This window comes from Rhinoraja longicauda, unplaced genomic scaffold (genome assembly GCF_053455715.1).
Source record: "Rhinoraja longicauda isolate Sanriku21f unplaced genomic scaffold, sRhiLon1.1 Scf000051, whole genome shotgun sequence".
NCBI classification, from domain to species: Eukaryota; Metazoa; Chordata; class Chondrichthyes; order Rajiformes; family Arhynchobatidae; genus Rhinoraja; species Rhinoraja longicauda.
Genome location: NW_027601269.1, coordinates 806561 through 870000, shown reverse-complemented (window position 1 = coordinate 870000; position 63440 = coordinate 806561). Strand labels below are relative to the sequence as shown.

The 63440-nt window shown below is 43.4% G+C and overlaps 2 protein-coding genes and 1 pseudogene across 2 annotated transcripts; 2 read left to right on the top strand and 1 right to left on the bottom strand.

Moving 5' to 3' along the window:
- Positions 1-2916: 2916 nt before the first annotated feature.
- Positions 2917-8573, top strand: LOC144612510 (uncharacterized; the record flags this gene model as incomplete). Its single annotated transcript, XM_078432096.1, has 6 exons — positions 2917-3042; positions 3716-3841; positions 7317-7442; positions 7756-7881; positions 8188-8363; positions 8553-8573. Coding segments are annotated over 6 exons (701 nt in total), but the record flags the coding sequence as incomplete, so codon positions are not given.
- A 140-nt stretch (positions 8574-8713) lies between these two features.
- Positions 8714-31990, top strand: LOC144612511 (uncharacterized). The gene is made up of 8 exons (XM_078432097.1): positions 8714-8830; positions 9547-9672; positions 17008-17133; positions 17760-17885; positions 18425-18550; positions 25740-25865; positions 30801-30933; positions 31549-31990. The coding sequence occupies exons 1-8, from the start codon at positions 8806-8808 to the stop codon at positions 31550-31552; spliced, it is 792 nt and encodes a 263-aa protein (XP_078288223.1). The 5' UTR covers positions 8714-8805; the 3' UTR covers positions 31553-31990.
- Positions 31991-48949: 16959 nt separating this feature from the next.
- LOC144612509 (general transcription factor II-I repeat domain-containing protein 2 pseudogene) lies at positions 48950-50670 on the bottom strand (annotated as a pseudogene).
- Positions 50671-63440: the final 12770 nt, after the last annotated feature.

Sequence of the window (63440 nt, the reverse complement as noted above, 5' to 3'; positions counted from 1 at the left end):
CTTCAGCATCAACATGACCAATTCGTCCCTTTGTGATGGTAGGATTTTTTAAATCCAAAGTACTTTACAGATGTGTAAAAGGGGTAGTAGTTCTCTGTGTGTCTTCACCCTGGTGCAGCTGTCAGCTTGTATGGCAAATGGAACTTTTCCCAAACACCAATGGTGAGATGTAAAGGCTGGAATCCAGCGATTGTCCCTTTCCATTTGTGAGCTGCCAAAGCCATGCCACCTAATGAGTCATGGTATTGATCAGTAATTACAAGGCAAAATCATAAATGAAAAATAATTGCCTTTATGCGGACGGGACCCAGTTACTGACAGAGAAGAAGCAGATTCTGGAGAGATGGGCTGAACATTTCAACCAGGTCCTCAATCACCCTGCTAATATCAACGACGAGGCCATCACACGCCTACTTCAGATGGAGATCAACCAGGACCTTGGCAACCTCCCGACAGAAGAAGTCACAAAGGCCATCAAGCAACTTTCCTGTGGCAAAGCACCAGGATCAGATGCAATTCCTGCTGAAGTGTACAAAGCCAACTCCAGGAAAGATGTGACCTTCATTGAACTGACAGAGGCCTTCGACATTGTCAGCAGAGATGGCTTGTGGAAGATAATGCAGAAGGTTGGCTGTCCCAGCAAGTTCATCACGATTGTCCGGCAGTTCCATGACGGCATGATGGCGAAAGTGCTAGATGATGGAGACGAGTCGGAAGCCTTTCCAGTAACAAACGGCGTGAAGCAAGGTTGTGTTCTTGCCCCTACACTCTTCAGCATGGTCTTCTCTGCCATGCTGACTGATGCCTTCCGTGACTGCCAGGATGGAATACACATCAGGTACAGGACTGACAGCAGGCTGTTCAACCTCAGGCGCCTGCAAGCTGTTACAAAGGTGAAGAAGACCATCATCAGAGATGTCTTGTTTGCTGATGACTGTGTTCTCAACGCCAGCACAGAGCAGAAGATGCAGCATGAAATGGACTGCTTCTCACAGGCCTGTGACAACTTTGGTCTCTCCATTAGCACCAAAAAGTCTGAAGTTATGTACCAGCCCGCGCCTGCAAAGCCCTACCAGGAACCACACATCACGGTGAAGGTGCAGAATCTACAGGCAGTCTACAGCTTTAACTATCTGGGCAGTACACTCTCGCGAGTGGTGAACATTGATGCTGAGGTCAACAACAGGATTGCCAAGGCCAGCGCTGCCTTTGGGCGACTCCGTGGGAATGTTTGGGAGCGGAGAGGACTCAGCCTTACCACCAAGCTGAAGGTCTACCGTGTAGTGGTACTCACCACTCTTCTCTATGCCAGTGAGACTTGGACTGTCTACAGCAGACATGCCAAACAGCTCAACCACTTTCACTTGAGCTGCCTACGTAGACTCCTTCACATCAGGTGGCAGGACAAAATTCCCGACACAGAGGTCTTGGAACGGGCCGGAATCCTCAGCATCCACACCCTCCTACGGAAAGCCCAAGCCAGGTGGGCAGGCCATGTCGTCAGAATGCCCGAGAGTCGACTACCAAAACAACTTCTGTATGGAGAACTGTGTCAGGGCAAGCGCTCGGTAGGAAGACAGAAGAAACGGTTTAAGGACTGCCTCAAAGTGTCCCTCAAAGACTTGGACATCAACCTCAGCACTTGGGAGTCTCTTGCTCTGGACCGTCCAACCTGGTGTAGCAAGCTCACCACAGGAGCCCGTGCAGCAGAGAACAGACGCACTGCAGAGGCCCAGAGGAAACGCACCGCGCGCGCAAGGCCCGGGCTACCTCGACTTCCACTGCAGCACCCATCCACTTGTGTCCTACGTGTGGGCGTGCCTTCCAGGCTCGGATTGGCCTCACCAGCCACTGAGAGTGAAGTCATGGTCATCTTCGAACCCAAAGGACGAACAACAACAACAACAACAACAACAACAACATCACAAGGCAAAATCATAAATTAAAAATAATTGCCTTTATTTACTGGGCACCATGTCTTAGAAATTATGTTATTAAGCTGGAAAGGGTAGAGAGAAGATTTATGAGGATGTTGCCAGGACTAGAAGGTCTGAGATGTGGGGAGAGGTTGAAGAGGCTTGGACTCTATTCCTTGGAGTGCAGGTGGATGAGGGGTGAGCTTATAGAGGTGTATAAAATCATGCGAGGAATACGTTGAACCTCATTTAAAAATGCAGTGACAAAATGTCATTGATATGCACCAGGATTTGACTCAGAGTGTAACAGTGTCAAAGATCATGGAAACCGACTGTTTGCTCCAACACATGCATGTGTACCAAGATGCACCTCCTAGGTATTTATAGGCCTTTGGTTCATATTCCTCAAAACCGTCCTGATAAATTTACCTCGGCAAAGGCCTTCAATTTGTTGTTTTTGTACTGGCCTCAACTACCTCCTTTGGCTGAGTAACTGAGCATATTTCTCTAGACATCAATGAATGTACAACCAACACCTCAAACTGTCAACAAAACTGCACCAACACAATTGGAAGCTTCCTGTGTAGTTGTTACCCAGGCTTCAGCACCAATGTGAACAAATCCTGGTGCATATCAATGACATTTTGTCACTGCGTTTTAAATGAGGTTCAACGTATTCATTGCTCTGTGATGGTAGGATTATTTCAAACACATATTTTGGCAGAGTTGGTGAATAATATTTAACAGTGGCAGTCATTACCACACTGTAACATGTTGCTAATCTCACAATTTAAAAGTAAATAAGAGATAATATCATTTCAATCACTGTGGGTCTTCATACAATGGATACTTTTCCTGCAGAAGGTAGTGTAAAAGTAGAGATGAATGATTGGGATGTATTATTGCATGACCACTTTTTCATCTCACGGAGTAGAGTTGTAATTGGGAAAACGAAGTAACTTGGAAGTGTTCATCATATCATTCATTCTTTTTCTTCTAGACGTTGATGAATGTGGAACCAACACCTCGAACTGTCAACAAACCTGCACCAACACAGTCGGAAGCTTCATGTGCAGTTGTGATCCTGGCTTCAGTATCAACGTGACCAACTCTTCACTTTGTGTTGGTAGGAATTTTTAATACAAAGTTTTGCAAAGATGGAAAAAAATAGATATTAGTTCCTCTGTGTGTTTTTGCCCTGATGCAGCTGTCAGCTTATATGGAAAATCCAGCTTTGTACAATCATCAATGGTGAGGCCAAAAGGCCCTTGTCTTATCTAAGTTGTCAAAAATGTGCTACCAAATGAGTCATGGTATGATCAGATATTGTAAGACAGATTCATAATTGTCACAAAATTGCCTTTATATTATAGTACTTGATTCGACGTAACTTTGTTGTTTTACCCAAATTTGATTTTAAACTTTGAAAATTCGAAGCATCGTTTTCAAAAGGGATCAGAATTCTCAATTATATTTTGCCACAAACCTATATTGTTGTCCAGCTTAGAAACTAGCCTGCACAGTTTACACTAAAAATATTAGACATAAGCGACTCCAAATGTCAACAATTTGCACCAGGAGCCGACTCATTGAGTCAAACAGAACGGAAGCAGGCTCAAATTCCCAATCATTTACGACAAACAAGATGCTCCACTGAAGCTCGCATCATTTACCAATATTTGGACCTCATCCGTCAAAATGTTACCTGTAACTATAGCCATCCAAATATCATTCAAAGTAGTTATTGCCCGTGTTACATTTATTTCCTGCTAGCTGAGTAACTGAGCTTCTTTCTCTAGATATTGAGGAATGTGCAACCAACACCTCAAACTGTCAACAAATCTGCAACAACACAATCGGAAGCTTCCTGTGTAGTTGTGACCCAGGCTTCAGCACCAATGTGAACAATTCATCACTTTGTGATGGTAGGATGTTTTCAAACATTTTCTCAGAGTTGGGGAATAATATTGAACACTGGGAGTTCTTCATTGGCTCCCATTAAGATTTTGCTCAACGAAAAGATGAATGAAAAAACACATCATTTAATTTGCAGTGAGGCTTCACAGGATTGGTACTTTTCCTGAGGTAGGAAGGGTAAATTTAGGGAAAAACTATTTCCACATAGGATTGTTTATCTCCTTTTGCATCTCATGTTTACAAGTGGTTGAGTTTTAATTGTATAATCCGAAAGACTTGAAAGTGCTTGACTGAATTCACTGCAATCTAGTGATTGGTCCCTGACTTCTCTGAGCTGCCAAAGATCTGCCACAAAATGAATCATGGCGTGGTTGGTTTTTGGATTCAGTTCTTCTTTTTTAATAGCCTAAATATTACACTGCTTCTGCCAGTGTAGCGGCCAGCTTCTCGTCTATCTCAATTAGCTCCCAAGCTGCCACCTGCATAGACCGGGTCAGCGATACGCGTAATAACTCGAACAACTAATAACAGAGATCCTCCCAGACGTTTAATCTTCTTTATTTGAAGGTGCAATAAACATATTGGCATATCTCTTGTCATCGACTGGTTATTAATTGCTAGGTAAAATTCCATACCTTACCACAGTCTATGCGATCGTTATGAATTGCCAGATATAACTTCGACACAGTTTGTATTAATCTTCTAGTTAATAAAACTTACAGGCGATTACATCATGGCTGATAAATCTTTTGGCGGAGCTTCTAGCTGACCTGCTGTCAGCACCTCCCAGCTCACACACTCTGCCAGCACGTACCCAACTGCCCGTACTCTGGCTCCGCCCAGCCCATACGTAAGCATTGCATTAAATCTATTGAGTCCAAACTACAGCAGAATACAAGGTAATGATATCAATAAGCAAAAGTAACTAATAACTGCAAAATGGTTCCTACAGCCAGGATTAGAAGACTGCATCATTTACATTGGATATTTATGCCTAGTTTGAAAATGCATTATCAAATGTCAACAATTTGCAACAGGAGGAACTGTGTTTATATTTTTAGACATCAATGAATGTGCAACCAACACCTCAGACTGTCAACAAATCTGCACTAACACTAATTGGGCGGCACGGTAGCGCAGCGGTAGAGTTGCTGCTTTACAGCGAATGCAGCGCCGGAGACTCAGGTTCGATCCCGACTACGGGTGCTGCACTGTAAGGAGTTTGTACGTTCTCCCCGTGACCTGCGTGGGTTTACTCCGAGATCTTCGGTTTCCTCCCACACTCCAAAGACGTACAGGTATGTAGGTTAATTGGCTGGGTAAAATGTAAAAATTGTCCCTAGTGGGTGTAGGATAGTGTTAACGTGCGGGGATCACTGGGCGGCATGGACTTGGAGGGCCGAAAAGGCCTGTTTCCGGCTGTATGTATATGATATGATATGATATGATAATGGAAGCTTCGTGTGCAGTTGTGATCCAGGCTTCAGCATCAACATGACCAATTTGTCCCTTTGTGATGGTAGGATTTTTTTAATACAAAGTACTTTACAGATGTGTAAAAGGGGTAGTAGTTCTCTGTGTGTCTTCACCCTGGTGCAGCTGTCAGCTTTTATGGCAAATTGAACTTTTCCCAAACACCAATGGTGAGATGTCAACTCCAGCGATTGTCCCTTGCCATTTGTGAGCTGCCAAAACCGTGCCAACGAATGGGTCATGGTGATGACCAGTAATTACAAGGCAAAATCATAAATTAAAAGTAATTGACTTTATTTACATGGGCAGCAGGGCACCATGTTTTAGGAATTATGCTGTTAAACTGGAAAGGGTACAGGAAAGATTAATGAGGATGTTGCCAGGATTAGGTCTGAGATGTGGGGAGAGTTTGAAGAGGCTGGGACTCTATTCCTTGGCATGCAGGTGGATGAGGGGTGAGCTTAGAGGTGTGTAAAATCATGCGAGGAATATGTTGGACCTCATTTAAAAACACAGTGACAAAATTGTTATGCACCATTGATATGCACCAGGATTTGACTCATAGAGTAACAGTGTCAAAGATCATGGAAACCGACTGTTTGCTCCATCACGTGCATGTGTACCAAGATGCCCCTCCAAGGTAGTCACATTTATCTGCCTTTGGTCCATATTGCTCAAAACCATCCTGATAAATGTACCTCGGCAAATGTCTTTCAATTTGTTGTTATTGTACCGGCCTCCACTACCTCCTCTGGCTGAGTAACTGAGCTTATTTCTCTAGACATCGATGAATGTGCAACCAACACCTCAAACTGTCAACAAGTCTGCAACAACACAATCGGAAGCTTCCTGTGCAGTTGTGACCCAGGCTTCAGCACCAATGTGAACAATTCATCAGTTGTGGAATAATATTGAACACTGGGAGTTCTTCATTGGCTCCCATTAAGATTTTGCTCAACGAAAAGATGAATGAAAAAACACATCATTTAATTTGCTGTGAGGCTTCACAGGATTGGTACTTTTCCTGAGGTAGAAAGGGTAAATTTAGGGATAAATTATTTCAACATAGGATTGCTTATCTTATTTTGCATCTCATGATTACAAGTGGTAGAGTTTTAATTGGATAATACAAAAGACTTGAACGTGCTTGACTGGATTCACTGGATTCTCGTGACTGGCCCCTGACTTCTCTGAGCTGCCAAAGCTGTGCCACAAAACAGCCTGCAGCAATGCACTACTTCTGCCAGGATTATAAGACAGCCTTCATCGTTTACATTGGATATATCTGCTGAGTTTGAAAATGTATTGGCAATTGTCAACAATTAGCAGCAGGAGTAACTGTGATTATTTCTTTAGACATCGATGAATGTGCAACCAACACCTCACACTGCCAACAAATCTGCATAAACACTATTGGAAGCTTCGTGTGCAGTTGTGATCCAGGCTTCAGCATCAATGTAACAAATTCTTTCCTTTGTGATGGTAGGAATTTTTAAATGTAAAATTCTTCAGAGATGTGTAACAGGGATAGTGGTTCTCTGTGTGTCTTCACTCTGGTGCAGCAGTCAGTTTGTATGGCAAATGGAACTTTTCCCAAACACCAATGGTGAGAGGTAAAGGATGAAATCCAGCGATTGTCCCTTGCCATTTGTGAGCTGCCAAAACCGTGCCACCAAATGAGTCATGCTGTTGTTCAAAAATTACAAGGCAAAATCATAATTTTCAAAAAGGTGCAATGATATTGCAGTCGTTGACACACCATTAAGTCGATCAATGCACCAGGGGTAACTGGCCTTTTTCACTGTACTTCGGTACACATGACAATAAACAAAAATGAAACTGAATGGGTACTTTTCATGCAGAAGGAAGTGTGAACATAGGGATAAATTATTACACCTGCAGGATTTCATATCTTCATTTCCATCTCATAATATCAAGTGATGATGTTTCAGTTGGTAAAACCAAACAATATGAAATTGTTTGACATGTCATTCACTCTTTGTCCTCCAGATATTGATGAGTGTGAAACCAACACGTCAACCTGTCAACAAATCTGCACCAACACAATCGGAAGCTTCCTGTGCAGTTGTGATTCAGGCTTCAGCATCAACGTGACCAACTCTTCTCTATGTGATGGTAACGTGTTTTTAAACACTTCTTATCTCAGAGTCGGGAATAACATTTCCTGATGCAGTTCTTACAGCACTGTATATGTTTGCTGGTCTAAAATAAGCATTTTACCTCAAGAATGACTGGAAATGGAGATAATTTAATTTTGTACCTGACTTTACTGAATAGATTCTTTTCCTGTAGAAAAGTATAAAAATAGGGATAAAATATAAAACCAGGGGCATTGTGTATAGTCTTTTCCATCTTGTTATTTTAAAAGACAATGTTTCAATTGACAAAGTCAAATGTCATGAAAGTGTTTGACATCTTTGTCCTCCAGATGTCGATGAGTGTGCAACCAACACCTCAAATTGTCAACAAAACTGCACCAACACAATGGGAAGCTTCCTGTGCAGTTGTAACCCAGGCTTCAGCATCAATGTGACCAATTCATTGCTTTGTAATGGTAGGATAGTTTCAAGCACATATTTTGTCAGAGTTGGGGAATGATATTTAACAGTGGCAGTTCATACCACACTGTAACATGTTGCTGATCTCACAATTTAATAGCGAATAAGAGAGAATAGCATTTCAATCACTCTGAGTCTTCACACAATGAGTACTTTTCCTGCAGAAGGAAGTGTAAAAGTCGGGATCAATGATTTGTAATGTATTATTGCATGACCACTTTTTAATCTCATGTGGTAGTTGTAATTGGTATAACTAAATAACTTGAAAGTGTTCATCATGTCATTCATTCTTTTTCTTTCAGACATTGATGAATGTGGAACCAACACCTCGAACTGTCAACAAATCTGCACCAACACAATCGGAAGCTTCGTGTGCAGTTGTGACCCAGGCTTCAGCACCAATGTGACAAACTCTTCCCTTTGTGATGGTAGGAATATTCAAATACACAGTTTCCCACACTTGGGAAAAAAGGATGTGGTAAGCAGGAAACGCCACAGAAGGCAGATGTCAGGTGTTTTTCCAGTGAGGCAACCTCTGGTGATTATACTGCTTCACTGGAAAGGCTGGAATCCAGTGACTGGCCCCTGACTTCTCTGAGCTGCAAAACTGTGCCACAAAATGAATCATGGTGTGATTGGATTTTGTGTTTAGTTCTTTTTTTAATAGCCTAAATATTACACTGCTTGAAGCAATGCACTACTTCTGCCAGGATTAGAAGACAGCCTGCCTTGTTTACATGAGATATTTATGCCGAGTTTGAAAATGTATTGTCAAATGTCAACAATCAGCAATAGGAGTAACTGTGATTATTTCTTTAGACATCGATGAATGTGCAACAAACACCTCAGACTGTCAACATATCTGCACTAACACTAATGGAAGCTTCGTGTGCAGTTGTGATCCAGGCTTCAGCATCAACATGACCAATTCGTCCCTTTGTGATGGTAGGATTTTTTTAATACAAAGTACTTTACAGATGTGTAAAAGGGGTAGTAGTTCTCTGTGTGTCTTCACCCTGGTACAGCTGTCAGCTTGTATGGCAAATTGAACTTTTCCCAAACACCAATGGTAAGATGTCAACTCTGGAATCCAGCGATTGTCCCTTGCCATTTGTGAGCTGCCAAAACCGTGCCACCGAATGGGTCATGGTGATGACCAAAAAAAAATTAAAAATAATTGCCTTTATTTACATGGGCAGCAGGGCACCACGTTTTAGGAATTATGCTGTTAAGCTGGAAAGGGTACAGGAAAGATTAATGAGTATGTTGCCAGGATTAGAAGGTCTGAGATGTGGGGAGAGTTTGAAGAAGCTGGGACTCTATGCCTTGGCGTGCAGGTGGATGAGGGGTGAGCTTAGAGGTGTGTAAAATCATGTGAGGAATATGTTGGACCTCATTTAAAAACACAGTGACAAAATTGTTATGCACCATTGATATGCACCAGGATTTGACTCATAGAGTAACAGTGTCAAAGATCTGTTTGCTCCATCACGTGCATGTGTACCAAGATGCCCCTCCAAGGTAGTCACATTTATTGCCTTTGGTCCATATTGCTCAAAACCATCCTGATAAATGTACCTCGACAAATGTCTTTCAATTTGTTGTTATTGTACCGGCCTCAACTACCTCCTCTGGCTGAGTAACTGAGCTTATTTCTCTAGACATCGATGAATGTGCAACCAACACCTCAAACTGTCAACAAATCTGCAACAACACAATCGGAAGCTTCCTGTGCAGTTGTGACCCAGGCTTCAGCACCAATGTGAACAATTCATCGCTTTGTGATGGTAGGATATTTTCAAACATTTTCTCAGAGTTGTGGAATAATATTGAACACTGGGAGTTCTTCATTGGCTCCCATTAAGATTTTGCTCAACGAAAAGATGAATGAAAAAACACATCATTTAATTTGCTGTGAGGCTTCACAGGATTGGTACTTTTCCTGAGGTAGAAAGGGAGAATTTAGGGATAAACTATTTCAACATAGGATTGCTTATCTTCTTTTGCATCTCATGATTACAAGTGGTAGAGTTTTAATTGGATAATACAAAAGACTTGAAAGTGCTTGACTGGATTCACTGGATTCTAGTGACTGGCCCCTGACTTCTCTGTGTCACAAATGTCATTGATATGCACCAGGAGGTGACTCATAGAGTCATAGAAACATAGAAAATAGGTGCAGGAGTAGGCCATTCGGCCCTTCGAGCCTGCACCGCCATTCAATATGATCATGGCTGATCATCCAGCTCAGTAGCCTGTACCTGCCTTCTCTCCATACCCCCTGATCCCTTTAGCAAAAAGGGCCACATCTAACTCCCTCTTAAATATAGCCAATGAACTGGCCTCAACTACCTTCTGTGGCAGAGAATTCCACAGACTCACCACTCTCTGTGTGAAGAAATGTTTTCTCATCTCGGTCCTAAAAGACTTCCCCCTTATCCTTAAGCTGTGACCCCTGGTTCTGGACTCCCCCAACATCGGGAACAATCTTCCCGCATCGAGCCTCTCCAACGCCTTAAGAATTTTATATGTTTCTATAAGATCCCCCCTCAGTCTTCTAAATTCCAGCGAGTACAAGCCCAGTCTATCCAGTCTTTCCTCATATGCAAGTCCCGCCATCCCAGGGATTAATCTGGTGAACCTTCTCTGTACTCCCTCTAAGGCAAGAACGTCTTTCCTCAGGTTTGGAGACCAAAACTGCACACAATACTCCAGGTGCGGTCTCACCAAGGCCCTGTACAACTGCAGCAGAACCTCCCTGCTCCTAAACTCAAATCCTCTTGCTATGAATGCCAACATACCATTCGCTTTCTTCACTGCCTGCTGCACCTGCATGCTTGCTTTCAATGACTGGTGCACCATGACACCCAGGTCACATTGCATCTCCCCTTCTCCCAATCGGTCACCATTCAGGTAATACTCTGCTTTCCTGTTCTTGCCGCCAAAGTGGATAACCTCACATTTATCCACATTATATTGCATCTGCCATGCATTTGCCCACTCGCCTAATCTATCCAAGTCACTCTGCAGCCTCCTAGCATCCTCCTCGCAGCTAACACTGCCACCCAGCTTCGTGTCATCCGCAAACTTAGAGATGTTGCATTCAATTCCCTCGTCCAAATCATTAATATACACTGTAAATAACTGGGGTCCCAGCACTGAGCCTTGCGGTACCCCACTAGTCACTGCCTGCCATTCTGAAAAGGACCCGTTTATTCCTATTCTTTGCTTCCTGTCCGCCAACCAATTTTCTATCCACCTCAAAACTGAACCCTCAATACCGTGTGCTTTAAGTTTGTACACCAATCTCCTATGTGGGACCTTGTCGAAGGCCTTCTGAAAGTCCAGATATAACACATCGACTGGTTTTCCCTTATCCACTCTACTAGTTACATCCTCGAAAAATTCTATAAGATTCGTCAGACATGATTTGCCTTTGGTAAATCCATGCTGACTTTGTCCGATGATTTCACCACTTTCCAAATGTGATGCTATCACATCTTTAATAACTGACTCTAGCATTTTCCCCACTACCGATGTTAGGCTAACTGGTCTATAATTCCCCGTTTTCTCTCTCCCTCCCTTTTTAAAAAGTGGGGTTACATTAGCTACCCTCCAATCCTCAGGAACTACTCCAGAATCTAAAGAGTTTTGAAAAATGATCACTAATGCATCCACTATTTCTGAGGCTACTTCCTTAAGCACTCTGGGATGCAGCCTATCTGGCCCTGGGGATTTATCTGCCTTTAATCCATTTAATTTACCTAACACCACTTCCCGACTAACCTGGATTTCCCTCAGTTCCTCCATCTTATTAGACCACCGGTCCCCCGCTATTTCCGGCAGACGGTTTATGTCTTCCCTAGTGAAGACAGAACCAAAGTATTTGTTCAATTGGTCTGCCATATCCTTGTTCCCTATGATCAATTCCTCTGTTTCCGACTGCAAGGGACCTACATTTGCCTTAACTAATCTTTTTCTCTTGACATATCTATAAAAGCTTTTGCAGTATAAGAAAATAACTGCAGATGCTGGTACAAATCGATTTATTCACAAAATGCTGGAGTAACTCAGCAGGTCAGGCAGCACCTCGGGAGAGAAGGAATGGGTGACGTTTCGGGTCGAGACCCTTCTTCAGACTGATGTCGGGGGTGGGACAAAGGAAGGATATAGGTGGAGACAGGAAGATAGAGGGAGATCTGGGAAGGAGGAGGGGAAGGGAGGGACAGAGGAGCTATCTGAAGTTGGAGAAGTCGACGTTCATACCACCGGGCTGCAAACTGCCCAGGCGAAATATGAGGTGCTGCTCCTCCAATTTCCGGCGGGCCTCACTATGGCACTGGAGGAGGCCCATGACAGAGAAGTCAGACTGGGAATGGGAGGGGGAGTTAAAGTGCTGGGCCACCGGGAAATCAGTTGCGTTAATGCGGACCGAGCGCAGGTGTTCAGTGAAGCGATCGCCGAGCCTGCGCTTGGTTTCGCCGATATAAATAAGTTGACATCTAGAGCAGCGGATGCAATAGATGAGGTTGGAGGAATCATCAAGTTTATATCCTCCAAAGACGTACAGGTATGTAGGATAATTGGCTGGGTAAATGTAAAAATTGTCCCTAGTGGGTGTAGGATAGTGTTAATGTACGGGGATCACTGGGCGGCACGGACTTGGAGGGCCGAAAAGGCCTGTTTCCGGCTGTATATGTATGATATGATATGATATGAGGTGCAGGTGAACCGCTGTCTCACCTGGAAAGACTGTTTGGATCCTTTGATGGAGTTGAGGGGGGAGGTAAAGGGACAGGTGTTGCATCTCGTGCGGTTGCAAGGGAAAGTGCCCGGGGTTAGGGTGGTTTGGGTAGGAAGGGACGAGTGGACCAGGGAGTTACGGAGGGAACGGTCTCTGCGGAACGCAGAGAGGGGAGGGGATGGGAAGATATGGCCAGTTGTGGGGTCCCGTTGTAGGTGACGAAAATGTTGGTGGATGATATGTTGGATCCGCTGGCTGGTGGGGTGGATGGTGAGAACGAGGGGGATCCTGTCCTTGTTGCGAGTGGGGGGAGGGGGAGCAAGAGCGGAGCTGCGGGATGTAGAAGAGACCCTAGTGAGAGCCTCATCTATAATGGAGGAGGGGAAGCCCCGTTTTCTGAAGAACGAGGACATCTCGGAAGCCCTAGTCTGAAACACCTCATCCCGCAGTCTGTTTTTATGTTCCTTGCCAGTTTTCCCTCATAGTCTATTTTCCCTTTCCTAATTAAGCCCTTTGTCATTCTCTGCTGGACTCTGAATTTCTCCCAGTCCTCTGGTATGCTACTTTTTCTGGCTAATCTGTATGCTTCATCTTTTGTTTTAATACTATCCTTGATTTCCCTTGTTAGCCACGGATGCACTACCTTTCCTGGTTTGTTCTTTTGCCAAACTGGGATGAACATTTGTTGTAGTTCATCCATGCGACCTTTAAATGCCTTCCATTGCATGTCCACCGTCAACCCTTTCAGCATTAATCGCCAGAAAATAATGAAGAACAATTTTCAACCCTGTCATTCCCTGTTCTATGCTCTCGCATTTTCAGATAATTGAAAAGCTTGATAGCACATTGCACTAGATGTAATATAAGAAAATAACTGCAGAAGCTGGTACAAATCGAAGGTATTTATTCACAAAATGCTGGAGTAACTCAGCAGGTCAGGCAGCATCTCGGGAGAGAAGGAATGGGTGACGTTTCGGGTCGAGACCCTTCTTCAGACTGATGTCAGGGGGGCGGGACAAAGGAAGGATATAGGTGGAGACAGGAAGATAGAGGGAGATCAGGGAAGGGGGAGGGGACGGGAGGGACAGAGGAACTATCTAAAGTTGGAGAAGTCGATGTTCACACCACTGGGCTCCAAGCTGCCCAGGCGAAATATGAGGTGCTGTTCCTCCAATTTCCGGTGGGCCTCACTATGGCACTGGAGGAGGCCCATGGCAGAAATGTCAGACTGGGAGTGGGAGGGGGAGTTGAAGTGCTCGACCACCGGGAAATCAGATTGGTTAATGCGGACCAAGCGCAGGTGTTGAACGAAGCGATCGCCGAGCCTGCGTTTGGTTTCGCCGATGTAAATAAGTTGACATCTGAGGCAGCGGATGCAATAGATGAGGTTGGAGGAGGTGCAGGTGAACCTCTGTCTCACCTGGAAAGACTGTTTGGGTCCTTGGATGGAGTTGAGGGGGGAGGTAAAGGGACAGGTGTTGCATCTCGTGCGGTTGCAGGTGAAAGTTCCCGGGGATGGGGTGGTTTGGGTAGGAAGGGACAAATAGACCAGGGAGATATGGAGGGAACGGTCTCTGTGGAGCGCAAAAAGGGGAGGGGATGGGAAGATTTGACCAGTAGTGGGGTCCCGTTGTAGGTGACGGAAATGTTGGCGGATGATTTGTTGGATACGCTGGCTGGTGGGGTGGAAGGTGAGAGGGGGATTCTGTCCTTGTTATGAGTGAGGGGAGGGGGAGCAAGAGCGGAGCTGCGGGATGTAGAAGAGAACCTACTGAGAGCCTCATCTATAATGGAAGAGGGGAAGCCCCGTTTCCTGAAGAATGAGGACATCGCTGATGCCCTAGTGTGAAACACCTCATCCCGGGTGCAGATTCGGCGTAGACGGAGGTATTGGGAGTAGGGGATAGACTTTTTGCAGGAGACCGGGTGGTAAGAAGGGTAGTCCAGATAGCTGTGCGAATCAGTGGGTTTATAGTAGATGTCAGTCACTAGTCTGTCTCCTGTGATGGAGATGGTGAGGTCCAGAAATGGGAGGGAGATGTCGGAGATAGTCCAGGTATATTTAAGGGCAGGATGGAAATTGGAAGTGAAGTGTATGAAGTCAGTGAGTTCTGCATGGGTGCAAGAGATAGCACCAATGCAGTCGTCGATGTAGCGGAGGTAGAGTTCGGGGATGGGGCCGGTGTACGCCCGGATCAGGGATTGTTCAACGTACCCGACAAAGAGGCAAAACTCCACTGCACCGTGTCCAATTCCCTCACCTTGTTCCTACAATGGGCCGACAAAAACTGTATATAATACTCCAAATGCAGCCTAACAAATGTCCTATAAATCTGCATCATGACTTTCTGATTCTTGTACTCAATGACCCAACTATGAAAGCAGGCATCCCATCAGGGAGTTATAGACTTGGAGCACAGGTTCCCTCCCCTTATTCTTGAGTGGTCCTACCTATTCCCTGGTTACCCTCGTGTTTTTAATGTAGGCATAAAAAGCTTTCGCATTTTCTTTAATCTGACTTGTCAGAGCCATTTTGTGGTCCATTTTGGCCCTTTTAATCACCCACTTCAGTTCTCTCCTTCTGTCCTGATATTCCTCAAAGGCATGCCCTGATTCTATCCTCTTAAACCTTGCATGAGCCTACTTTTTCTTTTTGACAAAATTTGTTACCTCATTTTTCCATCCAAGGTTCCCTTACTTTGCCATCCTTATCCCTTCTCTTTACTGGTTCATACTGGTTCTGAACGTCAATCAACTGGCCTTTAAATGTCTCCAACAAGTCCGATGTGGGATTTACCCGAAAACAATTGCTCCCAGCACTCCCACCCTCCTGAACTCCAGTCTAATCATGTGTGGTTTGCTTTACTCCAATTTAGTACCTTCCAACAAGGACCAGTCTTCTCCTTATTCATAACAATCTTAAAACTTATGGAGTTGTGGTCACTATCCCCAAAATGATCTTCCACTGCAATACGAGTCACCTGGCCACGTTCATTTCACAACACAAGGTCCAGTATGTCCCCTTCTCTGGTTGGACAATCCACAGACTTTTTCAAGAAACTTGGATACATCTCACACAATCTGCCCCATCTAAGCCTTTGGAAGTGATCAAGTTCCAGTCAATATTGGGAAAGTCAATCACTAAGACAACCCCTGTTGCTTTGGAAAGCTGGTCGAGTAATCTGTCAATAGTCAATAGTCAATTTATTTGTCACATACACAAAAATGTGCAGTGAAATGAAAGATTACCCACAGTCCAACAATAAGACCAATAAAAATAAGCAATAGAAATAAGCAATAACACACAATCATAAACCAACACCAAACAAAAAGAAACATCCATCACAGTGAGTCTCCTCCAGTCACCTCCTCACTGTGATGGAAGGCCAGAATGTCTTTTCTCTTCCCTGCAGTCTTCTCCCGCGGTCAGGCTGGTGACAGTACCTCCACCTCCTGTTGCTATTGCGGGGCTCTATAGTACTATCCCGTTAGAGTACTGGCACCTTTCTTATTTCTCAATGCCACCCATATCATCTCAATGGATGAATCCTCCAGTATGCCGTGCTGCCGTGACAGTCTCCCAGATTAGTAGTGCAACTTCTCCAAATCTTTTGGCTCCTTCTCGGAGTCTCAAGCTTTAATCTAAGCTCCAAGTCCATCTGTTTACCCCACTTTTCTCCTTGCATTGAAATAAACACACTTCGGCCTTTCAGTGTCACCATGTTGCTTCACCTCCCCCTGCATGTCCTTCCTTTGAGACACTGCTTATGACCTCTAACTTCCCATCAGACAGCCAAATTCTGACCAACAACACGGGCTACTAACTCCCTGCCTCCCTAATTTAAACGCTCCTGGTAGCAAGGATATTGGTCCCTTACCAGTTCAGAATCAACCTATTAATCTTGTAGAGGTCACGTCACGTCTGCCCCAGAAGGGATCCCAATTGTCTAAAAATTGGAATCGCTGTCCCCAGCACCAATTCCTGAGCAATGCATTAATCTGCCCTATCTTCCTATTCTTAACCCCACTAGCTTGGGACATCGGGAGGAAATCAGAGATTACTGCCCTCAGAGTCCCTCTTTGTAATCCTCTGCCTAATGCTCTGTTTTCACTTTGCAGGACCTTGTTCTTTTTCCCATCTATGTCATTTGTGCCAATGTGCACAACTTCTGGCTGGTTGCCCTTCCCTTTTGAGAATGTTTCAATAATTATGCACATTTACCAAAGGATATGTCAATGTGAAGGCACTCTGATCTCAATGACATGTGGAGGCAAGGGTGGCAAACTGCCAACTACTCCTGTTCAGAATATTAAGTGACAAAGTTTACTTCAGAAAAGGCAAATAACGTGCAAGTGTTTGACATTTGTTTTCTTCCAGACATCGATGAATGTGGAACCAACACCTCAAACTGTCAACAAATCTGCACCAACACAAACGGAAGCTTTGTCTGCAGTTGTGACCCAGGTTTCAGCACCAATGTGATCAACTCTTCACTCTGTGATGGTAGGAAGGTTCAAATGTATTGTTTCCCACAGATTGTGAACAATATTCAATGTGGCTGTTGGGCCACGTAGATTTGATGCCCTGTAAAACATAGTACATTCCTGACCCGAAACGTCACCTATCCATGTTCTCAAGAGATGCTGCCTGACCCGATGAAATTCTCCAGCATTTTATGTCTTTATTTTGTAAACTAACATCAGTAGTTCCTAGTGTCTAAAGTATATTTTTCATCTTTAAACTGAGAGGGAAGCAACTTCTCTGCAATTTCAAGTCTATGTCAACTAAATCTTGACCATCCCTGTTTCAATGCTCCTTCCATTTCACCAAAGCACATGTTAAACTTGAAAGCAGTGTGATGCCAATATTAAATGATGTTAGGAATTGCACATCAAAACATCAAAGTAAGATCAGTTAAACTTGGCATTATGTTCCGCACAAGCGTTGTGGGCCGAAGGGGCTGTTCCTGTGCTGTACTATTTTCCATGTAATTTATTTGATAAATACCACTGATTTTTTCCCTTAGATCTGTGAATTCACATCCTATTATCTGTAGAATATCGCTATATTAAATTCTCTTGGCAAAGCTACAGAAATTATTGATGTATCACAAACTGTTTTCCCTCTAGATATTGATGAATGTGCAAACAACATCTCAAACTGTGAACAAATGTGCACCAACACAATCGGAAGCTTCGTGTGCAGTTGTGATCCAGGCTTCAGCACCACCATGACCAACACTTCACTTTGTGATGGTAGGATGTTGTCAAACACCTCACTTATCAGATTTAAGGAATAATTCTTAATGTTGCAGTTGTTATTGGCCTGTAAAAGAGTAGGTGCCTCAACAAACACTCATTAATATTGATCCAAAAGGAATAACGTTCAATCTCTGTCAATCTTCACGATAGCAAAAATTTTACTGCACAAATAATTGTAAAAATGAAGGCAAATTCTTGAGTGTTCAGGAAATAAAACTACCAAAATTTCTTAACATTACACTATAATGACAAATTACAACAACTGTATATTTTAGTATTTCTGCCATTTCACCAAAACATATGTAAAAGTGTTGTGATTGCACTGATCTTTGTAGTAAAGAGTGGCATAAATTATTTTGGTGATGCAATGTCAAAGCAATATATTTAAGAATGACATCTCCACATATTGATTTGCTTCTGTAAAGTCCCATTCTATAGTCTACAGTAAGCCATGATATGAACACAGAGAGAGTTGCAGTTGGTGACATTAAATGTAATAGATGTGATTGAGGTTTCATTCACTGTTTCTCCAGACATCAATGAATGTGCAGCCAATACTTCAAACTGTCAACAAATCTGCACCAACACAATCGGAAGTTTTGTGTGTAGTTGTGACCTAGGCTTCAGCACCGATGTGACCAACTCTTCCCTTTGTAATGGTAGGATGTTTTAAAACAGATGGTTTCTCCTATTTAGCAAATGCTATTTATTGTTGCATTTGGAGCTGCCCAGTCAATCGTAGATTGTCAAAAAATGGATTTTCATCACCTTAATATAATGCAGAAGTATAAAAAATTCAAGATAAATTGTCATACATTAAAAGCATTTAAAATCCCACATTTCCCCCATTATTACCCTGTGAAGTCAAAATATTATACCTGTCCTTTTCAATACTTTGGCATTACCCCAATGTGGAGGAAATCTCAAAGGAACCCTCGTGCCAATGATCGATGTGGCAAAGAATGGTTCACCTTGAGCTGGTTATGTTTTGGAGCATCAAAACAATATTTTCTTGAAAGATCTCTCCATATATTGTTGATTGACACAAAATGCTGGCGTAACTCAGCAGGACATGTAGCATCACTGGATAGAAGGAATGGGTGATGTTTCTGGTTGAGACCCGAAATGTCACCCATCTAGAGATGCTGCCTGTCCTGCTGAGTTACGCCAGCATTTTGTGGCTATCTTCGGTGTAAATCAGCATCTACAGTTCCTTCTTCTCCATATATTGTGTTGTCCCTGTATAATGACAGTCTGCAATCTGTTACAATTCAGAACATTAAATGACAAATTAAAGCTGGCAATGCCAATTGCAATAAACATAGAAACATAGAAAATAGGTGCAGGAGTAGGCCATTTGGCCCTTCGAGCCAGCATCAGCCACAACAGTTTCACAAGTTGTTTTGAGACACTAGCAACTGTAAATGCTGATCAAAAGTCCCTTCATAGATGTTGATCCAGTGATGTGCTCCAGCTCTTTGTTTGTTGAGTGTGGAACCAATACCTTGTACTATTAACAATTGAATTTGGTTGATACAACTGCCCTGTAAAATTTAGAAGGCCTACAAATGTATTTTGGCAACAAATCTTGACTGAAAAATGATATAATTTTATTCTCAGTGAATCTACAATATAATGAGATGTTTATGACAGAATTGAAAACAAAGGTTAATTCCTAGTTGTTAAGGAAGTTCAATTCTCAAAATTCAACACACCTACATGTATTAATAATTATGTTATTTTACAAAACAGTCTACTACGTCATTCAATCACTGAATGATAGCTGATCTATTTCCCTCCTAACCCCATTCTCCTGTCTGCTCCACATAACCTCTGATGCCTGTACCATGTAGAGTTTATAGCGGGGAAGTGTGAAACCGTGCTCTGCAGTAAGGGGAATCTAAATGCCAATTGCTATTTAAATGGAGAGTCTGCAAATGATTGGTTCAGATGGATCCAGATATTCCAGTGGGCCAACCATAAATGTCAGCCAGCAGATCCTGCATATCATTAGAAGGCAGATGGCACATTGGCCGCTATTGTTGCATCGTTAGACATGAACAAATGGAAGATTTTAATGGTGATGGCACACCATGAATAATGTGCATAGGTTGGACCCATTACCTTGTAGATGTGGATTGAATGTATTCCCCAGCCCCACCCCACCTCCCTTTGGACAGTTCGGGTTACAGAAATTCACCCTCATGGAATTCATAAATCACAATTGGAAGCTTCATGTGCAGTTTTGAATCAGGCCTCAGAACCAAAGTGACAAAATCTTTGCTTTGTGATGGTAGGAATCTCTTAAACATATATTCTCTAAGGTTTCAAAATTGATGAGGTAAATCGGCAATAGGATATAGAAAAATAGAGCGATTGGGTGAAAGCCTGCCAAGTGGAATCTAGTTTGTGCAAGTCTGAGGTCATGCTCTTTGGTAAGAGGTATCTAAAGACCAATCCTATCTAAATGCAGAGGGACGGTAAATGAGAGAAGCTCAGAGAGATCGAGATGTTCCGGTGCATTAATCACGAAAAGTTAGCTGTCAGTTTCTAGAAATGGTCAAGAAGGCAAACGGCACGATGTCCATTATTGACAAGTATTTAGAGTTTCAGAATAGGGAAGATTTGTTGGTGGTGCCATACTTGTGCACAGCTAGCTCCCCTTACCTGAATAAAGTAGACGGAGTGCACCCGCACCTTATGGCAGTTCAGCTTATCGAAATTCATCCTTACTGAATTCACAAATCTGGAATCTGAGTTCACTGGCAAAAGACATTGTTCAATACTTCTGCCATTTCTCCAAAGGGTATGTAAACCTGATCGTACTCTGATGCCAACGATCAATCTGGCAAAGAGTGGCTCACACTTCGCTTGTTATGTTCTTACATTACAATATTTTTGAGAAAGAGAGATTCATTTACTGAAGTGCCACTGTACTGTGACATCTGCAGTCTATGGTATGTCCGAATATTAACATGTATGGTATCAGTTGTCAAAGCCAAATGCCATGCAGACTGTTGATGTGCAATTCACTTGCTTTTCACCCGACATCAATGAATGTGTAACAAACACCTCAAACAATCAACAAATCTGCTCCAACATAATAGGAAGCCTCTTGTGTAGTTGTCAACCAGGCTTCAGCACCAATTTGACCAATTCTTCACTTTGTGATGGTAGGAATTTTTGAATGGATTTATTTTCAACAGTTTGGAAATTGATGAGGACATTGTGATTCTGCAATGGGACATGGAAAAAATGATTGATTGGCTGTAAATCTTTCAATTAGTATTTAGTATGGGATAATGTAAAGTTCTTATTTTTGGTAAGATGGATACAGTGTGCGGTGTGCTTCTCAATCTCACCCAACACATATGGGATGGCTTTCATGAAGGTGTTATCACAGGCGCTGTTTTTGTAGACCTTTCAGCCGCTTATGATACAGTAAACCATCGCCGACTGTTACACAAAGTACTTAATTTGACACACAACTTGCATTTAACCACTCTGGTGAAGACTCTGGTCGAAAACAGACGCTTTGTCGAGCTTTCAGGGAAGAAATGTCGCTGGCGCTGGCAGAAAGAGGACCTCCCTCAAGGAATTGTCCTGGCACCCACCTTGTTCAATATCTATGTTAACGACCAGCCCATCCATCCCAACACCAGGAGTTTCATTTATGCAGATGACCTGTGTATTACAACACAAAGTGCTGACTTCCTTGAAGCAGAAGCTACTCTGTGTGAGGCTTTAGTCAACCTGTCCTCAAACTACAAAGAGAATCACCTGAGAGCCAATCCATCTAAAACCCAAGTCTGCACCTTCCACTTGAAGAACAAGTATGCAAATGGCAGGTTGAAGATCACATAGAATGGAGTCAGATTGGAGCACTGTGAAAGTCCAGTCTATCTCGGTGTGACTCTTGATCGATCTCTGACCTACAAAGCACATATCACCAAGCTGAAAGGAAACGTCAGTTCCAGAAATACTCTTCTTAGTAAGCTGAATACCTCAAAATGGGGAGCAAATTCTAAAACCATTCAATCAACAGCTCTGGCTCTCTGCTTCTCCACTGCCGAGTATGCCTGCGCAGTGTGGGAGCGCTCAGCTCATGCAAGGAAGATTGATCCTGTACTAAACACAAGTTGTCACTGCATCAGTGAATGCATGAAACCTACCAACACTGACAACATCTATCTCCTCTCTGGCATTGCACCTCCTGGAATCAGAAGAGCTGTAGCCAGTCGAAAAGAACGCCTTAGACAATCAGAGGATGAAAGACACCCCCTACATGACCCCCCTTTGCTACCTCAGTGTTTGAAATCATGCAGACGTTTCCTCTCTTCTGTCCATCCCCTGGACTGCAGTGCATCATCCAGAAGGCTCAAACTCTGGGAAGAGAGACTAGAGAAATCTCTGGAAGACATTCACGTGGCAATCGATCCCTCTGAGAAACTCCCACCAGGTTCCGACCAACCGTGGATAACCTGGCGCAGTCTCAACAGTCTGCAGACAGGTGTGGGGAGGAGCATGTTGAAGTGGGGATATACTGAAGATGCGGCCAACTGCGAGTGTGGACGGGGCCTCCAGACTATGGAACAGCTCCTGAGCTGTGACATGCTGCATGACACATGCACCGTAAAGGATCTTGCAGAGGCCAACAATGTGGCACTAAAATTTGTTCGCTATTGACAATCAGTTGTGTCATGACACGAATAAATAACATTTTTGGTAAGAGGAATCAAAAGTCCAATTGCTATCTAAATGCAGACAGAAAGCAAATGAGTGAAGCTTAGAGCGACCTAGATGTTCTAATGCATAAATCACAAAACGTTAGCTGGCCAATCCTGCAAGTAGAAAAGAAGTCAGAGGATAAGTTTGCAATTATTGGCAGATAATATTGCCCGGGGCAGTACTGTGGCATAGTTGGTGTCACAGCACCAGAGATCTCAGGTTGTCTGGAGTTTGCACCTTCTCCCTGTGACCATGTGGGTTTCCCTCCAGGTGCTCGGGTTTCCTCCCACATCCCAAAGACGTGTGACTAATTGGCCTCCGTAAAATTACTCCTAGTGTGTCCAAAGAGATTTTATAATACATTAAGGGAAGAAGGTGAGTAAAGGGAGAATAAAGCTCCTCAGACACCAAAGTGGCACCTCTGCCTGGAGCGTCAGAAGATGGACAAGATCCTCAATGAGTATGTGTCCTCTGCTTCTACCATGGAGGAAGATGTGAAGACTGGGAACATGGGGCAGTTAATGCTGATGTGTTGGGGACGGTCCGCATAACGGTCGAGGAGGTGCTGGAAGCCTTAATCCGTACGAAGGTAGATAAATCTCTCAGGCCTGATCAAATTTATTTGAGGACACAGTGAGAAGTTAGAGAAAGAATCACAGGAGCCCTGGCTGACATATATGAATCATTATGAAACACAGGTAAGGTACCAACAGACTAGAGGATGGCTAATGTTGTGCCTTTGTTTCAGAAGGGCTGCAAAGAAAAGCCTGGGAACTATAGACCAGTGAGCCTAACGTCTGTGGTAGGCAAATTATTGTAAAGGATTCTGAGGCATACGATTTTACTTTAGTTTAGAAATACTGTATGGAAATACACGCCGTTCCACCAACGAAATCCACACCCACCAGCAACCACCTGTATTATTCTATCCTACACACTACGGACACTAGGCTAGAAGCCAATAAACCAATAAATCTGAACATCTTTGGAATGTGGGAGGAAACCAGAGGTCAAAGGGAGAACCTACAAGCTCCATAGAGACAGCACCCATAATCAGGATCGAACCCAGGTCTCTGGCGCTGTAAGGCAGCAACTCTTCTGCACCACTGTGCATTTACTTATAAGATATATGTGCATTTGGATAAACAGGGGCTGATTAGATGAGTCAGCATGGTTTTGTATATGGGAGAATGTCTTACAAAAATGATTACGTTTTTTGAAGAAGTAACCAAAATGTTTGAAGAGGGCAAAGCCGTAGATAATGTCCATATGAACTTCAGCAAGGCATTTGATAAGATTCCGCACGATTGGCTGCTCTGGAAGCTTAGATTGCATGGGATCTAGGGAGAGACATCTGACTGGATAGAAAATTAGCTTCATGAAAGGAAGCAGAGGGTGCTGGTGGAAAGTTGTAGAATGGAGGCCTGTGACTTGTGATGTGCCTCAGGGATTGGTGCTGGGCCCATTGCTGTTTGTAGCGATGATTTGGATAAGAATACACAAGGCATGATTAATAAGTTTGCAGGTGACACTAAAATGGATGGTATTGTAGATCATAGATCACGAACATAGTTATCAAAAATTACATCAGGATCTTGATCAGTTGGGCAAATGGGCCGATAATTGTTTAACGGAGTTTAATACAGATAAGTGTGAGGTGTTGCATTTTGGGAATAAAACCAGGGTGGGACCGTCACAGTGAACGACAGGGCCCTGGGGAGCGTTGTAGAGCAGAAGGATCTAGGAGTGCAGATACATAGTTTCCAGAAGGTGGTGTCACAGGTAGATAGAGTGGTCAAGAAGGCTTTCAGTACATTGACCTCATCATTCAGGGTGTTGAGTATAGAAGCTGAGATGTTAGGTTGCAGTTGTACAAGATGTTAATGGGACCACATCTGGAATATTGTGTTTAGTTTTGGTCATCCTGCATAGTTTTAGTTTAGTTATAGGAAGGATGCTGTCAAACTGGAGTGCAGAGAAGATTCATGAGGATGTTGCCAGGACTTGAGGGGCCAAGCTATAGGGAGAGGTTGGACAGGTTAGGAGTTTATTCCTTGGAGTGCACGAGGTCAAGGGGTGTTCTTATAGTGGTGTATAAAATCATGAGGCAGGCACTATAAGGCCACTGAAAAGATGTTTGGACAGGAATATGGTTAGGAAAGATTTAGATGGATATGAGCAAAATGCAGACAGATGTGACTATTGTAGATGGACATCTTAATCGATATGGGCAAGTTGGACCAAAGGTGCTGTTTCTGTGCTGCGTGACTGATTATGCAGGGAGCGGCTGCAAAAGTGGGATAACATAGAACTCGTGTAAACAGGTTGGGGTCAGCAAGGACTCGGTGGGCTGAGGGGCCTGTTTCCTTGCTATAATTAAGTTAGAGATTGAGAACTGGATGGTTTTGTTAGTGATACCACAGAACTGCACACAGTTTGGGTTTCTTTACCTAAAAAAAGTAGAGAGTGGACCCACACATTATGCTATTTTGGGTTATGGGAATTCACCATTATCAAATTCACAAGTCACTTCAAAATAACTTTGAGATGTAGAACAATAACTGAATCTTTATTATGGAATTTATGAGAAAAAATACAAAGTAAATACAAAATTCTAAAGCAACAACAACATTTATTGACTTTAGTCAAAGGTTCACAATACTGAAAATTGCTATGGTAGTGGTTGTCTTGGAATGCAACGGCTTTGCAACAATGGGAATACTGCCAGAGCAATGGAGGTCGTCCATAAGACAATCACTGGGCTGATTCCAGTGGTGAAAGTTCTCTCTTATTGGATAGGCTGGACAGCTAAGCTTCCAAAATTTCTTGTCTTTAACCTGACATCAAAGTATTGCACGTGCATTTTGCAATGCCTCTGCCATTTCTCCAGAGGGTTTGTAAACCCACTGGTACTCTGATGCCAATGGTCAATCTGGCTTGTTAAGATTTGTAAAGCCATAATCGTATTTTTGAGAAGGAGAGCTCCATATATTGAGCTGCTTCTGTACAGTGACATCTGGAGTCCACAGTATATCCAAAATATGAACTGACAAAGTTTCAGTTGGCAAAGACAAATAACATGCACATAAATTGACATGCAAATCACTTGTTTTCTTCCAGACATCGATGAATGTGCAACTGATACCTCAAACTGTCAACAAATCTGCAACAACACAATCGGAAGCTTCGTGTGCAGTTGTGACCCAGGCTTCAGCACCAATGTGACCGACTCTTCCCTTTGTGATGGTGGGAATTTTAGAAGGCATATATTCTCTCGAGTTTGGAAGTGAAGCTGTCATTTTGAAATTGCAATAGGAGATGGAAATATTGAGTAGAAAAGAACTGATGCTGGTATATACCGAAGATATACACAAAGTGCTGGAGTAACAATGAGCCAGGCAGAAATGCTATCTGACCCACTGAGAAACTCCAGCACTTTGTATCTATCTGCTAGAAATGTTGAACGATTGGATTAAAAACTGATAAGCGGAATTTAGTATGAGGTCATGCTCTTCAGTAAGCAAATTCAAAATGCCAATCGCCGTCCACAAACAGAGAGATTGCAGGTGACTGAAGCTTAGAGGGATCTAGATGTTCCAATGTGTGAATCACAAAACGATAGTTGCCAGATAGGCAAGAAGGTAAATGGCACAAAAAGCTGGAGTAACACAGGAGGTCAGACAGCATCTCTGGCGAAAAGGAATAGGTGATGTTTTGGGTCGAGACCCTTCTTCAGACTGAGAGTCAAGGGAAAGGGAAACGAGAGGTATAGACGATATAGAACAAATGAATTAAATATATGCAAAAAAGTAACGATGATAAAGGGAACAGGCCATTGTTAGCTGTGGGCTAGGTGAGAACGAGTTACAGACAATGAGACTTAACAAGATGGCTTTGCAGCTAGTACAACGACTTATGTGGGGGGGGGGGGGTGGGACGGAAAGAGAGGAGATGCAAGGGCTAGTTGAAGTTAGAGAAATATCAACCCCAATATTAATACCACTGGGGTGTGAGCTGCCCAAGTGAAATATGAGTTTCTGTTCCTCCAATTTGCATTTGACAATGGAGGAGGCCCAGGACAGAATGTTCAGCAATGTTTTTTTCCATTTAATGTACACCAATCTTGTAAATTTTGAGGGGAAAGGGAAGACATGTTAATTTGTACAGTACATATTTAGCACATCAGAGAAACAAACTACAGTTTCTCAGAGTGTATATTCTGCAGTGCGAACATTCTATTGCAGAATTTGATAATGCCTTTGTCATAAGTCAGTGCCCTGGGAGGAGGCTGTGGACGAGGCATTTGAAAGGAAAAGGCTGAGATATTCCAACCTTGCAGTAGAGGCAGAGGAGCGAGGTTGGAGTGTAAGAGTGTGTCCAGTGGAGGTGGGGTGCAGGGGCTTTGTAGCCAGTTCCACCGCAAGGCTCCAGAGGGAAGTTGGAGTCAGAGGGCAGGCCCAAAGGAGGGCAATCAAAGAACTTGCAAATGTCGCCGAACGGAGCAGTCACTGGCTGTGGCTGAAAAGAAAAGATGCTGTCTGGGCTGCCACGTGACCATCTTGAGGCTAACCATAAGACACACACCCAGGTCTGATCACCCTGTGGTGGGCCTGCCTCAACTGAGGGTGTCTTGTGATAAAAGGCCGAAACACCCAGTGACGTTGAGGTACACAACTGAAGATGTGTCGGAATGGTAGCAACATCACCTAGTGGTCACCCCCAAGAACAACACCAGTCAATTGTAGTGCAAACCTTAGGGATTGTAACATCTAGTCCTACTAATCAATCTCCCTCTCCCCCTCCCCCCCCCCCCCCCCCCCTCCTCTCCCTCTCTCTCTCTCTCTCTCTTGCTCTCTCGCTCTCTCTCTTCCTTAATCAATCAACCGCATGACTTCAAAACAGAATATCACCAACCCTGGCCGAACTCTATCAGATATTCCCTTTGTCATACCCATCCTTCCCTCATCCTCTCTGTGACTTAAAACAAACTCTCTCACTCTCCCAGTTCCATTGAAGAGGTTTTGGTCCCAAACATTATCTCCATGTCTCTTTCTCAGACATTGCCAGTCCTGCTGAGTGTTTCCATCATTTTCAGTTTAAAAAAAAAAATTTCAATTCATATATTTTTTTAATTTTCAATTACTGTACACACCCAATACCTATTGTTAGTGAATGATGTTTCCTGGAGAACTTTTATCAAATAAAACTTATGTTTAAATTAAGGAAGAAGGGTCTCAACCCGAAAAGTTACCCATTCCTCCTCTCCAAAGATGCTGCTTGATACGCTGAGTTACTCCAGCATTTTGTGTCTATCTTCATTTTTAGCCAGCATCTGCAGTTCCTTCATACACATGTTTAAATTTTAAGGCACTGGTATATGTTTGGTGATATATGCAAAGTGCAATGCAAAGATATACTTAATTTAGCTATGGAATTTTTCTGGAATTTCTCCAACAACCGAGAGGCAAAAGCATTCAACAACACTCACTGTGATCACCACTTGTACAGTTTATACAAACTGTTTCTCAAGGACTCCAAGAATTCCGCACCCTTTGAATGCGAAACAATTACAATGAATACAAAACATTATACAAACCGAGGTACCCCAAGAATGCCAAGCACTTACAGAACGCATAGGAAGTGATGGCAGAATTGCCGAATTAATGTTGAAAAACTAAAGAAATTGCATTACTGTCATTAATATAAGTATTCAAAATCTGAAGCAGAAGGCACTCCAATGCCTCTACCTCCCAGGAGACTGGGGAAATTCGTCAGTCCTTGAATACACATACATAATTCTTCAGATGCATCGAAGAAAACATAATCATTTAGGCACTGGTCTTTTAATATGTCATATCTGGACAATAATGCATTAAAAGACTACTGTCAATCTACATACTAAATTTATATATAATTCACTCTCCTTGGTATACTTGTACGGTTATTCACCTAAAGTCAGGTTATCTTTCCTAAAGTCAGCTCTGCCCAAGACCACAAGAAATTGCAGATAGTTGTGGATGTAGCCCAGTCTATCACACAGACCAGACTCCCCACTATTGACTTCATCTGCACTTCACAATGCTTCGGAAAAGAAGCCAACATTGCCATAGACGTGTCCCAAGGATAGACGCAAAACCCTGGAGTAACTCAGCGGGTCAGGCAGCATCTCTGGAGAAAAGGAAATGATCCATTGCTGGCTCCTTGCCCATCGGTGCCAACTCTGATTTGTTCTGTACCTTTTCATACCTCTGGTTTCCCCCTCCCCTGACTCCCAGCCTGAAGAAGGGTCTCAACCTGAAACGTCACCTGTTACTTTTCTCCAGGGATGCTGCCTGACCCACTGAGTTACTCCAGCACTGTGTGTCTATCTTCAGTGTAAACCAGCATCTACAGTTCCCTCCTACACAAGACATGTTCCACCAAGTCATTCCTTCTCCCCACTCCCATCTGGCAGGAGATACCGAACCTTGAAAACACGCGTCAGACTCAGGAACAGCTTCCTGTCCTCTGTCCCTCTGCTCTACAACACTCCCCAGAGTCCTGCCTTTCACTGTGTGGGTTCTGCCTTAGTTTGACTTCCCTAAATGCTACACCACATTTCTCTGTATTAAATGTCATCAACCATTCCTCAGCCCACCTGCCCAACCGATCAAGATCCCCCTGCAATTTCTGACAACCATCTTCGCTCTCTACAATACCATCCACGTTTGTGTCATCTGCAAACTTACTAATTGTGGCATGTACGATCTCATCCAAATCATTGACATAGATGACAAACAGCACCGAACCCTGAGACACACCATTAGTCACAGGCCTCCAGTCCGATGCCAGATGCTACGGTCAGGCAAGCGCCTCCGTTGTCACGCTGTGAAAACGGAGAGGATGAGACGGAGTTTCTTCCCACAGGCCATCAGGACTGTTAACTTTTATAACTCCAGAGACTAATTTTTGTCTTCTCTGTATTAACTGTATTAACTTTATTTATATGCTGTAACTGTAATTCTTTTTTGTGCACAATCCGCAGGCATTGCCACTTTCATTTCACTGCACATCGTGTATGTGCATGTGACAAATAAACTTGACTTGACTTGAACAACATTCCACCATCACCCTTTACTTCCTTCCATGAAGCTATTTTTCTCCTTGGATCCCATGCGATCTAACCTTCCAGAGCAGCCAACCATGCGGAACCTTGTTGAATACTTTGCTGAAATCCATATACACGTCTGCAGCTCTACTCTCATCAACTTTTTTGGACACATCTCCAAAAAACTCAATCAAATTCATGGGACAAGATATCCCATGTACAAAACTGTGCTGCCTTCCCTAATCAGCCCCTATCCATCTGAATGCATGAATATATTATCCCTCAGAATACTCCAGTAACTTTCCAACCTTTTAAAACCTGACACTGACAGCATTGTTCAAATGGTCTCTTTGTGTTGCATCTATATACCAAAACTCTCGTTTGTTATCTTGTTTGTGACTGAACTTCAGCCAAAACGGTACACGGCCGCTGCAATTTTAGGCCCACCTTACTCACCATTGTCACTTTAGTGATAATGCAAGTAGTTTTATTGAAATCGGTGTTATATTTTTAAAGTTATTCACATTTTGAAGTTTAAAAGGAGGGGAGGGGAGGAGGGAGGGAGGGGGGAAGGGGGGAGAAGGGAGAGGGGAGGGGGGGTTGAGGATGGAGGGGATGGGGGGGAGGATACATTGCTGCACCAATGCAGGAGAGGTTTGGGCCCAACGGGTCCACTTTGTCTAGTTATTCTATAAGTCAGATAACCTGACTTTATAGATGAATAACCGTACAAGTATACCAAGGAGAGTGAATTATATATATAGTATGTAGATTGACCGTGGTCTTTTAATGCGTTATTGTCCAGATATGACAGCTAACATATTAAAAGACCAGTGCCTAAATGAGTCCACATTATTATCAGTCCATAGCAATCCTTGGTCAGTTTCTAGTTTAGTTTTTATTGTCACGTGTACCGAGGTACAGTGAAAAGCTTTTGTTGCGTGCTATCAGTCGGCGGAAAGACAATACATGATTACAATCGAGTTTGTCTGAACACCTATTATTTTCCACACACAGAGCACCAGAATATTTTCACGGAACATTCTATCTACAATGGACCTCAATCTTTAATCATTTTTTTATATTATTTGCAGCACAACAGAGAATTATTCTGAGGTACACGTTCACAAGTGAGGATCTGAATTTGACTGATCAACAAATAATAGAGAACATTATTCAAACCCTTCAATCTCAATCCCGTAAGCTTCTTGAGAACCCAGAGGGAAGGTACGTTCTGGAAAATAATGATGTGCAAAAATATGTGGTGTAAGTCGACCGTTATATAATCAAACAGTTGAGTGACTGTGAAAAAATATTCCTTTAACCTGGTTGTACATTTTGTGAGTAAATGGAATGAATCACAATTGTATATTGACAATACCTTTGTTCTGTAGAGGGTGATTACTTAGATGTAGAAACTGTCTTTCATTTTTATAAACTTGACTTCAGTCATCACAGAAACATTGAAATAGTGTTGAAGAATCCCATGAATCAGTGGTATCACAGACACAGATATCCAATGTGATATTGGAAGCAAGTGTCTCCCAAAGAGAGATACACTTTGTCCTCGCAAAATATTGTGATGATGCCTGGCGATCCACAATCGGTTTGAACTAGTGTTTCTTTTCACTTCGCTGAATATAATTAAAATGTTCACTGCACAATTTTGTAATCTCTAGCAAAGAAGGCTAATACAATAAAAAATTAAATCTCATTCAATGTCATCTATAGAAATGTCACCTCTATGTATAATGTCATTATATAAATCTAAAAAATCTAAAAAAAATCTAAATATATAATCTAAGCAAACACTGAATCATACTAATTTTATTTTTTTTGCAGGTAACAGAAGAAGAGCAGAATAGAGAAAATGTTTCAACTTAGTGTTATTTGTAATACTTGACACCTCATCTGGAATATTAGTGAATTCTATTCATTACTTTTAAAATAAATCAATAACATTATTTGAATTATTTTCCAATCTATAGCCTATGCATAGAAATGCTATTCTAACATATGGGTTGACATTTCCACCATTTGGGTACATTGCAACTGATTAAACGTGTTATACTGTACCTTCGATTTAACAAAATATTTGAAGGCTACTCCAAACAATTTTAGGTCATGAACCTGGAAAGAGAAGAACAACCGACAACCATTGTAGCTCCTCAACCCGCACCAATTGTCACTTTCATTCTGTTTTAATTGAAACCAATTGGAATTAAACGTGGATAGATTTTCTAATAGACATCTTATTGACGATTGACATAATCAATAGTTTTGATTAAACAATAGAAATCGGAAGTATTATTTATTTATTTAGCAATATTGAGAGTCTTCAATGATTTCTTACAAATTCCCATCTATCTTACTGGAGGTGTTATGGACCCAGCCAGAATGATAAGCATTTCAAAGTTCCACACCAAAGGCCCTGTCCCAGTTAGGCGTTTTTTAAGGCGACTGCTGGCGACTGTCATAGTCATAGCAGGTTGCCTAAAAACCAGCGACTGGACCGCCCTCCTTCGATAATGTCTACGACAAGCTACAACAACCTAGTCAACATCAAGCTACCGAAAACCGGCGACCCTATCATTGCAAGTAGAACGTCCACCTACGACGACACCTACGTCAACCTACCACCACAGAGGCGACAACCTACGACAGCCGAAGTCAACCTACGTCCACCTGCGACAAGCTACGACAAGCTATGACACTGAAGACTGAAGATAACTGAAGACAATTCATGTTTCACCCACTTTCCCTATAAAAGGGAGTGTATGGTAGGGTTTCCAATCATTCTGCATCATGACTATTTGAAAGTGATGCCATGAGAAACTACTCTGAAATACAATAACTTCATACATCAATTTTCCGTCAAAATGTCAAGAATTTCCTTTATTGATATTCAAACAATTTTTTTTAAAGGTTGATAAGAACATACAACAGTGCATACAAAAATATTGTAATGAACCAATAAATTTCAATAAACTTCAAACTTTAAAATTCAAACATTAAATAGAATACAAGTGCAAAAACATACAAAACCTAACATCATTTATGGACGCATTACACTGATGGATGATCAGATCAAGTGCACACTTGGAATTCGCCGAAGTCAGCACCGGCGACAACTTACGTCACCTGGAGACAACCTATGACAGCGCCCACGTCAGGAGACGTCAAGCTACACTCATTGACGTCAAACCAACAGTCGCTGAAAATTTCAAGCCTTCACAAAATTTAGCGGCGACCAGATAAACACTGCGACTCTTTGGAGACTACTCGCAACCATGCCCGCGGCAATGGGCGACCGTTTGGCGACAGCCTAGTCGCCTGTAGTCACCTAAAAAATCGCCGATCTGGGACAGGGCCTATTTAAGCCGTTCTGAAATTCTAGGCAAATTGTGCCTTAAAAAGTTTTTTGCATAAAATTGTTGTACCTGTTCATAAAGATTGAAATACCAATGATTGGATTGCATGTGATTCATTGGCATTAAGTATTCCTTTGAATTCACAGTGCTAGTCTTAGCTGTTGACAGTATATTCAATTGTACGAATCGGTCTATGGTTTGCCCGGCTCCCTGCTCTGAGTACTGATGAAAAATAATCTTATAAGGGAAAGGAATGTTATCATTCCTGAACAGGAAAATTAATGGAACATTTTGAACTTATAATGGAAGTGTGGCCATTTTTCAGGTGACATCAGTTCTCCTGTGCTTCAGGTACCAATACAAATGTTTGAAAAGCATTGTACTGTTCTCATTATGTGGTGACACAATTTAACAGCCAGCCAAACTCCGTCCAATAAATGCATAAGAGTCAGGGATCATCTTAGTTGTGCCTTTTATTAAGATGCCGTTGTAGCTACGTACATTCATGAATCAAGAGTGAAACTGTAGAATAACACAACAAAATACATAAGCGATTCAATAGTGTTAGAACAAGTGTAATGACAAGGTAGCTATGGCTTGCTGCTACATACTACATGAATTTTAAATAACCCAAAAATGTCTGAATTATTACTATAAATGTATATTAAATTAAAAATAATGCACTTTAAACACAACGTCGTTTTCAGAACGGCCTACTTTCTGTTTCAACCCATTTCGGCTCCACACCATCCAGGCACATGTAACATTTCAGCAATTACAGCATAAATCTTACAAAGTTGCCAAAAGCGTTCTCCTCACAAATATCACCAAACACAATTAGAATATAGGGTTACATAACACAGAAACTTACAGATGATGCTTTCACAAGCTTAAAGGAAAGGATGGCAGCTGATATACAAGTCTGCTTCTTGGACTGCCTGAGGAGAAAATGGCTGCTTTGAGGTCACGCTTTGAGGTCACAAGAGACCCACTTCCTGATCAAACAAATCACCACTAGGGGCGCTAAAACAGTGCTAAAAGAACTCAAAAGCCTGGGGCAGAACAAGCATCGTCAGCAATCATGCATGGATTGGAGCAATGAGTTCCAGTTGATGTGTGGGGCAGGGACTTGCATTAAAAATAGAAAAAAAATGTATGCTTAATGTTTCGTGACAAAAAAGAATTAAAAGCATTCTCTTTTGTACAGTAAACTGTAAATTATAGTACAGTACTGGAGATGTTTAAAAGGCTGCTACTGTGGCGAGTCCAGAAGCGGGTGAGTGTTTAAGACGGAGTTTATTTGCATGGGCAAAAACCCCGTAACAAACGCAATACTCACAACTATAGACAACCAATGAATACGTCCTTACCGGACGGAGTACAACACTAGACTAACTCGTCTCTCCCGCGCTGGCCCACCTCGTGACATCGTTAGCCAATCCGAGGGTTCAAACTCTCAGCCAATCCCTATGTCCCTACACTACATTGATTTCTGTAACAGTATATTGTGTAAAAAAATTATCAATATAATTGTAATGACTATTGTAAGGTAAATTAAAATTGTAATTAAGATTTTTTTTTAAAATGTGTGCATTTAAATAAAAGCATGTATTTGTGTAGAAGGACCCGAAATGTCACATCAATTTTCTCCAGAGATGCTGCCTGAGCCGCTAAGTTACTCCAGCATTTTGTGTCTATCTTTATGTAATTATGCAGCACTGTTTCACATTGTTACTTCATTTATTGTTCCCATCCCATACCTGGTTCTGTTGCTTCCATTACTTTCTCTCTCATTGCTCACCTTTCCTTCTCATACTTCTTGCTTTCTTCTTGTTTCTCTGCCTTATTACAGTTAACAGTTACAGTTTGCAGTTTAGTTTATTGTCATGTGTACCGAGATACAGTGAACAGCTTTTGTTGCGTGCTATCCAGTCAGCGGATACAACAATTGAGCCATTTACAGTGTATAGATACATGATAAGCGAATAACGTTTAGTGCAAGGTAAACCCAGCAAAGTCCGATCATGGATAGTCCGAGTAGGAAAATAACTGCAGATGCTGGTATAAATCGAAGGTATCACAAAATGCTGGAGTAACTCAGCAGGTCAGGCAGCATCTAGGAAAGAGGGAATGGGTGACGTTTCGGGTCTGAAGAAGGAACTCGACCCAAAAAGTTACCCATTCCCTCTCTCAAGGATAGTCCGAGGGTCACCAATGAGGAAGATAGTAGTTCAGCACAGCTCTCTGGTTGTGAGAGTTCCTGATAACAGCTGGGAACATTCTACATCGGTTGTTTGTTCTGTATCTGTTCGTTTTACCAGGAGACGTGGCTGTCAGGAGACAATGTGGTCAGGAAAAGGCACAATGATGCTACACACTACATTTTGGGTAGGCATTGGATTTTAAATTTGTTTCCAATCTACTTGTTTCTGATTCAATCCTCTGCCGCTTAATATTCTCTCACCCAGACATTTAGGCTGAGCTTACTCCCTTCTAATTTACCTTTCAATTGTTTTGAACTCCTTCAAAAATGTTATTAGTTGCACCTCTTCCCTTGTGAATAGTCAGAAGTTGTTCTTGTTTCCTCTCTCCATCTCTAGATTTGCTCATTTCAGCTTGTACAATCTTCTAACTACATTCATTGCCTATATCTGCTTTCAGATGATGTACTATTGTAGTACGGCTAAATTTCTTCAGCAGATTCCATTTGTAACATAAATTAAGTAATTTATAATTTTTATAATGTACGGCCAATTGGCAGATTTCCACTATGTAATCTATACACTAAAACTCTTGTTTGTTCGCTTGTTCCTGAACTACAGCCAAAACGGTAGATGATAGAACAACAATTTGGGGCCCACCCTGCTCAAAGTCGTCCCATGGTCCTATGGAAGAAGTTTCATTGCAATTGGTGTTATATTTTTTAAGTTATTCACATTTTAAAGTTTTAAAAAAACACGCATGCGCAGTTGGGGCTCCGTTGATCTGATACATAAGATGGCCACTGCATCCGCGCGTGCACAGAACAAACACGTCCGCGCCTGCGCAGTTGGGGGCCATTGAGCAGGGCTCGGCCTGCTGCGTTTGGGGGCGGGAGAGCCAGGCCTGGTGCCAGGGAAAGTAGCCTGGGCCTGGATGTTGTTGTGATATTGCAAGGACTATTTTATGATATCACAATCTCTCTGGTTCCAGGTGGCCGTGAAATAAACTGAGCCTGGATTTATGCTCGGCTTTCAATCCCCTAAATACGTGTACTTGTGGTCATTCCAGAGTCATAACCGGTATCCACGAAGTACAACATGGTGGCAGAGGTTTGTGTGATTTAGCCCTAGAAAGGTTAAAAAAAAAGTAGACAAAACAAAGAAAGCCCTAGAAAAAATGAATGCTTTCCAGCTCAGTAAAGAATGCTAGGAATGCATCTCGACAGGTCCACTATACATGTAAGTACCTGATAAGAAGTCAGCGACGAGCTACCGACGGGACACTGCAAGCAGCTGAGGATGGCGAGTGAAGGCCCACATCGCGCCCCAGCCCTGTGCAGGCCCGAGTTCGGAGATCGGAGGGACCGGCCACACACGGAGAAGCGGCGACCAGAGGGACGGCCACACCCGGAGATGAATGACCACCCGGAGATGAGTGACCACCCGGAGATGAGTGACCACGAGCAAATGAGCGACTTGAAGAGCGCAAGCAGCGAATGAAGGCGCATTTTGACAATTCGGTCAAAGAATTTTGGTGTTAATAGAGTTTTGTTTATTAAATATATTTTATTTTATATAAGACAAGGGGGATGTTGTGATATTGCAAGGACTATTTTATATATCACAAGGACTATTTTGTTTGCCCGCGTAGCAACATGTATATATGAGAATGATGTAATTTTGGTGGGCACTCTGGTTCCAGGTGGCCGTGAAATAAACCGAGCCTGGAATTATGCTCCAGCTTTCAAACCCGTAAATACGTGTACTTGTGGTCATTCCAGAGGGACGGGACTGGACTCTTCCCTCCCACCCCCGCCCCACCAATGGCGGCCACCCGGGCCAGGAGGCAGGTTGTTATGGCAACCGCGGGTTGCTCCCGGGATGGAGGGGAGAAGGGTGGGTGGGGGGGGGGAGACGGCAGGGGGGAGGAGAGGGTGCTGCACCAATGCAGGAATGGTTTGGGCCCAATGGGTCCACTTGGTTTAGTACATATTAAATCCAGGATATTGACCAGAAATTTCATTGGAAGCCTCCAGATTCTCTCAGTGAACCGTACTTTGAATATTCCTGAGGTTATGTTAAACACCTTTTATGTATTTGGTTGTGAGTGACTTTCAATATTACTGGTACAATAACTTTACCATTAGTAGCAAAAAGCTTGGTGGCATAAAGTAATCAATACTAGCATTGCGCAACACTGGTAAAACTGGTGCCAACAGCAAATTTAAGACTCCCCAGATTAGTTTTTTCATATTATGTAAGATAATGGAGTGGAATAGGGTAATTCTGTGATGTTTTTTGTAGTATCCAGAACAAAACTGGTAAAATAATCTATCTAAAAATAATCGGGGATAATGATTAATTTGCTGGACTATGTATCTGGAGGTATCATATCATATCATATCATATCTATACAGCCAGAAACAGGCCTTTTCGGCCCACCAAGTCCGTGCCGCCCAGCGATCCCCGTACATTAACACTATCCTACACCCACTAGGGACATTTTTTACATTTACCCAGCCAATTAACCTACATACCTGTACGTCTTTGGAGTGTGGGAGGAAACCGAAGATCTCGGAGAAAACCCACGCAGGTCACGGGGAGAACATACAAACTCCTTACAGTGCAGCGCCCGTAGTCAGGATCGAACCTGAGTCTCCGGCGCTGCATTCCAGAAAGTACCAGAGTTTGAAAGCACATGCTACCAAACTTTGGAACAGCTTCTTCCCTTCTGTCAGCAGGCTTCTGAACAGTCCTTCCATAAACTAGGGCATCATCCAATTCATCTCTACCCCATTGTGGACATTGGACCTTGTCTATGTAATTCGAAGGTATTACAAACTGCTGGAGTAACTCAGCAGGTCAGGCAGCATCTAGGAGAGAAGGAATGGGTGACGTTTCGGGTCGAGACCCTTCTTCACACTGATCTTTTGTCAGTCAGTCTGAAGAAGGGTCTCGACACGAAACGTCACCCATTCCTTTTCTCCTAGATGCTGCCTGACCTGCTGAGCTACTCCAGCATTTTGTGATACCTTCGATTTGTACCAGCATCTGCAGTTATTTTCCCACACAACTTGTTTATGTAATTGGTGTGCTACAATGCTAAGAACAGTATTCTGCATGGTGTATCTTACCCCTTGCTCCATTGTATTTGAGTTTGTCCTGATTGTATTTATTATTATCTGATCTCATTGGATAGCATCATAACAAAGCTTTTCATTGTGTCCCTGTACACATGACAGTAAAAAACCTAATAAGCTAGGCTTCCCAAGCAGGCAATGACACAGTCCAGTTAACGTGACATCAAATCCCATCAGTAAATTAAAGAATAATCTAGATTTTTTTTATTATAAAAGGGATTGTCTCCAATGGTGACAAATCTTAGTTAATTAGATAGTTCAGTTTATTGTGAGGTACAGTGAAAAGCCTTTTTAGTGCATGCGATCCAGTCAGCGGAAAGACTATACATGATTACAATCAAGCCATCTACAGCCTACAGATACAGTATAAAGGGAATAACGTTTAGTGCAAGATAAAGTCCAGTAAAGTTTGATTAAAGATAGTCCGAGAGTCTCCAATAAATAGATGGTAGGTCAGGAACATGCTCTATTTGGTGATAGGATGGTTCAGTTGCCCGATAGCAGCTGCAAAGAAACTGTCCCTGAATTTGGAGGTACACATTGTCACACTTCTGTACCTCTTGCCTGATGGGAGAGTGGAGAAGAGGGAGTATCCAGAGTGAGACTCGTCCTTGATTGTGCTAGTGGCCTTGCTCAGGCAGTGTGAAGTGCAGATGGAGTCAGTGGAAGGGAGGTTGGAGTGTTTTATGGTCTGGGCTGCGTCCACAGTTCCTGCAATTTCTTGCGGTCTTAGATAGAGCTGTTACCAAACCATGCTGTGATGGATCCCGATAAAATGCTTTCCATGGCGCATCTGTAGAAGTTTGTGAGAGTTGTTGGGGACATAACAAACTTCCTAAGGGTGTAAGGAAGTAGACCTGTTAGTATGTTTCCTTGGCCATAACTTTGATGTGGCTGGTACAGGACAAGTTGCTGGTGATATTTAATCCTAGGAGCATGAAGCTTACAACATCTCTAACTTGGTGCCATCAATGTATACCAGGGTATATGTACCACTTAGTTTCTTGATGTCAATTACAATCTCCTTTGTCTTGCTGACATTGAGGGAAAGGTTGTCTTGGCATCAAGTTATGAAGTTCTCAATCTCTTTCCTGTACTCCTGTCTCATCATTATTTGATATCTGGCCCACTATGGTGATGTCGTCTTTGATTTTGTAAATTGAGTTGGATTTGTATTTGGCTGCACAGTCGTGGGTGTACAAGGAGTAAAGAAGGGGGCTGAGAACACATTCTTGCAGAGCACCAGTGTTGAGGATTATCATAGAGGATAACTTGTCACCTACCCTCACTGATTGTGATCTGTCAGGAAGTTGAGGATCCAGTTGCAGAGGTGAGTGCTGACTCCAAGTTCCATGAATCTGGAGATGAGCTTCAACGGTATAACGATATTGAAAGCAGAGCAGTAGTCTACGAATAGAGGCATGTGTCTCTCTTATCCAGGTGTTCCAGGGATGAATGTAGGGTCAGTGAGATGGCATCAGCCATGGACCTGGTGTGGCGGTAGGTGAACTGCAGTGGGTCAAGGTTGTTCAATAGACTGGATTTAATGCATTCCATATCTAACCTCTCAAAGCACTCATGATGGTGGGCATGAAGGCCACTGGATGGTTGTTGTTAAGGCATGAGTTCTTACTTGTCTTCGCCACCGTGATGACAGTGATCTTCAAGCAGGTGGATAGCTCAGAACAGAGTAGGGAGAGGTTAAAGAACACTCCTGTTAATCAGTACACGTTGGTCCTAAGGACATGGCCAGAGACTCCATCTGGGCCAGTTACTTTCCATGGGTTCACCCTAAGGAAACCCAATCTAACTTCTGCAATAGTGAACCTAGAAAGAGACACACTTGATTCTGATGGTTCGGATGGCCTTCTGCTCAAAGTGAGCATAGAGAGCATTAGATTAATCAGGTAGAGCCGCACTGTCACCAGTGTTGTTGCCCGACTTCATTTTGCAGCCAGTTATAGTATTTAGATCTTGCCACAGTTTGCGGGTGTCCAACTGATTATACCGAGACTCAAGCTTGTCTCGGTATTTTCTCTTGGCATCCTTGATAATGTTGTGAAGATCATGGCATGCATTCTTGTACCGCTCAGGACCACTTGTCTTGTATGCAGCCGACCTGGCCTTCACCTGGGGATGTACTTCACCGTTCATGCATGGTTTCCGGTTGGGGAACACTCAGATTGTCTTCTTCAACCCACACTCTTCTACGCACTTGCTGATGAAGTCAGTCATGGCAGTGGTGAACTCATTCAGCTTGGCTGCAGAATCCCTGAATATGGACCAGTCCACTGACTCAAAGCAGTCGTGTGGGATGTCATCCATGTCCACCGACCAGCATTGAGCAACTCTGTAGTGGAGCACAATTCACTCAGAGCAAGCTTGACGTCTACATGGGGAGGGATGTAGACAGCTGTCAGGATAGCTGAGGTGAATTCCCTCGACAGATAATAGGGACGACACTTCACAGTCAGATGTTCCAGATCTGGGGAGCATGAACTCACCAGGACTGCCACATCTGAGCACCACAAGGTATTATTTAAAAAGCAGTCCCCACCGCCTCTAAGCTTGCTCAAAGATGCAGTAACGTCCACCTGGTGAAGTGAGAAGCCTCTGGGCTGAATGGCACAGTCAGGTACCTTTATGTCAGGGGTGTCACAAAAAGCAGGAGTAACTCAGTGGGACTGGCAGCATCTCGAGAGTAGGATAAGAAAATAACTGCAGATGCTGGTACAAATCGAAGGTTTGGGTAGGAAGGGACGAGTGGACCAGGGAGTTACGGAGGGAACGGTCTCTGCGGAAAGCAGGGAGGGGAGGGGATGGGAAGATATGGCCAGTGGTGGGGTCCCGTTGTAGGTGATGGAAAGGTTGGCGGATGATTTGTTGGATCCGCTGGCTGGTGGGGTGGAAGGTGAGAACGAGGAGGATTCTGTCCTTGTTGTGAGTGGGGGGAGGGGGAGCAAGAGCGGAGCTGCGGGATGTAGAAGAGACCCTAGTGAGAGCCTCATCTATAATGGAAGAGGGGAAGCCCCGTTTCTTGAAGAATAAGGACATCTCTGATGCCCTATTGTGAAACACCTCATCCCGGGCACAGATGCGGCGTAGACGGAGGAAATGGGAGTAGAATCGTTTCGAGTCGAGACCCTTCTTCAGAATGGTTAGGGATAAGGGAAACGAGAGATATAGATGGTGATGTGGAGAGATAAAGAATAATGAATGAAAGATATGCAAAAAAGTAAGAATGATAAAGGAAACAGGCCATTGTAAGCTTTGTAGGGTGAAAATGAGAAGCTAGTGCGACTTGGGTGGGGGAGGGATACAGAGAGAGGGAATGCCTGGGCTTTCTGAAGTGAGAGAAATCAATATTCATACCACTAGCCTGGAAGCTGCCCAAGCGAAATATGAGATGCTGTTCCTCCAATTTGCGTTTAGCCTCACTCTGACAATGGAGCAGACTGAAGATAGAAAGGTCTGTGTAGGAATGGGAAGGAGAATTAATGTGTCCAGCAACCGGGAGATCAGGTTGGTTCAGGCGGACTGAGCGAAGGTGTTCAGCGAGACCATCGCTCAGTCTGCGTTTGGTCTCGCTGATGTATAAGAGTTCACATCATGAACAACGGATACAGTAGATGAGGTTGGAGGAGGTGCAAGTGAACCTCTGCCTCACCTGAAAGGACTGTTGGGGTCTGTGGACAGAGTAAAGGGAGGAGGTATAGCGACAGGTGTTGCATCTTCTGCGGTTGCAGGAAAAGGTACCTGGTGGGGAGGGGGGAGGAGGGGTGGTTTGGGTGGGAAGGGATGAGTTAACCAGAGATTTGTGGAGGGAATGGTCTCTGTGGAAAACGGAAAGGGGTGGAAATGTGAAAATGTGGCTAGAGGTGGGATCCTGTTGGAGGTGGCGGAAATTTCGGAGGATTATGTGTTGTATCCGACGGCTGATGGGGTGAAAGGTAAGGACTCGGTCTCTGTTGCGACTAGGGGGGGGGGTGCAAGGGAGGAGCTGCGGGGTACCGAGGAGACACGAGGGCCTCATCTATGATGGGAGAGGGGAACCCCGTTCTCTAAAGACAATAGACAATAGGTGCAGGTGTAGGCCATTTGGCCCTACGAGCCAGCACCACCATTCACCGTGATCATGGCTGATCATGCACAATCAGTACCCCGTTCCTGCCTTCTCCCCATATCCCTTGACTCCGCTATCATTAAGAGCTCGACCTAACTCTCTCTTGAAAGCATCCAGAGAATTGGCCTCCATTGCCTTCTGAGGCAGAGCGTTCCACAGCTTCACAACTCTCCGTTCTATGAGGAAGAATGAAGACATCTCGGATGTCAGAGGTGAGCCATGTCTCTGTGAAACAGAGCAGGCAGAAGTCTCTCAGTTCATTAAGGTAGGTCAGTCTGGCATTATGTTCATCCAGCTTGCTTTCCATACACGTCACATTAGCCAGTGAAAAGGAAGGGGGGAACCTGAAACCACATTGTCTCGAACCAGGAAGCCCAGCGCACTTCCCTCGTTTCCTCAGTAGGTGGCAGCACGTTGACACCGTGAGTTTTCATCATCGACATGGTCGGTCTCACAGCTGCAGATCATTTATCAGTTTCATTTTCCAATATGATCCCTTGGTTTAGGTTTCTGTTCTATATGTGAGCATTTGCCGCTCCATCAAAGAAAAAAATCAAGTTTCTCAAAAGGGAAGTGAGTGTGGGAACCTTGGACATGAAGTACAGGAGGGGAGTACAGGCACTGGGATCCTAGTATTTGGAAGAGCGTGTGGGTCTCAGGGTCCTGGTGTGTTCACGGCCAGTGCAAGAATCAGGGACATGATGAGTGGCGATTGTAAACATCTCTTCAGGATTTCAGAAATGTCAGATAACAGATTATCAGAGTTTTACACCGCTTCCAATTCAGAATGGGGGATGACATGAAGATGAACTTGGAAATACCCATGCTTCAGACTTTGTTTTTCTAGGTGGTAAAGAAGACAGACCAGTGCCATTGCTGCAGTTCATCTTTATTCTAATTTCTCCACCGTTTGCTACATGGGGGGCTGGACTACTTTATCGCTTGAGAACTAACAAATGTAATTGTACGACATAGAACAACACTGCACAGGACAAGGCACTTTGGCCCACAATGTCTGTGCTGAATATGTTGCCAGATTAAAACAGTCCCCCCCTGCCTGCATGTCATCCATATTACATTCATTGTATACCAATGGGCCTTACGAATAGCCTCTTAAATGCCACTATTGTATCTGCCTCCACACCCATCTATGGCAACATGTTCCAGACTCCCACCACCCTCTATATAAAACACTTGCCCCACTCATTCACTCTTTAAACTTTGCTCCTCTCACCTTAAAGTTAAGTTTCTAGTCTTTGACCTATAAACCCCTGGGAAAAAAGGTTTTACATGCACTGTCAGACACCTCTCTAAGGTCCTCTCCGATCATTGTCACCAGCAAACCAGCCAGAAGAGGCCAACTCACAGTGCCTGGCTGCTGGAAAACACCAGCACTCAGGACTGAGCCCAGGCCACAGGCTCATGTGCCACATCTGGGTCCACTGAGTGATCATAGGATCAACTCACCTGAATCTTGTCAGCCCTATTCCCTTATTATCACAGCAGTTCCAGCCAAAGGAGAGAAAATGTGAGTGGAGCAGTAGGGAAGTAGAGCCTCCCTCTTTGATTGTGCTGCCTTGGTGATGATGGACCATGCCTCTGTGTAGATGTGGACCTTGTTTGACACTGGAAATGAAGCTTATTGTGTGAGTTCACCTTACTATGAGTAATCATCGCTGAACTTCCATCATGACTGATGCCACACTATCCTATCTATGTCTCTCATAACTTTATATACTTCTATACTCTGTTCACTTCCATTTAGACTTTCCAAAAGTAAACTAAAGTCTAAACAAAAGGACATTTAAAAAGCAGTGGTTTAATTGACTCGGGAAGAGGCACAGCAGCAAATAAAAGGAAAGATTTAGTGGAGCAGCCTTGTGGAAACGTCTGAGTCGGGAGAAAAGCAGTGTTGAGGGTTATGTTTTGTGTTTAAAGTTAAGTGCAGTGCTGAGGCTTTGGTGCAAGAGGCTTTGGAGAGAGGGCTGACCAGGGGGTCACGATGGGTTTGGGTAGAATTGCTTTTTCTGTGTTGCATAAATGGCGGATGGGACGGTGGAATGGTCCTCCTCCAGGATGTTGGCAGTCGGGGGGGATTGCTGGTGCCTCTGAAGACCACACCTGCAGCATGCATTCAGCTCCAGCTCAGGATTATCTGGGGCACGGGGGTGCCATAGATAGGAGGTGGATATCCACCAGGGAAGAGAGAAGGCAGATAGTGGAGGAACCTCCTGGGGCCATTCCCCTTGACAATAGACAATAGACAATAGGTGCAGGAGTAGGCCATTCGACCCTTCGAGCCAGCACCGCCATTCAATGTGATCATGGCTGATCATTCTCAATCAGTACCCTGTTCCTGCTTTCTCCCCATACCCCCTGACTCCGCTATCCTTAAGAGCTCTATCTAGCTCTCTCTTGAATGTATTCAGAGGATTGGCCTCCACTGCCCTCTGAGGCAGTTTTTCCTCATCTCTGTTCTAAATGGCCTACCCCTTATTCTTAAACTGTGGCCCCTTGTTCTGGGCTCCCCCAACATTGGGAACATGTTTCCTGCCTCTAACATGTCCAACCCCTTAATAATCTTATACGTTTCGATAAGATCCCGTCTCATCCTTCTAATTTCCAGTGTATACAAACCTAGTCGCTCCAGTCTTTCAACATATGACAGTCCCGCCATTCCGGGAATTAACCTAGTAAACCTACGCTGCACGCCCTCAATAGCAAGAATATCCTTCCTCAAATTTGGAGACCAAATCTGCACACAGTACTCCAGGTGCGGTCTCACTAGGGCCCTGTACAACTGCAGAAGGACCTCTTTGCTCCTATACTCAACTCCTCTTGTTATGAATGCCAACATTCCATTGGCTTTCTTCACTGCCTGCTGTACCTGCATGCTTCCTTTCAGTGACTGATGCACTAAGACACCCAGATCACGTTGTACGTCCCCTTTTCCTAACTTGACACCATTCAAATAATAATCTGCCTTCCTATTCTTACCACCAAAGTGGATAACCTCACACTTATCCACAGGAATGCCACTTTGGATATGGATGTGGGGAGGACTGGTCAAGGGAGAGCAACAACAGCAGTGTGGGGCTTGGCACTGAGGCACAGCAGGGTGGGGAAAAATCACACAAGGCCACAGTGAAAGGAGATTCGTTAGTTAGGGGGCCAGAAAGGGGGATTCTGTGGCAGCAAACGAGACTCTAGGATGGTGCGTTGCCTCCCTGGTGCCAGGGTCCGGGATGTCTCTGAGCAGTTGCATTCTCAAAGGGGAGTGCAAGCAGCTGGAAGTCATTGTGCATGTTGGCACTAATGATATAGATAAGAAAAGAGATGAGGTCCTGCAATGTGAATACAGGGAGTTAGACAGAAGATGAAAAAGCAGGGCCCTGCAGGGGGAGTAACCTAGGAATTACTCCTGGTGCCACTTGCTAGTGAGAGTAGGAATAGGGAGATGCATGTGTGGCTCAGGAATTGGTGCAGTGGACAGGGGATATGTATTTTTAGACCATTGAGATCTCTTTTGGGGCAGAGGTTACCTGTACTAGAGAGACCAGTTGCATCTGAACAGGAGGGGGTCCTAAATCCTTGCAGGGAGGTTTCCTAGAGTTATTCAGGAGGGTTTAAACTAGAGAGACTGTGGATGTGAAGTTGGAAGGAGCGATGGGAAGGGAGAGATTAGGACCAGTAAGTCTCAAAGGAAGGACAGGCTGGGACAGGTGAAGAAATATGGTTACATAGATGAGCTGACGTGCTATTGTGGTATATAAGTGGCATTGTGGAGAAAGCAAATAAACTTGGAGCCTAGATAAGTGCATGGGGCTATGATGTCGTGGCCATTGTTTCAGATGTGATCTAGAGGAACCCAAAAGAGTTGGAGGAGTTGCTTTACTAATCAGGGAGATTGTCACCGTTGCACTCAGAGAGGAAAGATTAAAGGGTGCACCCACTAAGGCAAAATGAGTAGAGATTAGAAATAAGAAATATGCAAGCACTCTGATCAAACTGTACTATAGGTCCCCCAATAGCAAGTGGAAGATGGAGGAACAGATATGTAGACCTTTATTGAAAGATGCCAAAGCAATAAAGTTGTCTTGGTGGGTGACTTTAATTTCCCCAGTATTGAGTTGGACTTGCACAGATCCAAAGGCTTAGACTGCGTAGCCAAAGGCAGAATTGTATCCAGGAGGGTTTCTTGAAACAATGTGTGAATAGTCCAACCCAAGAGGAGAACATAGTGGACCTTGTGTTTGGGAATGAGCCTGGCCCAGTGACTGGTGTTTTGGTGAAAGCACTTTGGGGATAGTGATCACAACTCCATAAACTTTGATAGGTTTGAACAGGAAGAAGGCTGGACCTTAATTGGAGTAAAGCAAACTACAAGGTACTTAATTGAAGTAAAGCAAACTACAAAGTTATTAGGTATGAGCTCGGAGGTACACTGGGAGCTGCAGTTATTGGTAAGTTCACATCTGACAAGTGAGAGTCATCTAAAGGCCAGTTAGATGAAAGTTCAGAACCGGCACGTTCCAGTAAGCAGGAAGGATAAGCATGACAAAGTGGGAGCCTTGCATGACCAGAGGTTTAAATCTGGTCAAAAAGAAAGGGGATTTGCATGTGAGAATGGATCAAACGGGGCCTTTGACAAATATAAAGAAAGGAGGTGACAAACTCAAGCAGGCAAGTCGAAGGGCCAAAAGAGGCCATGCAATGGATTTGGCAAGTCAGATTAAAGAAAATCCCAAAGGTTTTTATATCTATATTAAAAGGAAGTGGGTAATTCCAGGGACCTTTAGGACGGTGAGCCTCACGTCAGTGGTGGGGAATCTATCGGTGGGGATTCTTCAGGAAAGGGTTTACTCCCATTTGGAAGAGAATTGGTGAATTAGGTACAGTCAGCATGGCTTTATACATGTGTGACAAATGTGAACAATGATGGGGCAGTGGATGTAATCTACAGGGGTTTTGGGAAGGTATTTGATAAAGTGCCCGATGGTAGGCTGATCCAGAAGACTATGCACAAAATTAACAGTGGCTTGGTCGTATGGATTTAGAACTGACTTATTGATAGAAAACAAAGGGTTGTGGTGAAGAGACAATGTTCGGACTTGGATTGTTTTCTATGGAATGTTAGAGATCGCAGGAAGACCTGATGAAAATATATAAAATGATGAGAGGCAAAGACATCTGCAGCTTTTGCCCAGGATTTAAAAATCAAATACTAGCGGGCAGAGTTTTAAGGTAGAGGCACAATGTTTAAAGGAGATCTGCAAGTAAAGGTATTTTTTACACTGAGTGTGGTGAGTGGCTGGAATATGCTGCTGGCGATGGTGCTTGAGGCAGATATTATTGTGGCATTTAAGAGACTTTTGGATAAGCATGTGGATATGCAGGGAATGGACATGGAGTACGTGCAGGCAGGTTAGAGTAGGTCTTGGTGTCATGTTCAGCACAGACATTGTGGGCTGAAGGGCTATTCTTCTGCTTTATTAAACCATGTTCTATGAACACAGGACTCTTTCTAAGGCAATTGACTTCAGTACGAATGCATATGGAGATGAAAGCTTTAACAATGCATTTGGTCACTGCAAGAAATGTGCCACCAACATAAATATACCTGTTGAGTACAGATTGATTAGTAGGACTGGATGTTACAATCCCTAGCGTTTGCACCACAATTGACTGGTGTTGTTCTTGGGGTTGACCACGAGGTGCTACCATTCAGACACATCTTCAGTTGTGTACCTCAACGTCACTGGGTGTTTCGGCCTTTTATCACAAGACACCCTCAGTCGAGGCAGGCCCACCACAGGGTGATCAGACCTGGGTGTGTGTCTTTTAGTTAGCCTCTAGATCAGGGGTGTCAAACTCATTTTCACCCCGGGCCACATCAGCATTATGGTTGACCTCAAAGGGCCGGTTGTAACTGTAAGACTGTATAAATGTAACTAATCCTTAACATATTATTAAATAACTGTCTCTGCATTTGATTATTATTTATTGAAATGTACAAATATTGTACATGCATTAACATAAATGTAATAATATATGTAAGCACATTGCTCTGTGTTATTATAACATAAATCCGTAATAAACCAGTAAACATTTGGCTGCATGAACACATGTGCCTGTAAACACACTGAATACATTGCTACACATACAAAGTAGTATATGTAATTAACTCAAAATAACAATAAGGGTTGTCTCAGTTCACAACTATATTGGTCAAGTTCTGGGTGAAGTTGATGAGGTGGTGCTGCTTGGCCTTGAACATACCAAGTAGATCCCTAGGACACCATATCACACACCATCCTCATCCATTGATCATTTTCTGAAAATAACAACAAACACAAAACAAAATGCAAGCACAATCATTAAATTGTACGCATATTGCACTGTGCTTATTCATGGTTGAAATACGGATGTCTGACACCGTTTTCCCGTGGTCAGTCCGTCAATGTCTGGCTTTAGGTCTTGTGCTGTAGCAATCCGTAAAACAGCGTGGAGGTTGTCATCGGTGATGCGTGATCTGTGCTTGGTCTTGTTTAGATTCATTATTGAAAACATCTGTTTGCACAGGTAGGTGCTCCCAAACATAGACAGAACACGGGCAGCATGAAGTCCTCGATTGCAGCATCCTGGAACTTTGCTCTCGGGCCACTATTGCTTTGAAGCTCTATTAACTCCATCTGAAGGAGATGAGGCGCACTGTCAACGTCGGCGGTGAAAGGATTGGCAAAGATGGAAAAGCCTGAGTGCTGTGTTCTAAAGTCGGAGAAGCGCCGATCAAATTAATTAATTAACCGGTTCACTTTGGCAGCCAACCGAGCGCATGAAAAAGCACCAGGAACTGAGGCTGAGATGCTCTGACAGACAGGAAAGTGGGCAAGATTGTCCTGTTCCAGTTGGGACTTCCATAGGTGCAGTTTACGCTGGAAAGCTGTGATCATGTCGGACATCTGCGTGCAGACTTGTTTGCGTCCCTGCAGCCTCTGATTCAGTTGGGCGAGATGCTCCGTTATGTCACACAACATAGCATAATCACACAGCCACTTTGGATCTGATAGTTCAGGCAAGGGGTTTCCTTTACTTTGCATGAAAAGAGCAATTTCTTCCCTAAGCTCAAAAAAATCGTTTGAGGACCGCGCTCCAACTCAGCCACCTTACTTCTGTATGGTACGGCACATTTCCAAGCTCCGAGCCCACCTCCTTCAAAAACAGCTGGAACTGGCGGTGATTCAGGCCAGGCGCCCGAATGAAGTTTATTGTTTTCATGACCGTGGTCATTATATCATCCAGTTCCAGAACCTTTCCACACAGAGCTTCTTGGTGGATAATGCAATGATAAGTTATCAGAGGTGTGTGGCAGTTACTTTTTTGCATTTTCTCCTTCACTAGTCCAACCAAGCCTCTTTTCCCCCCACACATTGCAGGTGTGCCATCGGTAGTTAGCCCCACCAACTTTTCCCAGGGTAATTTAGTTTTACTGAAGGACTTGTCCACCGCATCAAAAATGTCCCTCCCCGTCGTTGTCCCATGCATTGCAGCTACATCCAAGAGCTCCTCACTGGCAGTGAAGTCTGCCTTCACACCTCTTATGAAAATGGATAGATGCGCTGTATTCGTGTTGTCTGTGCTTTCGTCAACAGCTAATGAAAAAGCCAGGTAACTGCGTGTGTCTCCGGCCAGCTGTGTTGTCAGATTGCCTGCTAGTTCCTTAACTCGGTCTGCGATGGTGTTTCTTGACAAACTGACCTATCTGGTAGGGGGATACCTGATCACATACCTTTCGCATGCACCGCTTCACAAATGCACCCTCTGAAAAACACTTGGAAGCTCGGGCGGTTTCTTCAGCCACAATGAAGCTAGCTTTCACTGCTGCATCATTTTTGGCTGCCTTTTAATTCTTGGACAATTTTATGTTTTTCTTGGAGGCTAAATTTAGCATAATTGGCTTGGTGTTTGGTGTCAAAATGCCGACGTAAATTGTATTCCTTCATCACCGACACTGCCTCATAACACAGAAGACATACCGGTTTTTCTCCTTGAAGCACAAACATGTATTTGCTTTCCCACCTTTCATTAAATTGCCTTCCCTCTGCATCAATTTTTCTCTTCTTGGACATTTTGGGATTATCTGTAGATCTTTTTCTAGTTAAACACCGATATGGAAACACTGCTATCTATGACTGCAGGATGCCGGCATTTCGCGGGCCACAAAATCGACATGCATTGTGGGAAACTTCGTTTATGGTCACAGTAAATGTCTGCATAGGTACAGACACAAACAGCTGGAGTAACTGAGCGGGTCAGGCAGCATCTCTGGAGAAAAGGAATAGGTGATGTTTCGGGTCAAGACCCTGCTTCAGGCTCTTCTTCAGTCTGTAGAAATGTCTCGACCTGAAACATACCCTTTTCCTTTTCTCCAGAGATGCAGTCTGACCCGCTCAGTTACTCCAGCATTTTTGTATCTATCTTCAGTGTAAACCTGCATCTGCAGGTTTGAAAGAAATGTGTTCTATCTTAGACATCTAGTCTGCATAAGTATGTTAGATTGTAATACAATCTTAAAGAGAACACGCCCTCTTTAGTGAAGCTAACAATCCTTGCCTGATCTTGACCCCAAGTGACTCCAATCCCTTACTAATTGGTGGCATCTTCACTGTCTCCTGTGCTGACATATTGAGTGACTCCGTTGGACCCAGCTATTTTCATGCTGGTTACACAAATTGCTGCCCGAATGTAAAGGAAAGATTCATCCTTCTCCACGCATCTATTCAGTGCAATTCTCTTGTAAGGTGACTAAGTGCATTGAACCCGTTTGTGACTTTGAGTGTGTTTTAGTAAGTCCTGTGTGGAAGCTGTCGGTTTTAATCAGCATTGTTAATCAGCATTTTAATCAACATCGTTAAAATGCATCAGTCTCTGTGAGATTGGAGTCAATTCTCGTCAACTGCATGGTGTTAAAGGAGAGCTCCAGAGGCTGACGGCGTCCCGATATGAATAACGACATGTTTCACTTAACTAAACACAAGACCGGACGGCAAACAAATATCAAAAGTTAAACTCTGTGCCCGTTTGGAGAGTGGGGATGGCGGAAGATGAGACCATTCACATACACCGGCGTCAAATACAGTCCCTGAATTCATGCAGCTACGCAGTCGGGAAAAAAACGTGAAGAAAAAATATATATTCCGCTCAGAACCCGCCCCAGACCTGAATATGATTGTAAGCAAAACCTTGGTATGCCAAGAAATACCGATAAATAAATGAACGTGATTTTAACATTCCAGCTGATATTTACACTGTGAAAGTTTTAACATACAAGTCAAATAAGAAAATGTTGTAAGCTCCAAAGACGGACAGGTTGGTAGGTTAATTGGCTTGATGTGAATGTGCAGGGATCGCTGGTCGGTGCGGACTCGGTGGGCCGAAGGGCCTGTTTCAGCGCTGCATCTATAAAACTAAAAACTAAATGGAATGAGAAGGACAGTGGGGAAATAGGCCCAGAAGTTTCAGCAGTCTGAAGAAGGGTCTGGACCTGAAACGTGGGGAACAAAAGGAGGAGCCGGCGTGCTTTGTAACTTTGTGGTCACTGTACGCTGTAAAGAAGCATAGACTTTCATTTGAAGACAATTAAGCTCTCGCGGGCCACATAAAATGACGTGGTGGGCCGGATTCGGCCCGCGGGCCTTGTGTTTGACACATGTGCTCTAGATGGTCACGTGGCAGCCCAGACAGCACACAGCCACAGCCAGTGACTGCTCCGTTCAGCGGCATTTGCAAGTTCTTTGATTGCCCTCCTTTGGGCCTGCCCTCTGACTCCAACTTCCCTCAGGAGCCTTGCGGCGGAACTGGCTACAAAGCCCCTGCACCCCACCTCCACTGGACACACTCTTACACTTCAACCTCGCTCCTCTGCCTCTACTGCAAGGGTGGAATATCTCAGCCTTTTCCTTTCAAATGCCTCGTCCACAGCCTCCTCTCAGGGGACCGTCAGCTCAATGATGTAAACACGCCGACAGGAGTTGGACCAGAGGACGAGGTCTGGTCGCAGGTTGGTAGCTGCGATTTCAACTGGGAAGGAAAGCCTCTGGCCTAGGTCAACCCGCATTTCCCAGTCTCTGGCTGCGCTCAGTGGGCATGAGTTGAGAGGCGAGGTGGTAGTCTTCCGTTTCTCTCCTTCCCGGATGAAGGATTGGATTTGCGGGAATGTTAACTGGACATTGATAGGCATGGCGTTGGTGGTAACTCTCTTACACTCGAGTGCAGCTGCCAAACACCTCAGCACCTGGTTGTGTCACCAGGTGTATCTGCCTTGTGTTAGGCTGGTCTTACAATCGACCAGGATGTGCTTGAGGTTTGCTGGAACTGCACACCGGGGGCAGGCTGGATCCTCTCCCAGCCAAAGATTTCAGTTTGTGGGAGAGGGAAGGACATCATATGTGGCTCTGATAATAAAGCTCAACATACTTGACTCCATGTTCCACAGCTCACTCCATGTGATCTTCCTCCTCTCAATGCTATCCCACCTCATCCAGCGGCCTTGCTTGGCTTGGGATATGGCTTTGGCACACCTGGCTGCTGCTTCTTGGCGGCGCACCTCCTCCATCAACAGGTGCCGACGTTCAGCTGGAGTAGCCTTTTACCCGGTAGGTTTTGTTGCTCCCAGGCCAAAGCCCCCTCGGCCTTGTTGGACATGGCCCACTATGTCCCGGTGTCGGAGGGCAGGATTTGTGTCCAGTACCACTGCTGCTGTAGTCCATTTCTTCCCTGTTGCTAGGGTTGGAGCGACACCTCTTACTCATGCCCAGATAAAAGTAAGTCTTGGTGTCATGTCCAGCACAGACATTGTGGGCTGAAGGGATATTCTTGTGCTTCACTTTACCATGTTCTATGAACACGGGTCTCTTTCTAAGGCAATTGACCTCAGTATGAATGCATATGGAGGTGAAAGCTTTAAAGATGCATTTGGTCACTGCAAGAAATGTGACCACCAACATAAATATACCTGTTGAGTACAAACAGTTTAAATTCCATTTGGAATATTTTGGAGAACACAAGAACCATGAACCTTTGAATGTGAGTTTGATGGGTTGGATCAAACAAATTTTTGTTGTGTTAGAAACATTAAAAACATAGAAAATAGGTGCAGGAGTAGGCCATTTGGCTCATCGAGCCAGCACCGCCATTCAATATTATCATGGCTGATCATCCAAAATCAGTACCCCGTTTCTGCTTTCTCCCCATATTCCTTGATTCTGTTAGCCCTAAGAGCTAAATCTAACTCTCTCTCTTGAAAACATGCAGTGAATTGGCCTCCACTGGCTTCAGTGGCATAGAATTCCACAGATTCACAACTCTCTGGGTGTTTTGTTATGTGCAACCTTGGAACTATTGAGGACGGACGACATAATTGAGACACTATTGAGGACAGATGACTGGAGTGACTCGGCTTGTATACACTGGAATTTAGAAGGATGAGAGGGATCTTATCGAAATATATAATATCATTAAGGGATTGGACACGCTAGAGGCAGGAAACGTGTTCCCAATGTTGGGGAAGTCCCGAACCAAGAGCCACAGTTTAAGAATAAGGGGTAGGCCATTTAGAACAGAGATGAGGAAGAACCTTTTCACTCAGAGTTGTGAAACTGTGGAATTCTCTACCTCAGAAGGCAGTGGAGGCCAATTCTCTGGATGCTTTCAAGAGAGAGTTAGATAGAGCTCTTAATGATAGTGGAGTCAGGGGATATGGGGAGAAGGCAGGAACGGGGTACTGATTGTGCATGATCAGCCATGATCACGGTGAATGGTGGTGCTGGCTCAAAGGGCCGAACGGCCTACTCCTGCACCTATTGTCTATTATCTATAATATAAAACAGTATAATAATGACTAAATAAGGTTCACACCCAGCTGTTTAAATTGATCTGGTTGACTTTCTTACATGTGCTTGAATTAGTTGATTACTGTGGGCATGTGGACCATGTCTTCCATGTGTTGTTTCATTCTTCTTGATTCCTTGCCCAACCAGTCTGTTGCTCAGCTTGGCCAATGAAAGCATGTTCAAATATTGTGAGGTCAACTTTGCCAGGTGTGCCTTTGTCATGTGTAACCTTGGTGAGTAGCTTATTTTTTAATCGTTTTATTCCAAATGGTTTTGTTATCACTGACAATAGCCAAGAGGGTAGATGCAAGGTGCACCGATCTAAACTCCCAGATGAATACAAGCTCATTTAGCTAATTGTTGCATTCACATATCGATCCCTGGGGCTTCACACAGCAATCTTTTTACAATAAAAAGTTTGTATTTTTTTAATTCACATCAATGTATATTTAGGTGGATCAAAGGAAATGTTTATGTTCTATTATGTGTAACCTTAGAACAGTTGAGGACAGTTGACATAACACTTTGCAGAGAGTGTAATAATCACTGAATATATTCTCCACCCTACACCTCTGATCTGGTGACTTTCTTGCAATGTGCCTGAATTAACATGAGTTCTGGTTAATTGTTGTTGGTTTGTGAACAATATCTTCCACAACATTGTTTCATTCTCCTTGCATGGACATGAGGAATGCGTAGCTTTCACCTGATTTCCTGTGACCACTTGGCTTTGTTTTCATCTCGATGCAGTCTTGAGCTTGTCGGCTTTTCATTTCATCAGGTCACTGTTCTTTGGGGAATATATCTGGGTCTGCTCTTCAGCACACCTTACTTGAGTGGGTCACTTGTTTTTATGTTCATGGTTGGCCCTGTCTGGTCACAAACTATATATTTTAGTAAATATTTTTGCTGTTATTGGTGCTCACAGCACACCATGGCTACTTGATTTAAAGTTTTGGATGTTTTCTGAATATATCCAATTTGGTACAATGGCTAAGCCAATACCGTGTTAGAGGAAGTCTTCATTGAGAAGATTTCATCTCCAGGATCATTTCTAGAGCCATAAAGCTGCATGATGTGGAGACAGACCATTTAGTCCGCCACACCCACGTTGACCAGGGGGCACCCTTCTGTATTAATCCCATCGTCCTGCTAATAGCCTTCTATTACCTAGACAATACTAGCAATGAATCAGACATGACTAAAATACTGTCACTCTATGTGGGGGGGAAATGAATTCCTGCTCAGATCCCTCTTAATCTCTTACCCCTAGTCCTAAATTTATTCCCTTTCATTTTAATTAACTCTGATATGGGTAACTACCCCAATCTTTAATTTAGAGATGCAGCGCGGAAACAGGCCCTTCGGCCCAAGTCCGCACCAACCAGCGATCCCCACACATTAACACTATTCTACACACGCTAGGGACATTTTTTTTACGCATACACCGAGCCAATTAACCTATACCTGTACGTCTTTGGGGTGTGGGCGAAAACCGAAGATCTTGGAGAAAACTCACGCGGTCACAGGGAGAACATACAAACTCCATGCAGACAGCGCCCGTAGTCGGGATGGAACCCGGGTCTCCGGCGCTGCAAGCGCTGTAATGCAGCAACTCTATCGCTTAACCACCGTGGCTGCCCACAAATACAAGAAGACTACTATTGAGTTGAATGGCTCAATTTCACCACGATGGAGCAAGGTGTTTGCATTCCAAGGGGCCCAGCTGTCAGACTGAACGTGTGGCAGTTTATAGAAGAAGTGACGATCTGTACCCCTCTTCATTTTATATACCTCAATCTGATCCTTCTTAACCTCCTCTGCTCCTGAGAATAATGGACCTAGTCTCTCCAATCTGTCCTCATAACTGAAACGCTCCATACCAGGCAGCATCCTGGTGAACCTCCTCTGGAGCATCTCCAACATTACCACTGTATCAATACTGCTATGGGCTGATGCATCAGTGACTGATAAGGTGAGGGCAAGGTCAAGTCGCTTTTTGCTTGAGTCGCTTCTTCTATAAACTGCCACATTCTCAGTCTGACAGCTGGGCCCCTTGGGAAGCAAACGGTTGCTCCATGGTGGTGAAAGTGAGCCACTCAACTCAATGGTGGTTCTCTTTGCCCTTGCTACCTTCTTCAAAGCACTACTTTAACAAAGGTAAACTGAGCTGAGAAAAGCAAAAATACAGTGCTGAAGTAAGTCAGTGGGTCATGCAACATCTCTGGAGGGCATGGATAGGCCACGTTTTGAGTTGGGGACCCTTCTTCATACACACTGGGGCTAAGAAAAAAATGTGTAATAATTAGCAGTAATTTACTATTCTGACTTTGACCCAATACCATGTAACTTCATGGGTACGGGACTGAGGATTTCCAGAACAGGATCCTGCCAGCTGTACACTGTTGCCCCAGTGATTCCAGACACACACCAGTGAAGATATCTGGGATGCAGGCTAATACATGTAATTCTGAGTATTATTGCTTCAGGATACTTCCCAACTAGTCTGTGGCTCCTCTTGCCTAATGTCAGCATGTCCAATGATATTTATGAGGCAAACGTTGTAGGGTGTGTCTTTGTCATGTTGAAACTAGACGACAAACTTATTTTTACATTGTTTTGTTCTAAGTGGTTTAGTTATCAGGGTAGATGCAAGGCGCACTCATCTTAACTCGCTGATGAATGCGAGCTGATTGAGTTATTGCTGCATTAGCGTATCAATCCCTGAGGCTTCACACTGCAATCTTTTTACAATAGAGAGTCTACATTGTTTTTTATTTTTAATGTACATCAATTAACCAATAGTACTTGGTCGTACATGCCATATTTTGAATTGTTAGTTTTTTAATGATATAACATGTAACATTTTGGATTAATTAATTTATTTTCCCATTTTCAAATGTCTCTGATCAGAAACATTTGGAGAGAGATAAGACCTTCTGATAGCATGAGCTATTGGATGGACATTGAATTGGGCAGGTCTCTCTTTTCAGCACTTGCTTTTTCATTGTTGATCAATTGTGTTAGCTGTTTCTGGGAGGGCTGTGATGGTGCTGTCAACAGTACATTGGGAACACTTGTAGCTGCAACATTTTGGTTGACTGGTTAACCACTGGTGCAGGCACCAGATAGAGGAGGTACTGAACAGGATCAACTGTACATCAAGTGGACAAGAGACCTGGATGAGGTTTGCACCCTAGATTGCTGTGGGAAGTAAGGGAGGAAACGGTAGAGGACTCGACCATAATCTTCCAAACATGAAAAGATTTTCCGTTGATGCCTAAAGAGTGGAAAATTGCAAATGTAACAACCCTACTCAAAAAGATTAAATGTAACTCAAGAATAATCAGTTCAATTTCAATAATGATAAACTCTAGACGAAACAATGAGGGATAAAATTAGTAGTCACCTGGACAAGCGAGTTTTAATTGGAGAAATTGTAGCAGGATTTGTTAAAAGCAAACTATGTCTATCAAACTTGATAATGTTTTTTGATGAAGTACCAAAGAAGGTCAATAAAGTTGATACATTAGTATTTATGGACTTCTGATAGGAATTTGTAATAATAGTTTAGTTTGTTTTAAAAAGGCCTGAAGTGGAATTGATAGAAAATTGTTTAAGGCTGAGGGAAACTGAAAGTGGGAGTGAAGGGTTTCCATTTTGACTGGTGGGAATTGTACATTGAAGTTCCCCAGGGGTCAGTACAGGGACCATTGCTTTTCTTTGTATCCTTATAATGATTTGAGAGAACAGAATACAATTTCCAAACTTGCAAATGACATAAAACTTAAGAGGTGCAATGAGATGTGAGAAAGATAGTTCTTCAAGAATTAAAATGTTGGGCTGGTGGAATTATACGTCACAAGCAGATGAAATGTAATGCTGAAAAATGCAAATTGTTGCATTTTAGTCGGCAGAATAAGAAAGGACCATATAAACTTGTAGGTATATTTCTAAAGTAAGAGGAATCTGAGGTACATGTAGGTAATTGTAAAGATCAGCAGAAAAGATTGAAGAAGTGATTGGAAAAACGCATTGGGTACATGGGCGTATAAACATTGGGTACATGGTCATATAAACAAGGGCTGTTTGCAAGAACATAAAGGTCAGAGTGAATTATTATCAAAAACTGGTTTGGCTACTACTTGAGTAATGCGTTTACTTCATGTGTCACACTTTAATAAAGATACAATGGTTTAGGAGAAGGTGTGGCAGACATTTATTGAAATAAATTCCAAGGACAGGAGGCTTTTTATGGAAAGCTTGCGAAAAGACAACCTTTTTGTGCTACAGAATACTACAAGGGGTTGTGAGGAATCCGATTTGGGTATTTTAAGTTATAAAGGGTGTAGACTGAACATCAGAGGGAGAAAGAGTGTTCCCCTTGATGGAAGTAAAAAACAAGGGGAATATAGGTGAACAGAATAAAGACAAAAGTGACACGAAGATTGTTATCAGTATTGCAAGTGATTAGGTTATGAAATGCAGTGCCTGTGGTAGCACTGATGTTAGATACAATTGTTGCATTTAAGAGGAAGCATTGCAAAACAAGAGATTGTTATCCATATACCAGTCCCACTCAAATAAATGCATTTCTTCCAAAAATCTTGCATTCACTTTCTCAAACTTGGCCGTGAGGTAAACATGCTTTTAAGCTTGCACCAAAATGTACTCATTTTTAATTATATTTTTAAACACTTAAAAGCATGTTTATCTCACGGCCAAGTTTGAGAAAGTGAATGCACGATTTTTGGAAGAAGGGGGTAAATCTTATTGTCTCCAATAACTTCCCCACCATCATTGGCCTATAATTTATATTTACTCCCATTTGGAGAAAAAATAGTCAATTGGGGACAGTCAGCATGGTTTTGTATATGCTAGGTTATGACTTGCCAGCCTGATCAGGTATTTTGAGTAGGAAATAAAGTGTGTATATGTATATGTGTATATATACAAACACACTTAATTTCCTACTCAAAATACTTGATCTGGTTGGCAAGCCATAACCTGCCACACACAAAACCATGCTGACTGTCCCCAATTGACTAATTTTTCTCCAAATGGGAGTAAATATAAATTATAGGCCAATGATTAGATTTTATATTGCCAAATATAAAAATGGGTATATTTTATAAATGTATGTAAGATATACCCACTTTTTTTTCCACATGGGAGTAAATCTTATCCTCTCCAATAGCTTCATCACCACTGCGTGAGACTCGTTGGCTTATAATTCCCTGTATTCTCTCTATTTCCCTTCTTGGAGGAACAACATTAACTACTCTCAGTCCTTCAGGACCTCGCCGCTGGCTAGAGAAGATGCAAAGATCTTTGTCAAGACTCCTGCAAACTCCTCTCTTGCCTCTCTCAATAACATGGGATAGATCACACCAGGCCCCAGTGATTTATCCACCATAATGCTCTTCAAGAGCCACGACACTTCCCCCTTCTTAATCTCAAGCTGCTCTTATTAATATCTCCCACACTGATTTCACTGTCCTCTATGTGCTTCTGGGTGAAAACAGATGTAAAATCTTCATTTAGTACCCTGTCTACATCCCCTGACTCAAAGCACAAATCCCCTCCTTTATCCTTGAGTGGTCCTACCTTTTCCCTGGTTACTCTTGTTTTTAATGTAGGTATGAAAATTGTTTAATCTGACATGCCAATGGCATTTTGTGGCTCCTTTTGGTATTTCTAATTGTCCACTCGAGTTACTTCCTCCTTTCTGCATATTCCTCAAAATCCCTATCTAATTTCATCTTAAACCTTGCATGCACTTCCTTTTACTTTTTGACCGAACTTACAACCTCTTTGGCCATCCAAGGTTCCCTTATTTGTCATCCTCCAAAGGTCAGATATGGACTTGCTCTATAAGAACTGCTCCCTCCTGAGCTCCTGCCCAATAACTTTGTAATTTTCTTACTCCAATTTAAAAATTTCCCGTAAGGTCCAGACTTATCCCTATTCTAAACTTATGTGGTTGTAATCACTCTTTCCAAAATGATCTTCCATTGAAACGTCAGTCACCTAGCCAAAGTCAATTACCAACACAAGGTCCAATATGTTCCATTCTCAGGTTGGACTATCCACCTACTGTTTCAAAAAGCCACCTTGGCTACACCTAATAAATTCTGCCCTGTCTAAGCCTTTAGCACTGAATAAGCCCAGTCTTAACTTGGGGAAGTTAAAGTCACCCACGAAGACAACCCTATTGCTTTGGCATCTTTCGATAATCTGTCTACATGTCGATTCCTCTATCTCCTGCTTGCTACTGGAGGGCTTGTAATACAATCACACCAAGTGCCTGCACTCTTTTTAAGCTGTATCCATATTGCCTCAGTGGATAAACCCTCCAGTATGTCTTCTGAGTGTTTAGTGTAGTTTTAGTGTAGAGATACAGCACGGAAACAGGCCCTTCAGCCCACTGAGTCTGTGCCGACAAGGGCTCCCCACACATTAACACTATCCTACACACTAGGGACAATTTACCTTTATACTAAGCCAATCAACCTACAAACCTGAATGTGAGTGTGGGAGGAAACTGAAGATCTCCGAGAAAACCCACGCAGTCACAGGGAGAACATACAAACTCCGTACAGACAGCACCCATGGTCGGGATCGAACCCGGGTCTCCGGCGCTGTAAGGCAGCAAATCTACCTCTGCGCCACTGGGTCTCCCTGATCAGTAGTGCTACTCCTTCACATCTCTTCCCTTCCTCTCAATCACGTCTAGCGCATCAAAACCTTGGCACATCGAGCTGCCAGTCCTTTCTGCAATGGTCACAACAGCATAATCCCAAGCACTGATCCAGGCTCTAAATTCATCTGCTTTCCCAACAATACTTGCATTGAAGTAAACACACCTCAGCATATCGGCTCCATCACATTCCTTCACATCTCCCTGCCTGAATCCTTTGGGATTTAGTGGTCTTAACCTCCACCTTCCTATTACTCCTTCCAATTTCTGACCTACTGCTGTGGTTCCCACCTTCCTGCACAGCACAAGTAAACCTTCCTTCAATGATAGACACAAAATGCTGGAATAACAGCGGGACAGGCAGCATCTCTGGATAGAAGGAATGAGTGACGTTTTGGGTAGAGAGGGTTCTCCTTCAATTCGGATGCAATCTGTCCCTCTTGTACAGGTCACCCTGCCATAGAAGAGATTCCTTTTCTTACCGATGTCATTGGTGTCAGTGTGCACAGCAACGTCTGGCTGCTCCTGGACCCAGGCACCAGGGAGGCAACTCGTTATCCTGGAGTCTCTGTTGCCTCCACAGAAATTTCTGTCGGTCTCCTAAGTAATGAGCCTCCATCACGCTGGCTCTGTCTGATTATTCCCTTTCCAGCTTTGCCTCAGAGCTTCTTCCCAACAGCCATTGGGCTATTAAACACAAAACTGCAAATAAGCTCTGAACTACATGGACTATTATTGTTATTAGTGTTTGTTTTTAATGTGTACCTTTGAGTGTGTGTATATTTTTCTTTTAGAAAATGGGTGTAGGAGGAGGCCATTTGGCCCTTCGAGTCAGCACCGCCATTCATTGTGATTATGGCTGATCATCCACAATCAGTAACCCGTGCCTGCCTTCTCCCCATATCCCTTGATTCCGCTAGCCCCTAGAGCTCTATCTAACTCTCTTTTAAATTCATCCAGTGAATTGGCCTCAACTGTCTTCTGTGGCAGAGATTTCCACAAATTCACAATTCTCTGGGTGAAAATGTTTTTTCTCATCTCAGTTTTAAATGGCTTCCCATTTATTCTTAGACTGTGGCCCTTGGTATTGATTATAGGAGTAAAGAGGTCCTTCGGCAGTTGTACTGGGCCCTTGTGAGACCACACCTGGAGTATTGTGTGCAGTTTTGGTCTCTAAATTTGAGGAAGGACATTCTTGCTATTGAGGAAGTGCAGCGTAGGTTCATGATGTTAATTCCTGGGATGGTGGGACTGTCGTATGTTGAAAGAATGGAGCGACTGGGCTTATATGCACTGGAATTTAGAAGGATTAGAGGGATCTTATTGAAACATGTAAGATTATTAAGGGATTGGACACGCACAAGGCAGGAAACATGTTCCTGATGTTGGGGGAGTCCAGAACCAGGGGCCACAGTTTAAGAATAAGGGGTAGGCCATTTAGAACGGAGATGAGGAAAAGCTTTTTCACTCAGAGTTGTGAATCTGTGGAATTCTCTGGCTCAGAAGGCAGTGGAGGCCAATTCTCTGGATGCTTTCAAGTGAGAGAGTTAGATAGAGCTCTTAAAGATGGCGGAGTCGAGGGATATGGGGAGAAGGCAGGAACGGGGTACTGATTGTGAATGATCAGCCATAATCACAGTGAATGGGGGTGCTGGCTCGAAGGGCCGAATGGCCCACTCCTGCAGCTATTGTCGTCTATATATATTTCTTTGTAATGTGGTTTTACTACAATCAGTTAAGCAACTCTACATTACTGTTAAAAATAGACTTCCACAACAAGGCCTTGGCTGTCTGCATTCCAGTTCCATTTGAATGAATGCCATGGCTTCCAGGTATCATGTTTTCAGTTTCCATAATTAAGTTTAAGAAAAACCACATTCACGATTTTGGTTTCATCCTTAAGGAATGCAGGCAGATTGGATTAGTTTGGGGCTGCTGGAACATGTTTGTATTAATTATTTTTAGTGGGTGGTTGCTGAGAAAACCACTCCCTGCTCTCTCCTCTGCTGCAAAGGTGGCCTGCAGAGAGAAGGGTTCACTGCGGGGAATGGCAGGCTTAAAATCCGCCGTTATTTATTAAACGGGGAGCCACTGATCAACATTAAGTTTATAAGCTTAAGTAAAAAGCATCCATCCTTTTTTAAACTATATTTGAGCACGTGTAGGTGTTTTTAATCTGGCCCACAGTTGAACAAACTTTTGCGGTTTGCAGGCGATCAAATATTTTGCCTCAGCTCTGCCTTAAACAGGTGGACCTTATTTTTACAATAGTGGCATCTAATTCTAGATTCTCCCACCCGAGGAAATG

Bases quoted from the DNA above. Each gene is read 5' to 3' on its own strand.
- LOC144612511 (XM_078432097.1), top strand. From the start codon at position 8,806: ATGACCAATTCGTCCCTTTGTGATG. The intron at 9,673-17,007 runs GTAGGATATTTT...GTTTTCTTCCAG, and splicing joins CAATTCATCGCTTTGTGATG to ACATCGATGAATGTGGAACC. The intron at 18,551-25,739 runs GTAGGATGTTTT...GTTTTCTTCCAG, and splicing joins CAACTCTTCCCTTTGTAATG to ACATCGATGAATGTGCAACT.